The sequence below is a fragment of the Meriones unguiculatus genome (assembly GCF_030254825.1).
Source record: "Meriones unguiculatus strain TT.TT164.6M chromosome 13 unlocalized genomic scaffold, Bangor_MerUng_6.1 Chr13_unordered_Scaffold_28, whole genome shotgun sequence".
Lineage (NCBI taxonomy): Eukaryota > Metazoa > Chordata > Mammalia > Rodentia > Muridae > Meriones > Meriones unguiculatus.
Window position 1 is genome coordinate 8,807,597 of NW_026843644.1, and position 63,236 is coordinate 8,870,832.

General features: G+C 41.7%; 1 pseudogene; it reads left to right on the top strand.

The window, feature by feature from the left end:
* Nucleotides 1–29,047: 29,047 nt before the first annotated feature.
* Nucleotides 29,048–29,913, top strand: LOC132650730 (pro-adrenomedullin-like; annotated as a pseudogene).
* The last annotated feature ends 33,323 nt before the right edge of the window (nucleotides 29,914–63,236 follow it).

The following is a 63,236-nucleotide window of genomic DNA, read 5'->3' on the forward strand; positions in this document are numbered from 1 at the left end:
GTGTAAAAAAAGATTTGAAGGCTCACTTGACAGTATTACTTTATCTGAATAAGAGTAAAATAGATTTCACTGTCCTTGAGAAACAGTGATAAGCTGCTTGGAAGAAAGCTTATTTTTAATTAAACAAGATAAACAGTACAAATGTGAATTATAATGTTTTCATGTACTTGGCAGTAACAGGAAGCAGAATATACGAGAATACACACATCACTGGAAAGCACTTTAAATGTGCAACAAATAGATATTTATATAAGGTGAAATGTTGATCCAATTTCTCCATACAGACCAGCAGGAGTGCATCACTTGCCCAAGTCATGAGTACCCAAACCCTGAGAGAAACAACTGTCTGCCCAAGGCAGTGACCTTCCTTTCATTTGAGGATCCTCTGGGCATGGCACTGGCATGCACAGCTATGTGCGTCTCTGTCAGCACAATTGCAGTTTTGGGAGTCTTTCTGAAACACCGAGAATCAGCAATTGTTAAGGCCAATAACAGGACTCTCAGCTACACCCTGCTCATCTCCATCCTCCTCTGCTTCCTCTGTTCCTTTCTCTTCATTGGACGCCCAAACACAACCACCTGCACACTGCAACAAATAACATTTGCACTTGTGTTCACCTTGGCTATTTCCACCATTTTGGCAAAAACTATAACTGTAATTCTGGCCTTTAGGGTCATGAAACCAGGAAGAACAATGAGAAGGTTGTTTGTCTCAGGCATCTATAATGCTGTCATCCCTATCTGTGTCCTGATCCAACTTATTCTCTCTGCAGTCTGGCTGGGAACCTCACCTCCTTATATTGACACAGATGAACACTCTGAACATGCTCATGTCATCATTTTATGCAACAAGGGCTCAGTCACTGCCTTCTACTGTGTGCTGGCTTACTTAGGGACCCTGGCCTTAGGCAGCTTCACTGTGGCTTTCCTGGTAAGGAACCTGCCTGATACATTCAATGAGGCCAAGTTCCTGACATTCAGCATGCTGGTCTTCCTCAGTGTCTGGGTCATCTTCATCCCTGTGTACCAGAGCACCAAGGGCAAAGCCGTCATGGCTGTGGAGGTCTTCTCCATATTGGCCTCTAGTTCAGGGCTGCTGGGGTGCATCTTCTTCCCTAAGTGCTACATTATTCTCTTACGACCTGATAAAAACTCTTTGAGATGTATTAAAAACAAAAAATAGCAAATAAAAATTGATCATTATGATGTATTAGTTTTCTTTTTTCTAATAAAACCCATTAGTATACTAAAATTAAATTATTTACCCACTTTTAAATAACTTTTTCTTAAATGTATATTTAAACAAAAATAAGAGCCCCTCATTTTGTTGGACAATCACAATCTATTTTAGAATAGAAGCTCCTGCTGAAAACACATTTTAGTAAATTATGCATGTTATTTTTTAATTTTTGGACAATATATATATATTCAAATTGTAATTACATGAAAGTAATTGAGATAAATGGTACATGAACAAATACTTGTTTTCTTTTTTATTTTAGGGAGTGTTTAGCCCTGTTATATACAGGGCTTTGGGTGATATCTGAGATTCTTCTATAGACCAAGCATGAAAATCAATTTCTGAAAAGGGATTGGTGGTGTGTCTTTTAAACAGTTGAGCCATTCCAGAAATTAGAGTAGAGAATTTTCTAAACAGAAATTATAAATCTGCTGCCTGACTCAGCTCTCTTTTCCTTGACATACGTAAAAATGACTCAACATCCCACTCTACAAATACTTGCTCAGTTAACTTCATTGCTATTCTGTTCACAATAGGTAGGGAATGGAAACTCATAAATATGTTTAACATGATAAATATCATACATATAAATAGATGTAAGTAAAAAAAAACATAATTTAGGTAATCCATATCCAGAAGACAAATATCTTTCATTCTCTACTCTGGGGCATCTAGCTCCAAATGTTGGTTTGTGAGTATTCACCATGGAATAACTGTAGAAACAAGAAAGCATGGTAGGGAAGCAATACAACGTCAGGTACAATTGATGCCATTGGGATAAACCAGGGGAGGTACTCTAATTATGAAGGAGGATAAATATAAAAGAAGGAAATGGTTGAAATAACAGTAAATATTTGAAAGAGTTTTCAGCAATCATATTGTGAATTATCTACATAAAATCCCTGTAATACATATAAGTCCATTCATGAATATAAACATGTTGCAATAATCTAGATGTTTTTGATAATGCATACAAATAAGTATAGTTCACCACTGACCAAATTTTATGCTACTGCTATATCTAACCTGAAAACTACAGCCCATTTCCAGCCTGAAAAGATGCTTTTTGTTTGGTCTGAAATACCTGAAAATGACAGGATACAGAATGAGGAACTAGGAAAATGAAGAGGTGCCATGCTAACTCCTGAAAGTTTAATTTCCACCAAGTGTCAGGTTCTTGGAACATAACTTTATAGTTGTTCTCAAGTGCCTGCTTTTCAACAATACATAAGACATTGAAGACATGGCATGCACACTTGTGGGTGCTCGCGTTCCCCTTAACATTCACCACAGTCCACCTAAAGAGGTAAGTACACACCAACCCAGCCATACACCCTTCACTCTCCAATGGTAACCTGTCTACAAGAGTTGCTGGTGTGCTTGTGGCACAAATTTCATGGAAGTGACCAATTAATATCTGATTGAGTTTCAGGAGGCCCACTCCATGAAAAGGAACCTTGAGCCAACACAGCTTGGGTGGCCAGGAGCATGAGTCTACATAGGCCAAGGACATCAGAGAAATGTAAATGCTATAGTTGCGCTAAAGGCGCACAGCCATGCTCACAGATTGGTGCCTTGCTCAGCCATCATAGAAAACTTCTTCCTGCAGCAGATGGGAACAAATACAGAGACCCACATCCAGTTGATTCGCAGACAGTGAGAGGCCTTGGACCATTCCACCCTAAATGAGATGTCTCCAGCAATTCCCCCCCTAAGGGCTCAAGGAACTCTGTGCAGAGTGTAAGCACCAAAGGGAATGAAGGACAAGGGTAACAAGGCCTTGTAAACACAGCAGGACCAACACACATATGAATGAACCCTGACCCACAAGCTAGCTTTTCTATCACATTCCCCTGTCGGGGCTACCTTGCCACACCACAGGGGAAGAGGATGCACTGTGTCCTGATGTGACTTGATATGGTGGTGTGGGTGGGTGGACACAGGGGAGGGGATGATCCCCTTCTCTGAGGAGGCAGGTGAGGGGTGATAGGGAAAACAGGAAGAGTAGAACCAGGGGGAAGTGAGGGAGGGGTCTACAACAGGGATGTAAAATGAATCAATAAAAAATAAAATGATAATAAATGATGGGGCTGGAGAGATGTCACAGAGCTTAAGAGCACAGGATTATCTTCCAAAGGTCCTGCTCTCTATTTCCAGCACCCACATGGTGGCTCACAACCATCTATAGTGAGATCTGGCTCCTTTTTCTGGTATGCAGACAGAATACTCTACAAATAATAAATTTTCAAAGAAAAAAAAAACAAATACACCATGGATCATCAATAAAGTTCCCCTCCCTCCAAAAAGAACACTCACTACCTCTTTACATAATAATAATAATAAATTTTAAAATTAGTTTTCTCCAAGCGGCCACAAACCAGACTAACCGGTTAGCCCCATGAGCAGCAACACATGGCAACAGAAAAAACTCAAGGGCATATTTGTGAGTTGTCAAGGCTACAATATATATTCAGTTCTTTTGTATGCATATGGCTTCTGGTTTCATGCTTTCATGGTATTTCTGTATGAGTGAATATCTGTATCTCTGCACCCATGTTTCCCTTATGTTTTTTTCTTTCCATAATTTTATTTTTCTCATTAGTTACATTTTGTTAATTCTGTATCCCAGTTGTATCCCTCATTCCCTCCCCAGTCCCACCCTCCCTCCCTCATCTCCTCCCCTTATGTTTTTTTCTTTCCTCTTTTTATTAATAACATTAGACACCTCAACCGTTTTATTGATTTCTGGAAGATTGGAGCCTTACAATTTCCTCTTTATGAAATCCAAAAGTGTGTGCTTGTGACATAAATCCACCTCCCCAAACTAATGATCTGGCCTACCATTTAGGGTTTTCTGGTCATGGGTTTGGTGCAACTCTGTGCTTCTTTGCTATCACTGCTGTGGTTTTGGGTCAATTCGTGAAGTACTAAGCCTTTCCTGGCCATTGTCAAGAGCAATCCCAGAATTCTAAGCCATCTCTTGATTATCTGCTGCTACTGCTTCCTCTATTTATTCTTCATTGGCCACCACAGCACAGTCATCTGCATCACCCAGCAAGCCACTCTGAGGCTCTGTTCATGAGTCATTTGGGGTGTATATGTTTGAGAGAGAGAAAAAGAAAGAGAGGCAGAGAGATAGTGACAGACAGAGAGACAAAGACAGAGAGAATATTGCTGTGTGTGTGTGTGTGTGTGTGTGTGTGTGTGTGTATTGCTATAATTCAGGAATGCTGGGGCGGTTGCTGGTATCAGTCGCCTGTCTGTCTTCTTCATTTGCTCTTGGATTCGACTCTTGTCTGTGGTGTTTAGTGGGAATATCTCCCCTGTGTTGACAGAGTTGCACATCCTGAACCTGACCACCCACCTCATCATAGGAATGAGAATTCCCATAGAAGAAACATGTGGACAGATATGACTGACCAATCAGAACTGGAGTGAGGTGGAGATGGTGTGTTCAGAGCCTAATAACAATTTGTCTTGGCCATCTTTAGCCCCTATTAGCCATTCCTCGTCAGCTTGTTGGACCTAGTATCCTAGGACTGATGAATACCTGTAGGGTGGTGCTAACTAGAACACAAGCGTCTGGCAGGCCCAATGTTAAGAATTTCACCTGATGGCATTGGAGTCCATAGCTGAGTTTTCTATGCTTTGCCATAACCCGCTTTTTCTAAGGTCTAGCTGAAGAGCATGTATGCCTGTTCTGATAGTATAAATACTTCATGGGACTGCCTCCACATTGGAACCTGGAATTTGGGATGACCCGAATCTATGTTGCTGGGCCATGACAATTGTGATATTTAACAAAGACACAACTTCTGCTTTCTACTATGTCCTGGGATACCCAGCCGTTCCGTCACTGAGGAGTGTCCACTGTGACTTTTTTGGCTAGAGCTTTCCTGACTGATCTACAGAAGCCAGGCTCCCAACACCCAGTATGCTGGTGTTCTGCAGTGTCTTGGCCAATTTCCTGACTGACCCCCAAAGCACTGGGGGCAAGGTCACAGTAGCTGCAGAGTTATTATGGGAGCCCAAATATGCCAGTGACCACCTTCTAGACTTACAGTCAGTATCGTGAGAGGATTTCTACCAATTGCCACAACACGGAGGACGAGATCATGGATGCCTTTCAGAGTTCTGGGGCTAAAAAAATGGCTCAGGTGTTAAAAGCACTTGTCCTTGCAAAGTACCAGATGTGTTTCCCACCTGGTAGTTCACCCCATCTGTAACTCCAGTTCCAGGGGATTTTCCCACCTGGTAGTTCACCCCATCTGTAACTCCAGTTCCAGGGGATTCAGCTCCATCTTTTGGCCTCTTCAGGCACCAGGTATCCACCTGGTACAAACAGGTACACCTGTTCACCTTGGCAAAACACTCATATGTATAAAAAACAAACAGATGGGATTTACAGTTCTTAGGAGAGGACAAAAAAGCAGAAGCGTCCATTAGTAAGTACAGCTAGTTTATTGGCCCCATAGCCACAATTTACATGATCCCAGTTTAAATGTGTCTAGTTTAAATTCTCTTGCTCCCTAAAAAAGAAATCCTGGGATCCCTGCCACACTTTCTTTTAGTGAGTGCCAACTCTCTTAGTAAAAAACTGGGCTGCTCTCAGGAAGGCAGACAGGGACTATAAATCATTTTTTAAGATAATAAAAAAAATCAAGTATGGTGTCAGACACTTGTGACAATCAGTGGGGCAAGCAGAGGTAGGCGGGGTCTGTGTGAGTTCCAAGTCATCTGGGTTTGTAAACCATTCCAGAACACGCAAGGCCACACAGAGAAACCCTGTCTTTCAAAAACAGGGGCTTGTACCTACTGTCAGCTCTTCACACTCACATTTCTGGACATGTTCTAAGTCACATAGTATGACTTCAAAAAAACCAGGCTATAAGAAAGTCCTTCTAAGCATTGTTGTGCAGACATTTAATCCCAGCACTCGAGAGGCAGAGGCAGGAAGATGTCTGTGAGTTTGAGGCCAACCTGGCCAACGGAGCAAGTCCAAGACAGCCAGAGCTACACAGAGAAACCCTGTCTCAAAAAATCCAAAATGATGATGATAATAATAATACTAAACCAAACAACAGAGCCACACCTGCTGGCACTTTGCCAGGTTCCTTTCACAAGGAAGACACACAGAAAAAATGGCGGATGGAAGAAAGATTTAAATCTTCATTTATTTCAATTTTAAAATCTCCATTACAGGAAATTCTTAATGTGTCAAAAATGAAAGAAGTCAAAGAAGGCAGGAGAAACTACAGAATTCCAATGGGGTTGTAGGGAGACATAGCAGTCTATTTTTGTTTTGTATAGGGAACACATGAACACCTTCTACTGAAGAAGAATGGTGTGAAACACTTGAGGAAACATTCTGCGAGTCAAGGCCACATTATCACGGTGCTTCTCAGCTGCATCTCTTCAAATTATGCTTTTCTGGTTGTGATGCCAATTGCACACTTACTTTTTAAAAGACACATATGTTCATGTGTGTATGAATGTGTGTGTGTTTCCATGGAGGACAGAAGAGGACAGTATATCCCCTGAAGTTGGAATTACAGTTGGTTAGGGGTTGCATGACATGGCAGAAGGATACATTTTAATAATTATTAAATGTGTGAGATATATTAACCATATCAAGTTTGGAAATCTTAAAAGGTGATAATCATCACAAACATATGAATGTACCATCTGCTTCAGTATTCTCACTTTAGCAGCCCAGGCTTTGAACCCCAGCATTCAGAAGGCTGACACAGGAGGATCACAAGTTCAAGGCTGGCACCCCCACCTCCCCATGAAAAGGTGCAATTTACTCATCCATCCAGTTAGCTCAGCTAAGACAGCATACAGCCTCCCGGTGGTCATGAGTAAGAAACATCATCCTGAAAACACAATGATAAATTTAATTCACCATATGGTGACATTTGAGATGAACTTGACAGTATTCATTCAAACTTATGTGTGACCATAGTAAAGAATCATTAAGACATTTATTAATCATCTTTTCATTTTCTTCCTTGGAAAACAATTCCTCCTTCTACAGATGTTCATAACACATTCATTTATGTTTTAGAAAATTTAAGCAACATGAAGAAAAGTGGGACCAAGGCTGGAGAGGTAGCTCAGATGTTAAAAGTATTGGCTGTTCTTCTAAAAGTCCAATTTCCAGCAACCACATGGTGGCTCACAACCATCTATACTGAGATCTAATGTGCAGGCAGAATGTTGTATAAATAATAAATAATTCTTTAAAAAGTTTTGGAAACATGATCCTCCTGCCTCTGCCTCCTGAGTGCTTATCCTGCAGGTGTGTTCCCCATGCCTAGCCTTATCAGATCACAGAGAAAGACAATGCAGCCAATCCTGATGAGTCCATATAGACTAGGATCAAAGGGAAGGGGAGGAGGACCTCCTTTATCAGTGGATTGGGGGAGGGGTACTGGTTGGGGAACAGAAACGGTGGGATTGGGAGGGGAGGTGGGAGGGAACTACAAGGGCGATACAAAGTGAATAAACTGTAATTAATAATAAAATTAAAAAATTAAAAAAAAAAACGTAGCCTTGTAAGATGAATGCTAATTAACAGACATAAAGAGGGAGAGACAAGTAAACAGATAAACTGCTTAGCCCACTTCATAGAAATTGTATGAACAGTTCCTAAGCATAAAAACAATGAGCAAGGTGGATGTATTTTATCATGCCTTTAATTCCAACAACCCTCAGGAGGCAGAGGCAGGTATATCTCATAGAGCTGGATGGTAGCCTGGTCTATGCAATAAATTCCAGAATAGTCAGGGGCACAGAATACTCTGCAAAAATTAATCAAACAATTGATAGAAAGAACTGACAGCTCTTTGCTCAACTTTCTACATGAGCTATACATTCCCTCTAGTTATGTACATATCTTCTAGAAACTTGAAGTGCCTCACTTTAAATTGTAACATGGATAATGATCTTCCTAAAATGAAATCTATAAACACTTACAAATAACAGATGAAAGCATCAGCAATGTAAATGTTGATCAAAAATAGGCAACATAGGGCATGAGAGTTGGCTCAGCATGAAGAGGTTTTGCTGGTCTTGCAAATAACTAGTCCTGATTGCCAGTATTTACATAAATGTGGGAATCAGGAACCATCCGGAATTGGAGTGAGTAGCAACAGAGCCCACACAGAATCCGCCTGGGAATCAAACACCAGAGACAAGAATAAAAGGGGCAGATCTAACTTTATTATCCATTGTAACAGCCTGTAAATGACTGAAAGCCCAATCAGAACCTCCCATGCTATCCTCAAGTACCAGGAACAATCAATGCAGTTGGTTCAACTATAAGGAAAAGTGGGAGTTGAGTGGAGAGGCAAGTCATGTTAGGAGACAGATTGGGAAAGAATCTTCGCCAAACCCTTTATCTGACAGAGGGCTAATATCCAGTATAAATAAAGAACTAAAGAAGCTGAAAAGTAGCAAACCAAGTAATCCAATTAAAAAATGAGGAACAGAGCTAAACAGAGAACTCTCTATAGAGGAATATCGAATGGCAGAGAAACACAGAAATGCTCAACGTCATTAGTCTTTAGGGAAATGCAAATCAAAACAACCCTGAGATATCACCTTACACCATCAGAATGGCGAGGATGAAAAACTCAAGTGACAACACATGCTGGAGAGGTTGTGGAGAAATGGGAACCCTCCTCCACTGCTGGTAGGAATGTAAACTTGTACAACTCTGGAAATCAATCTGGCACTTTCTCAGACAACTAGGAATAGCGCTTCCTCAAGATCCAGCCATACCACTCCTAGGCACATATCCAAAAGAGGCTCAAGTATACAAATAAGGACATTTGCTCAACTATGTTTGTAGCAGCTTTATTTGTAATAGCCAGAAGCTGGAAACAGCCCAGATACCCCTCAACTGAAGAATGGATGCAGAAATTGTGGTACTTCTACACAATGGAGTATTATTGTGCAATGAAAAATAAGGAAATCATGAAATTTGAAGGTAAATGGTGGGACATGGAAAGGATCATCCTGAGTGAGCTTTCCCAGAAGTAGAAAGACACACATCGTATATACTCACTCATATAGATATATAGCATAGAATAAACCTACTAAAATCTGTACATCTAAAGAAACTAACTAAGAGAGAGGACCCTGAGTAAAATGCTCAATCCCCATCCTGAAAGGCAAAGAGGATGGATATCAGAAGAAGAAGAAAACAGGAAACAACCTAGGAACCTGCCACAGAGGGCCTCTGAAAGGCTCTGCCCTGCAGACTATCAAAGCAGATGCTGAGACTTATGGCCAACTGTTGGGCAGAGTGCATGGAATCTTGTGTAAGAGGTGGGACACAGTAAGACCTGGAGAGGACAGGGTCTCCACAAGGAGAGCAATAGAACCAGAAAATTTGAACACAGGGGTCTCCCCAGAGACTCATACTCCAACCAAGTACCAGGTATGGGGATAAACTATAACCCCTATACAGATGTAGCCCATGGCAGTGTGGTGTCCAAGTGGGTTACATAGTAATGGAAAGAGGGAATGCCTCTGACATAATCTAATTGGCCTGCTCTTTGAACACCTCCCCCTGAGGGGGGAGCAGCCTTACCAGGCCACAGAAGATGACAATGCTGCCACTCCTGATGTGATCTGATAGACTAAGATCAGAAGGAAGGAGTGGAGAACCTCCCTTATCAGTAGACTTGGGGAGGAGCATGGGTGAAGGAGGGAGGGTGGGACTGGGAGGGGAGTAGGGAGGGACTTATGGGGGATACAAACTGAATAAAGTATTATTAATAAAATTAAATTAAATTTAAAAATCAGAGTTGACATGAACACTCACTTTCTTTGTTTTTACCCATTCTGATGGAATAAAATTCCTATGGGATCTTTAGGAAGATGCGCTGCTATTCAGATAAATTAATTCCTGATTATATAATTCCTGATCTGATTCAAACAATTTTAGAAATTAACTTGCTTAGAACTTCTAAAACAATTTTACAGTTTTATGGCTGCAATAAATACTTTTGTGGTTCTCCATAAGCCTCACTAAGAGAAGGGCTTGAGATAGATTGTGGCTTCAGATAATCTCGGTCTAGGGATAGCTCCATTCACTCTTGTATACAGCTAAAATATAGGCAAGTTTACTCTTCCAAAACTGCAAATTATAATGGGGCAACCAAGAAATGACTAAATTAAATACAAAACTTGACATCAATATATACAAATTGTTTCACTGCAATTCCTTATGCCTTGTCATCTTATGGCATAAAATACTGTCAGTCTAAATTCACTTTGTATCTTGGAATGAAAGACAGATAAAATTTTGGTCCTGAACTCACCACAAACTAAGAGATAGCTGGAGAATGTGTAGCCAGGTCAGTCCTAATTGAGCAGACATATATCTTCTTGTAATCTCTTGGACCCTGTTAACCTTTAACACCTGTCAACCTTTGTCATTCTGAACTCGCATGAACTATAATGGATACACAAATACAAAATATTTAGTTTTAATGAAAATACATGTAACCTGTTACATTTTTTAATTATTTTTATCTGTAATCAATTACCTTTTTTACTACGAATTTACTTCTTTGTCTCAGAAATAAAAAAGCTAAGACCAGACCATAAGCAGGACTGAAGCCCGCTGGAAGTTGCTTCATCCATGAGTTGTAAATATGTAAATATGTGTATTGATGTGTTTGCATGAAATATGTCTGTTTTTGTACACGTTACGTGAGTGTATGTCAGTTGCTGCCTGTAAGGTGCTCCTTTTGCATCATCCATGGAATATGTATATAAATATGTACAGGTTTATATATCTGATCATTTGTCTATGTGATTGTATGTGGGAACCAGCCATAACCGGTGGACAGGGAAGATGTTCTCCCAAAGGCAGCCTGAATTTGCTGCAGTTTATGCAGAGGAAATGCTAGCTAAAACCATCATCATCATCATCATCATCATCATCATCATCATCATCATCATATGTAAGCTTATGGGAATTTGTTTGAAAAATTTGTTTCAGTGAGTGTGTATGCCTGAGACCTCTTTCTTTTCTCTCCATTTCTCATTCATTCACAGAAGGCAATGGGACCCTAAACCTCTACCAGCCCTGGGAGCCTGCCTCAGAGAGAGGACAGAGGATGGCCAGTGAGCCCATAGTGGCCTGAAGAAAGTGTCTGAGTAAACAAGCCTGGAGCACTTTGTCAGTCTAATTAAGACCACCTGTTGTTAAGCAATAACAACATTAGGAAAAGAGTAATTTTGGTGGGAGACTAAAAAGCCTTAAGTGGCTCAAATGGTAAAGCACCAGGCTCCAAGTAAGGAGACTGGGGGTTAATCCCTAAATGAAACTACTTTTGACTTCCTCATCAAGATGCTCAAACTAAGCTTAGGTATACAGAAAGATACAAATATCAGTCTCTGACCCTGAATTCATGTGCCACAGTCTTTTCACCCTCAGTATTCACCTCTGGATATTAAAATTTATCAATTATGTTGAGTCTATAGTTTCATCACAAAATTTCTTCCTTCCTTTTTTCTCCCTCCAGGCCTTCCCACATACCCCACACACATACTCACCTTCAAATCAAAAGCTTCTTTCTTCATCGTTACTTCATGTGTGATATATACATGGATTTTGAAATATAAACTGCTTATTTCTTACAATGCTAATTATATGTATGTTTTCAAGGATGAACAACATTTCTTTATATAAGAAAACTAAATGTTCTAAGTGATTGTATTTAATTTATAGTTAAATATAGAAATGAAAGTAACCAATGATAATCAATTTTTAAAAACTAAGGAAACACCAAAATGAACAAAATAATGGGAATTTATAAACATCTTTCAGTAAAACCTCAGTATTAAGAAACCCAATCCCACAACAAAGTGACAAAGATTGTTAGACAAAACATTTAGACAAAACAATTAGAATTTTTGCTGCATTCAAAAAAGTTTAATACATCAATGACAGTGATTTTATTTGTTGTTTTTATTATTTCTTTATTTTTTCAATTATAATGTTATTTCAAGCATAATGTAATTTCATCATTACCCCCCTCATTCCTCCTTTGAAATACTCTCATACACTCCTCATTGCTCTTTTGCAAAATTGTGGTGTCTTTTTTCATTGTCATTACACACACACACATACACACACACACATACACACACACACCGTTTTTGAACATAGCATTACAAACAATAACAAAGAACTAATATCAGGCTGAAAAAATGCTTGCTTAAAAACTACCCTATGCTCAAGAATAACTGCCAGCACTCACAATTCCTGAATGAAACCTCAGAGGCAGAACTAAGTCCAGAAATTTATACATTGAAATCCCACAATATGTCCTCCAGCATATCAAGCCACTTAAAATCTCCAGCCCCTAGTACTACAGCACAGAATCTCCACTTCCCCCCCTCAAAAGACTAGCACATCAGTGTTCTGACTGAGAGAAAAATACTGCTTCTGGAAATGCCTGTCTTCTCTCTATTAATTCCATGTCAACTGCATCATTTCTGATCTAATTCTAATTCCCCAGCATGCATTGAGGAAAGCAAAGAATAATGAGTTCATATTTTAACTCTTCATTCAACTAAACATTCAAATATAAAATATAAATTGGTAGACTTCTACATGTATAAGATCTAAAAAGATTAAATCAAGATGAAGTAAATTATTTAAGCAGACACATAACAACCAAGACAGAAAACGTAATTTAAATCTTTCAATTAAAAGAAAAAAATAAAAGAAAGCAAGCATAGGTTTAGATTCAGCATGAATTCTACAGAAGTCTCAAAGAACTCACTGCAATACTCCTTAAAGTATTCCACAGAAGGGAAAAGGAAGAAACACTTCTAGATTTTGTTAAGACAACAATATTATCTTGAAAACAAAAAAAAAATCAACTCCTGAAAAGTAATAACTCAACCTAATACTGTGATAACTAATTAATAACTCATGTTTTTAAGAACTTCTGTATAGGTATACAGTTATCTGAACAAGAGACATACTAACTTACCTAACATATTATGACTAGAAGCCATGATTATAGACTATGTCAATATCTATGTCAAATATTACTTATTCCCATAACACTAACTTACATAGTACACTAAACATTCAGAGTTCATCTTGTATTTTCCTATCATTGACTGAATGAAGAGATCAATTGACTTGCTCAACGATATTCTTGATACCCTATTTGAAGGTGATCTCCAAGGCTTATAAGTGTAAATGAGTCCTAAGTTTATATCTTGTTTGTTTAAAACCCTCACATTGCATGTATCACCAATACATTGAGATATGTCCCAGGCTAAGTGCACTGTCTGTGTTCTAAAATTTCATAATGGAAGCAGTTTTGGTTTCACCTTCATCTTACTTTATTAATACTAAATAATACTAAATTAAAAATTGAAAGCAAATTACTTTTCAGTTACTGTTGACTCTAGGACAGGGTATTTATTGTCCACAAAGGGATCTTCTTATGGTCTTGTGTCATAAATATAGATTGTAATTTTGGTGAAATGGCTACATTGGATATGATCCCCTTGTCTATATCTTATGGTGTTGGATATATTCCATGAATTATAAAAATAAATTGTTACTGAACTTGCTATATTTTTGCACTGATTAAACTTACAACTTACAGAATTTTACCTCACATTAGGAAAACATTTGTTGAAATATATTAAAATTTAATGTCTTCAAATCGGTGCTTTCAGTCCCAAAATCATGTAAGACAATTATAGACGTATATGCATATGTTGTAATAGTTCCCTTTTCCATTTTAACTTATACTTTTAATTATAAGATGAAAATGTTTTATTGGCTTGACCACAGTAAATTACTTACCAATAATGTTAGATCCTGGTGCTTCTCTTGCTTATGAGTGAGGCTTACGACCATGGTAGAAGTACACCCTTGTTTTTGTCTTGTTTAGATCCCATTTCAGTTTTCCTCAACAGCATTTTATGGACAGTACAGGCCACTGCATACACTGCATTCGAGATAGAATAGCTGGGCTCAGAATTATTCATTACAACAATTCCTTCTGGATTAATCTTCATAGAAGTATATGCTAGGTATGGCTTACAATTTCTACATAGCAAAGTAGGATGCGAGCAATCAAAATTGTCAACCCAGGATTTATGGAAGTAAGAATCTCCTGGGTACAGGGTGAATCTAGGTGCCTTGAGAAAATGCTTTAAGCAAGGGATGGTTCTTGACTTTGAATAGAGAAGCTTCCTCTGAAAAAGTTCATCAAATCATTCTAATTTGATACAGACTCTAAATATAATGTGCTGCTTTGCCATGTGTCACAACTTCCTTCTAGTTGAAAATATGTTATTTGCCAAGTGGAAAAACATAAATTATTAATATCACTATAGAATGCCTGTACATTTTCCTGTGTATGTTGGTTGACGTTCAGCAAATCAACACCAAATAGTACCCACATTTTAATTAGCTGAGAGGTTTTCTGTAAAACTCACACAGACATTTGTCTTTCTTTCCTTCCTTTCCTCTTCTTCCTTCTCCTCCACTTCTTACTTTTTCTCTTTGCCCAAATGTGTATGGTTCAGCCCAGCAAATGTGGCCAGACCCTTGTGTACTTAGTCCCCAGCACCCTAGCCACTAGGCACAGAGTACCTTAACTACTCAGCCTCCAGCACCCTAAGCATTATTTAGTGTCCTGCCTGCTTGTGCACCCGCAGAGGCCAGCAGAGGGCGCCAGAACACCCTGTACAGGGTCGTGCATAACCTCACCTCCCGGAGGGGTAAACCCATCTCCCCAGGATGCGCACAGGCTGAGTGGGCGAGGAGGCTTGTGCCTCTCTCTTCCCGCCATCTCCCTGCCTGTGGTCGGCCCCACGCACGAGCCGCGGCAGGCAGTCAGGCGGTGGACGGAGAACCCCCCATGGCCTCCCCGTGGATGTTATGGCGAAGAGCTTGAATAGGAAGGACGCTGACCTGGGAAAACCCGCTAAGACACTAGCGTACCTATTGCGGAAGTCCCGCCCCTTCCGGCTTTGATTCCGAATCTGCCCTGCAAGGAGCAGAGACTTCAGGGCTTGGAGGCTCTGAGTCCCCTCCCCCACCCCCTTTCCACTTCCCGCCATCTCCCAGGCCTTGGACAAGGAAGGGTTCGTAACTACAAAGCTTCTAGTCACAGACCAACCATTATCATTGGTTTCCCACTGGGGAGCGCTCGCTGGTCAGTGAAGTACCAACAGTCCCAAGATGCATCGCGGCAGAGACCCACCTGCCTGAGAACTACAAACATGTCTTCGCAGCAAGGTCTTCTGGGATTGCATCTGAGAACCACCAAAATGGCGTCCAGTCCGCGCGATGCCCCCTGGGATTGCTTGCAGTCAAGCATTGGCCCCTCTCCCCTTCTCCCGCATACACCATTGCCAGGGTACCGCCTACAAATCCCAGAAGACCACGCGTGCTGTACCCACCATTAAATGTTGGTGTTCCTCGCAGTAGGCCTAGTAAGCCCCTTCACCATGCTGCTTTCCGCTGTGGCACAAAGTCGTCCTCAGAGCCCACACAGTCTTTCCCCTGATCAGGGTGTATGTAAATCTCCCTGCCACGCTGTACTGACCCTGGCCTCATAATTGGTCAGAAGCTTTGTGACGTCATCGCCCCGCCCCCTCTCCCGGAAGTTAACACACTTAGCTGCTGTTTCTGCTTCTGCTGCTGCTGCTAATACATACAGTAATAAAGGCCCTGGTAGCTGGAGAAGGAGTCCTTGGGTCTCCTTTAATTACGTCATTGGGAGTTAGACACAGATATTAATTCTCTTTCAAATATTAAAAAAAAAGATGGATGAGGCACCACACGCCTGTCGTCCCAGCATTCCTACAGGCAGTGGGGGGGAGCATCTCTGAATTTTATTCACTGCAAAAATTTCACTATCTGAATAATTGTACCATTTTGTTTGACAGTGATTATACTATATTTTTAAAATTACATAATGAACAGTGGATAAAGCAGTGTCTACTCTTCGAGGTGAACCTAGGTTCAATCGCTAACACCTACCACTGTCTGTGAATCCAGATCCAGGGTATATCACACCGTCACACAAACAGGAAGGCTAAGAGATATTTTTTCTAAAAATATAAAATAAAATTTCTTAGTCATGAGAATAAAAGCTCTGCTCTGAAAAGGACTGTGAGGAAGGCAGCAATGACTGATTTAACATCTATGCATCCACAGACACACACACACACACACACACACACACACTGATAATAATACTCAGAAACCTTATTAAAAGATTAGGATATATGAATCTCTCTCTTAAACAAATCCTTAAATGTCTAAGGTCCTGCCCGGTGTACTTGCACAAGCCTTTAATCCAGGCACATGCGAGGCAGACACAGACCAATCTCTGTGAGTTCAATGTCTTTCTGGTTGACAAAGAGAGTCCAGAATAGACAGGCCTACACAATGAAACTCGGTCTTAAAAAAAAAACAAAACAAAAATAAGATTAAAACAAAAAATGAGCCAGGCATAGTGGCACATGTCTCTAATCCCATCTCTCCAGGAGACACAAACATGCTGCTGTGTGAGTTCAATGTCACCCTAGTCCACAAAACAATTCCAGGACATGCACAGCTACCGAGAGCAATCTTGTCTAAAAAACTGGCTCCTTCACACCTGCATGACTAGATATGTCTGAAATCACATAGTGTGCCTACGCTATAAGAAAGTCTTGCCAGGCATGGTGGCACACATCCTCAATCCCAGAACTTTGGAGGCAGATGAAGGTGGGTCTATGTGAGTTCAAAGTCATCTTGGTTTACAAAGAGAGTCCTGGACTGGCAACAATGCACTGAGACACCATGCCTCAAAATTAAAACATATTAAATTAAATTAAATATTAAATTAAAAGAAAAAATCAAAGCCTGGACTGTTGGCGAATTCCTCTAATACCAGCACTATGACTGGCAGAGGGAGATGGATCTGTGTTATTTCAAGGCCTGCCTGGTCTAGAAAACATGACAACTCAGTCAAGGCCATACAGAGAATCTCTTTCTAAAAAAAAAAAAAAAAATCCTGGAATGTAAACAAAACAAAACAAAACAAAAAAAAACATTCTAATAATGAAAGATAGTTTTCTTTTTTTCACTTTTTAAAAATTTATTAATGGTTTTATAAATTACAGCTTATTCACATTGTATCCATACTGTAGCCCCATCCTTCTTACTCTCTTTTACCATCCTTCCAAACTTCCTCCCATTCCCACCCCCAAGTCCACTGATAGGGAAGTTGTCCTTCCCTTTCATTTGACCATAGCTTATCAGGTCTCATCAGGACTGGCTGCATTATCTTATTCTGTGGCCATAAGGCTGCACCCCCCCTGAGGGGGAGGTGATCAAAGAGCCAGCCACTGAGTTCGGGTCAGAGACAGTTCCTGTTCACATTACTAGTGATCTCAGTTGGAGACTGAGATGCCATGGACTACATCTGGGAAGGGGTTGTAGGGGTTCTAGGTTATTTCCATGCATGTTCCTCAGTTGGAGTATCAGTCTCAGAAAAGACCCCTGTGCCCAGTATTTTTATCATCTGTTGCTCTTCTTGTAGAACTTTGGTCCCCTCAAAAGTCTTTCTTAGTTATCAGAGGAAAATGCAAATCAAATGACCCCAAGATTTTTCATTACACCTATCAGAATGGATAAGATAAAAAACTCAAGTGACAACATATGCTGGAGAGGATGTGCAGAAAGGGGAACACTCCTCCACTGCTGGTGGGAATGTAAACTTGTACAACCACTTTGGAAATCAATTTGGCACTTTATCAGAAAATTAGGAATAGTGCTATCTCAAGATCCAGCACATGTCCAAAATATGCTCAAGTATACAACAAAGTCATATGCTCTACCATGTTTGTAGCTGTTTTATTTGTAATAGCCAGAAGCTGGAAACAACCCAGATGCCCCAAAGTTGAGGAATAATTACAGAAATTGTGGTACATTTACACAAGGGAATACTACTCAGCATTTAAAAATAAGAAAATCATGAAATTGGCAGGCAAATGTTGGGATCTAGAAAAGATCATCCTGAGTGAGGTATCCCAGGAGCATAAAGACACACAGGGTATATACTCACTCATAAGTGGGTATTAGACATATAATACAGGATAAACAAACTAAAATCTATACACCCTAAGAATCTAATCGTGAAAAGAAACATTTTTGATCTGTTTTTCATCATAGCTTTGGAGGAAGTAAATTATTTACCATGTTCACTTATAATGTAATGGAGGAGGTCACCAATTGTGGTTTGTGTTCTATATTTTGAAACATTGGTGTAGGTATTGAAGTTTGCTGTATGCATATCAAATCCAATCACAGAAGCTTATTAGGTCTTTCTGATATTCTTTCTGTGGCTGTTGTTGATCTAATGCATTTCTACTTGGTGATAGGTATTTTTTCTGCTGCAAAGTATAGAATGAGATTGCCATCATCTATGTGATCCATTGCTTATTAATATCAGATAGAGTGTGATCATGCTTTTCAATGAAGGGTCTCTGAGAAAGTGTGGTGATTTTGTTTTACATTTTCACAAATTCCTTTAAGATATTTTTTTCAAGTCTGATTTGGTTGTCAGTAATTAGGCAAAACTGCATTTGGAATCTTGATTATCATGTGTCAGCCATCTGAGTACACGTCCAAGGGTGGAAGATGTTCCCCCAATGTGTTCTATTTTTACCAACGTTAATGTTAAAATGCTTAATAGTGTGTATGAATGTATGACTGTATGTATGTATATACTTTGAATTTCCATTCTTCATGTTCCCATTAGTTACTATACGGCACCTATTGTTGAAGTACTGCCTTTTGAGAGAATTATCTAGGGGTGCTAAATAATGTAACAGCAATGATATTTATTTAAAAAAAACATGTTGTGTGTGTGCAATGTTAGTATGGGTTCTTAGACCATGACAGATGTGTGAAGACTTGGTGAGAGCTTTGTGGGGTTTATTTTGGTCATTGGTATAAGATGTTCAAAGTCAAGTTGGCAGTTTTGCTTACCACAGACATTCCCCACTAAGTTCATTGATACTCAAATAAACTTAATTGAAATATTACATCAGTAAAATATTGTCTTCTATCCAGATTATAAACCTGTTGTCATATAAGGATGGAAAAACATGAAATAAATAATAATAATAATAATAGTAATAGTAATAATAATAATAATTACTATGTACAAATTAAAATGATATAATGCTGTCATTTTTTGGGATGTGTTAGTTCATTCTTAGGAGTAAGGACTTGCTCATAACACTGTCTCAGATCTACAAGTGAATGTCAGAGAATTGTCTCAGTGGGAATAGTTGGTTGTTTCTAAGCCTGATGATTTGAGCTCAATTTCTAGGTAGCCAATATTACTCCTATAGAATTTTTCTAATATTTCTATACTTGGGCCTTTGTATATATAAATTCACACACTAGTACATACGTAAATAATTTTAAACCTAAATAAGGGCCAGTTTTTTCACTGACCAAAACATTCTTTGGGTTTCTTGTCGAAAACTCATATATGGGTTGTAAACAGATAATAAACAGCAATAAGTTGTCCTCTCACTGGCACATACATACTCAAACATTTTTCAATGGATGAAATTAAAGCAAAGGAGAAAACCCACTTACTGACAACATCAGAAATGATTTTGCAATTGTAAATAAATATAGAATTTGAAGACTTATTACTGTTTGTTCATTAGAAGAAAAAATGTTACCTTTGTACATCTTATTTTATCCTTTCATTCCTTGATTCAAGAATAAGTCATTAAAAAATATCTTAGCTTTGCTCAGAGGTGCATACCTGTCATCCTAGACCTGGGAGTCCATGGCAACCTAATCTTTCTGAAATTATGGTCAGCTTGGTCCACACAGTGAGCTCTCTTTTGTGTTTGTTCATTCATTTATTTGTTTGTATTTTAGACAGAATTTCCTTGTGTAGTCTTGGCTGTCCTCGACTTACTTTGTAGACCTGGCTTGCCTCAAATTCAAGTCTCTTTTTCCCTGAGTGCTGGGATTACAGGTGTGTGCCATCATGCCCAGCTCCAAAGACTGAGTTCTAAAACAGGCATGGCTATGTAGAAATATCATGTATTTAAATGATCCCCCAAAATATACTCTGTATCTCAAATTATAGGGTTTTTTTCCCCTCAGGGATAGTGTCCACAGAGCTGGGTCCTGGTACTGTTCCTGGTCCTGGTCCCGGTCCTGGTCCTCAGAGCCTAGCTCTTGGCCCAGCTGTGGCCCCAAAATTCTGCTGTCAAGCACTGGCCCTGTTGGGCTTTTTTTTCTGGGGCTCAATCTATCCCAGTAGACCCCCTGTGTACCAACTACACACCTGGCAGCATCTTCTATAGATAGATGCACATGCCCAACTCGCAGGAAACTCTCGACAAAAACAGGCTCCATACCCCTTGGCTAAGCCACCCACTGTGGGCCGATGGGGAGGCCCCATCTCTGAATACATCACTTAAGTTGAGTAAGCAACACCTTTTTAATAATAATAGTATGAAACCAACAACAATAACACAAGAGTGAAAAACAGCAATTTAAAAATGTATAAAATTAAGGGAATCTTTTCTCTAAGGGGAGCAGGCGCAAGGTGCAGTTCAGCCGGCAATTGTACCAACTATAGGTCTACCTCGGGCAGCGAGGACAGGGGATTGGGTGCCCCCAAGTGCACTACAGTGGAGAAAACAGTAGCTCATCAGCCAAGTCCACAAGGACCTGTGCATCCTCTGATACTAAAGCCAGAGGTTTCACTGGTCCAGCTTCTGGCAAGACTGGGGATCCTGCAGCCATGGGATCCAAGAGCTCAGCATCCTCTTGGGGCTTAGCATCTGCCCCCAAAGCCAGGCTCCGTTTCTCCTGTGCCACCAAGGTGTCTTGCATGGGCAGCTCTGCAGTTGAGGTCCCAAGTAGCCCTGGATCTGAGCAAAAAAAGGGGTGAGCCATCATCTGGGATAAGGGAGCAGCCTGAAGGCACGCAGAATGGGGTGAGCTAACCCAAGATGGCCTCTCCATGCCAGAGAAGGCACAGTCCCCTCTCCTACCCGCAGGACAGTCAATTTGACAGTCTTCCTCCTCTGCTTCCTTGGCCAGAGCTTCAGGACACTTCCCCTGTGGGACACGGGGTTTGAATCAGCTGCTACCTCACTAGGCGCCTCCCTCCGGTCCTCCTCCTCCTCCTAATTCTCCTCCTCCTTCTCAGGCTTCAGCTTATCTAGGGCTTATCCATTACCCGGAGGATCTCCCCAGATTGGCAGTCCAGCTCTGCAGTGGGCACATGGATCCTGGCATAGTCCAGCAGCCGTCTCACGATGGCAAGGTCCGGGGGCCCCAGAGAAATCCTGGGAGAATTTCTGCAGCCACTGGGACAAGAACGAGAAGATGGCACTGTGGGTGAGAGCAGGGCAAAGGGACACTGTGTCGGGAGTCTGGCCTCTCTTTGGAACTGTGGGGGGGCATTGGTATCCCCCAGGACCTTTCCTTTTTTGTCTCTCCCTCTGCTGATCAAAACCTAGGAGCCCAGTGGGAAACCTCTGTCCTCTACCAGCAGGTTAGGTCGTGAGGACAGTCCCTAGGTAGAGAACCCCAAAGGTGAGGCTCCTGGCCAAAATTGGCCCTCCACCCTGGCCTTAAACGCCCCTTCCTGCTCACCTCCCCCTCCACCCCAAGCCTACTCATGTCTTTGTCTGCTTTTCCGCCTGAAGGATCTATACCTGTGACAGTTCACGGGGGTGATACCCCTACTGCCCCGTGTCCCCAAGCCACCCAGACATCTAGAAGGAACTATTAGAATCTTCCCAGGGATGGGTGTGGGGGTGCTAGGGGCTCCATCCATAACAAACACCGCAAATGGGGTCCAGAATCCTTTACACAAACGGGGAAAGGTCGCTCAGGGCATGAGAAAGGGTGGTGTGTGAGATTCCCTGGGGAAGGTGAATGGCACCTGTGAGAGCCCCACCCTGCCACAATCACCCATGTTTGGCCATGTCACTTTAAGGGGTCTGGCCTGGGACTCAGGCTGCTGGGACTCACACGTCCGGTTCTGTGAGGGCACAGGGCACTGGCCCTGGGAAACAGCAGGAGAAGATCTGAGAGCTGGCTAGATCCCTGGTGGAACCACTCTCCTGCCTTTTCAGCATCAGGTCCAGAACCAACCAGATGGTGGCAATCTTTGGATAAAGGGCCAGAAGGTGGGCAAATAGGGAATCATCTGCTTCAGATAGTCCATGTGATCATTGCTGAGCATGAGGATGCCATGAAGGAAGGCTCACTACCTTTCGCTATGAGGAAGGACCAGGGCAGGAGGGAGGCTTTAAGTGTGCAAACCCCGAGGGGCACCAATGACCACTTTCCCTACACCTAAGCGGGAAGCAGGCATGAAAAGCGTTCCTCAGTGTCCCAACAGGAACACTCTTCCAGGCTGCGATCGCGGTGGATGGGGGGTGGGGTGGACCAGAAAGCTTCCCTGCTGCAGGACAGCCCTGGTTACCTTGGTCTCCCAGTGGGGAACAGGCCAGAAATGTGTCAGGGAGCGCACCACATGTCTCCAGCAGCGGCACAGGCGACCACCGCTGTCTTCTCTGAGACCTGAGCCCGTGGAGGTCTGGAAGCAGAAGAGACTCATCTCTCCAGCTCCTTTGGACCGGCTGGTCTGTCCAGGCTGCTGTTGCTGCTGCTGGCCTCCCGTTACCTGGCAACCAGGGTTCCGAGTTCCATCCGGAACCGGGCTGAGGAAGCGTGGTCACTTCCTGGAGTCACCCTGACAGAGCCTCCCCATCCTGGGCTCTCCCTGGGGACCACCAGCCCTGCAAGCTCTGCTGATTAAACCATCAACAGTTCCAGAGAGAAATGATGGAGAAGTTGCCTCCCGTCACCACTAGAGGGCATAGAGGCACATGAGAGGGTGCAAGGATGAAAAGAACAGCAGCAGCAGAGAGGGATGGCTACCATCCCTCTTTAATCTTTTATTATTATTATTATTATTATTATTATTATTATCATTATCATTCCTTTCTTCTTCCCTAGTATACTGCAAACAAATTCACCTTCTTTCATCTCCCCTACTGAACTAAAATGTTCTCATCTCTCAGCCTTTGAGAGTATGTAAGTTCTTTATCTTTTCTGGGGTGTTAGGTACCTCTTGCTTTCCGTTAGGTTTCATAGTAGAATTTATAGTGATGTATACATTTCTATGCATGGTCTATAGGTTTGATTATGGTGGATTAACCCACAAGGCTGTAAGCTTATAGAGAAAGAATGGTGTTTTCATGAATCATTTTCTGTGTGTTCAGAATTTAGCACAGTATTGGGTACCTAATTCACAATAACTATCTGTGGAAGGACAAATAACCTTTTAATCAGTAAATTCCTTTAATAAAGTCTTCATAATCTGATAGTAATACAGAATTCCCACCTCAAGGATGGGAGCATATAGCATTTTATTTGTTAATGCCAGCCATTGGGCCACCTGTAAAAATCATTTCCTAAATTCTTTTTCCTGAATTCTTGTTCTGTTACTGCTGTTACTAGGACAGCCTCCTCTATGCCTGTTGCCTTCTCTGTGTTCTCTTTAATTTATCCCATAACAAGATACTTCCTTTAAGCTTTAGTGAGCTTTAGCATCTGGCTTCATTATATCCAAAGACTATTTGTTTCTGCCTGTTTTGTACAGAAGGCAGGAATACAACTCAGAGGTAGAACATTTGCTTCACATATAGGAGGTAAGGAAGGAGGAGGAAGGGGAGGAGAAAAAAAGGAGCAGGAGAAGCGAAACATTGTTTTTCTTTATGCAGATGCACTTCCTTCAATACAGGGGTTAACAGTCTTCTTGTCTCTGCATTCCAAATAAGGTAGAAATTCCAGATACAGCAACAGTGATACTTATTTGGTGTTAGTTTTTAACCTGGTCCTTCTCCTGACATTTACTCTGTAACTGCTTTATATGTATTTGGTTTTATGTACATGTTCATTTTCTGGGAAGAATAATTTTTTTTCATTAGGTTTTATGAGAAGTCATATCCTCAGAAAGTGTCCTGAGCTTTTAATCCTACCATACTTATCCCTAGGAGACCATATCTTCAAAGGTGATTATATCCTCTTTGTACATCATTTGATGTTATGACTTCAGGATGCATCTCAAACCTTGTTTTCAAGAGAATGTTATAAACAAGTCTTAAACTTAACAGACATTTGTGCCTCATGAAAAAATTTTCATCATAAAATGTCCTGTCTGAAAAGAAGATCTGAGAACATTGTAAAATGCACTCTGTTACTTTCATTTTAGTCATTAACATTATTAGTACTATTTACAGTTTTTCATTATTTTGTTAGAGACCCAAATATGATGACTCTGGTGTAAGAGACTGTGTACACACTGTTAACTAAAAAAAAATAAAACCACACATTCAAAACAAGTAAAACCTCCAAATATTGATAAGAATTAGGTTTAGATTTAGTGCCCAAAAATAATTCAGTTGAAATGTGGGAAAGATATTGAAAGACAATTATTCAGCAAGCGTTTAGAGTATATATGTAAATATGATGAAAGGATGTACACATAAACACAACCTAAGAATATAATATAGGATAAACCTACTAAAATCTGTACATCTAAAGAAACTAATCAAGAGGGAGGACCCTGACTAAAATGCTCAATCCCTATCCCGAAAGGCAAAGAGGATGGACATTAGAAGAAGAAGAAAACAAGAAACAAGTTAGGAACCTGCCACAGAGGGCCTCTAAAAGGCTCTGCCCTGCAGACTATCAAAGCAGATGCTGAGTCTTATGGCCAAATGTTGGGCAGAGTGCATGAAATCTTATGAAAGAAGTGGGAAATAGTAAGATCTGGAGAGGACAGGAACTCCACAAGGAGAGCAACAGAACCAGAAAATTTGAACACAGGTTTCTTTCCAGAGACTCATACTCCAACCAAGTACCATCCATGGAGATAACCTAGAACCCCTGCACAGATGTAGCCCATGATAGTTTAGTCCAAGTGGGTTACATAGTAATGGGAAGAGGGACTGCCTCTGACATAAACTTATTGGCCTGCTCTTTGATCACCTCCCCTGATGGAGGAGCAGCCTTACCAGGCCACAGAAGAAGACAATACAGCCACTCCTGATGAGATATGATAGACTAAGATCAGAAGGAAAGAGAGGGGAACCTCCCCTATCAATGGACTTGGGAAGGAGCATGCATGAAGAAGGAGAAAGGAAGGTGGAATTAGGAGGGGAGAGGGGTTATAGGAAGATACAAAGTGAATAAAGTGTAGTTAATAAAAGTTAAAAAAATAAAAAATATTTAACATAAAAAAATAAATAATAAAAAAATTCTTGAGCACACACACAAAAGGTGGAATTTCATTAAGCAGGATATTTTTTTTTCCTTTTTGTTTTCTTGCCAGGAAAAGTTTGAATATGTTTCTCCCCTCTCCTTTTTTTTGTTCCTGTCCCCTTCCACTCCTGCCTTCCTTGCTCAGTGTGAATTTACAAACATTGCACTTGAATGGATGCAATTCTGATTCTGCGAAAGCATTGCCAAAAGGACCCCTGAAGCCTCACTTCTAAACCTTGAACCCCAAATGCATTCTAGCTATTTTTTTTTCTTGCACTGGTGATGCAACTCATTTTCTGGGGGGGGTAGATATCCAGACATGGTGAATTCCTCATCTACCCCTCCCCTTTCCCCATGCTTATGTCCTTTAGCACTTTGGGAAGCACATTGACAGAGGTTCCCCACCCATGCAAACCACAATCATACATGTGCTTTCTAAGATTTTCTAACAATTTTTTTCTAGTTTCCAGTCTGTTATCTTGCCTAAAAAATAATCAGCTTGGTTCTCAGGTGACAATCTCTTAAGTGCAGCCAGGCTAATAAGGCAAGTGTCAAAGCACTCAGATGGGTATTCTTCGCACATTGCCAGTAAACTGGCACAGACCCAGGAGCCCAGCGGAGTCAAGCCTTCCCCATTTGGGTTCAGTTCACTTCCTTATTGAAGCCACCTAAGGCTCAAAAAAAAAGTTTGAGGGATTGAAGGTGTAGCTCAGTTGATAAGAGGCAGAGCAGAAGGATCAGACATTCAAGGTCATCTTATAGCTCTTTAGTTTCAGGCCAGACTAGGCTACAGAGAACCCTATCCAAATAATAATAATATTAATAACCACAATACGTTTTATCTAAGAGCATATTTGGCGATCATTGTTCGAAGCCAGAGCTAACCTCAAGTCACCTACTTTCCTCAGAGAGGAAGCAAGGAGGCAACGAGGTCCGGCCTGGCAGGACTTTCTGCTCATAGAACCCTCAAGATTGGTAGAGGCTGGAGAGAGGAGTTCAGCTTATGAGACATATCCTGGCTGTGAGCCAACATCTGGCTGTCCTTGACTTGTATAGACTGGCCCAGGGAAATGAAAGTAAGACCTGATGTGGCTCAGGCCCAGATGGAAATTCATGACAGGTAGGTCACATCCTCAGAGAGACTGACAGAGGGTGCATTGACAGTTAATCCAGCGATGAAGTGAAAGGAAGGGCGAAGAAAGGACAGAAGCCAGACAAACTATAGTGAAGATGGTGCAGACAAACCACCACCTTAGTGGGGCTGCTGCATTGACTGTCATGGGACCCAGAAGGCCCTAACGAGGGCCAGTTCATCAAGATGTAGCCCTTTCTATATCCATATCTCAAGCCCTACCAGAAGCAGAACCTGGAATCTGTCCCCTGCCCCAGGTGGAACTCAGAACTCCTCTTCTAGGAAGATTCCCAGAATAAGTAACCTCAGTGCAGCCATTTATCCCCTTGGTTCAAAGTTCATGGTTTATTCTGGAGAGTGATAACTGGGCTGAGCCAGCAGTGCTCAACCCAGGCCTTGCTTTGAGCAATGTCCATGGGACACAGTGGCCAACTGGCTTTGTGTGTGGTCTCAGATCTGGTAGGAATGTTGGAGATCTGCTGGCCAGGATATGAATCAGACAGAGCTTATCTGTGTCCAGATCACTAAGACTTGAGGCTAGCAGCTGGGTAGATCATATCTTTAACTTCAGGGACCTTCTAGGAAACTTGCCTGCAGAGCTATGCCTTGTTTCCCTATTTGGCTCTAGAAGGGAAGAAAGTGAACTCAAGGATCCATGAAGATTACAAATCAGAGGCAAAAGTGTTTGAGCTGATTCATCATGAATTAGCACATACCTCTGGGTGGGGGCAAGAATTTTCTTCTTCACCCTTGATGAGAATGTTGACCCCAGCCAGAAAAAATACAGCCCTCTCACCCACAGCGCTGTCTTTCAAGTTTGGGCTCTAAAGCTTCCCACCTTTAGTATGACTGGGCAATATACTTCCAATCTTTGAACTTTACTTTGATACATGAGAACCCCAGTTCGGGAGCATGTATAAGATCAAAAGAGACAGCAAGAAGCACACATGTAGTACTAGTGTTCTCCCTGTCAGTCAATCCTTATGTTTGCAAATGGGTGAATGAAGGTAGGCCAATTCTCATGTCACAGCCTTATAAGGATATAGCATTATGAGGAAAACAGAACTATCTGTCTTCCTAATTTTGGCTATTCCTGTATTTCCAAATAGGAATGTGAGTTCTCAATCTTCAGATAACTACCCTCTCCAAACCCTAATTTTCAATTCAGCTGTTTCCAGCTTTGCCCTTATTATGAAATCTTGCTAGCCAGGACCTAACCCTTCCAGGTATACTCTGCATGAAGAGGTAGGGATCAAGGCTCAGCCAGGTGCTAAGCTGGCAGGGGGCAAGGCCCATTTGAGGCCACAGCTCCCCAAGCCTAAGGTCTAGGTTAGCCACGTGTCCCGCCTGTCCCCCAGTTCTTGCAGCTCTATCCTGAAAGCGCAGACCAGCACCCTGGGGTGTAGTCTCTCAAGGAAAAGGATTCCTCTAACCCAAATTGTTCTGGCTTTCTTTTCCTTCTCACTGCATGAGCCCTAAGCCAGGAAATAGGGCAGCGGAAGTCCTGCACCAGTCTAATCTCTCGACACCGATCTCCGAGATGCCTGGCCACAAGGGACCTCTACCCTTACCCCTATACCCACAGGCAAGCTTCTGGGCAGGCCTTATCTTAGAAGCCAGAACGCTGGAGGAAAGAGAAGCCTCCAGGGCAGAGCAGGCCCTGACAGCCCCTTAGTGTATAAAATGCTGGAGCTGGCTTTGGCTGTTCAGTGGTTTATTGGTGACACTAGGCAGGAGAGCTCCAGCGTTACCGCTTCTGGTGTCTCATCGCAGTGAGTCTTGGACTTGGGGGTTTTGCCAGGTTCAGCCAGACATCTCAAACTTTCTCCTATTGCTTGACAACTTACTCCTTCAGCAGATAGGGACCACTGTTCTCCAGCGTGTTGGGGAGTGGGGTGTGGCTTTGCCAAATCCCCAAAGCTTGGAGACCTGGACAAGTGGATCCCACAGGGATCCACTGTAGAGCACACCTCATGTCCCAGGTCTAACTCATGCACCCTGCTCTATCTCACCTGAAATCTGTGGGCCAGGATCCTAGGACTTGAGTTGGAGACCTCTGGAAGCCTGGCACTCCGGCTTCCTTTGCTTTGCTTGTCACCAACCTGACCAGCCCAAAAGCCTCTGGGTGCCTCTCTGCTCCAAGAAGAGAAAATCAGCAGAACCAGGCAGAGCGCCGCCAAGATGCTCCCCCTCCTGCCACTGCCCTTCCTTCTGCTCCAGGGCTGTGCAGCTGGCCCGTTTGAAAACCCTCAGCTTCTTGCTCCTTTCCAGGGTATCTGAGCATCTGCACAGAATGAAGCTGGTTTCCATCATCCTGATGTTTCTGGGTTCACTCGCCTTTCTAGGCGTGGATGCTGCACAGCCAGAGGATGTGTCCTTGCAGTGAGTTTGGGGCAGTGCTTTCTTCAGTCCTAATACATGGCAGTCATGGAACAATGAGTGATGGCCTGGAGGGGTTAGAAGGAAGTGGAGATGGGAGCTGGCCGGGACATCACTTGAACTCTAGCCAAACACACCTGCTTGTGTTTTCTAGGTGGGATAAGCTGGCACTAAGTAGTGGAGAGATGGAACTGCAGGCATCCAGCAGCGATTCCTCAGAACTCACTGGTGGGGAGACAGTTCCTATGGAGACTTTTGTTCTGGACCAGGAGAAGGAGAGCACATCTAAAACTCCACAAGCCAGGTAACTACAACCTCTGCAGAGGATGTGCCCTTTCGACTACCCAGGCCCCGGGAGGATTGTCCAGGCCAGACTGCAGCTCTGGTGGAGGGAGCAGGTCCCAGGTCCCTCAGGTTCTGTTTGGCCCTGGTCCGAGGTGCTTAGGGCCAAAGCCCTGGTTGGTTAAGTTTCAAGTGTCCTTCCTTCTCTGCAGCACTCCAAGCTCAGCCCACTTTCGAGTCAAACGCTACCGCAAGATGATGAACCCTGGCTCCCACAACTCTCGATGCCGCTTTGGGACCTGCATGTTGCAGAAATTGGCCCAACAGATCTACCAGTTGACAGACAAAAGGAAGGACCCTGTTGCCCCCAAAAACAAGATCGGCCCTCAAGGCTATGGCCGTTGATGCCGGCGTTCCCTGCCGGAGGTCCTCCAGGCCCCGTCTGTGATGTCCTCCCAAGAGCAGACACAGGCAACCGCAGCCTCCGGGACCCACTGAGTCATCCCTAAGCGCTTTAGGATTTAGTTAAGGGTGGCAGCATTGAACAGTTGGGGTACTTTCCCTTTGGCACCTGCTTTGCACCAGGGAGGACTGAGACAAACCTGCAGAGATCTGCCTGGCTGCCCCTAACGGAGGTAGAGGAACCCAAGATCAAGCCAGGCTCACCACACACACTGAGAAGTACAGACTGTTACTCTTCGGGCAGGGTTCTGAGCCGCTGCCTAGCCTGCTCACAAACTGGTTTCTCACGGGGAAAATAAGCCTCATTACTACTTGAACTTTCCAAAACCCAGTGAGTAAAAGTGCAATGCTTGTTATACAAAAGTAACTGTCATATTTAAGTTTGTTTGTATCAAGAGGTGCTTTTCTTATAACTTCAAATATGTAGAGATATTTTTGTACATTATATATTGCATTAAGGGCATTTTAAAGGAAATTATATTGTCACCATCCCCTACTTTAAGAAGTGAAGGTCTCAGCGAGCTATAAGGTTGTTTGGTTGAGTATGTGTGAGTGTGTGTGTGTGTAAAGAGGAGAGCGCCTGATTACCACCTGTGGAAGAAGAAAAGACATTATGTCTCTTATAATCTATTTACTTAAAATATGTGACCTGGGAAAAAGCAAACCAATAAACTGTCTCAATGCTGATTCATTTTCAGTTCATGCATCTAAGGAAGGGTGGTCTTGGTTTGGGTTGGCCTGTGGGTGCTGGTGTCTTGCTTCTTGTTTTGGGAAGACAGAACTTCAGTGTGGGTGTAAGCCAACATTTCTTTACACGGCTTTATCTGTCACGAGTTCTGTTGTCCATATGGGTGTACACAGCGTGTGTCCTGGGTTCACCACCTTGCGTGGCGGCCAGACCAGGAGAGATAGGGTGAGCCCCAGTAGGTAGGCAAGCATGGGCTTCTCAGATTGCCCAATACACTCCCAATTTTATGGGGGTTGCTCACCGAACCTGAGCTAAGGCATTCTTTGGAGACTTTCTAAGTAGAGAGTTTATGCTGCAGCTGCAGGTATTAAATAGCTACTCAGGCAAAGCCAGCAAAATGTTCTCAAGTCTCTGAGAAACTCTCAGCTAGGAGCCCAAGTCCTCACTAGACCCTAGCATCCATGAGTGGGGCTGTATCACCCTCTGCTGTTTGTCACACATGGTCCCTGAGAGTGGTGGACAGTTTAATAAGTGCAGTTTAATAAGTTCTCCTATGTGGGAGTCAGCACATAGCCTTAATGAAAGAAGAAAGAAAGAAAAAAAAAAGCAGTTTGCAGATGCCAACTGCCCCCCCCCCCCGCAACTGCATGATGGCTTGCTGTGCCAGGATAGTTACTGGATGCCCTCATGCTGTGCAGCGAGCAGCTGCTGGCCAGAGACCAAAAGACAGACAGACAGACGTGCAGCCAGAATTGTGCGCCTCTGAGGGCCTGAGACCTTCAATGTACCTTCTCCCCCTCCAGGCACCTCTTCCTTTCTCTTTCCCAAGTCTTTTTCATGCTCCCTTCCCTTGCCTCTCTCTCCCTTTCCTTTGTCCTTGCTTTCTGTCACCTCCAGAGCAGGTGAGGAGTGCTAGATTCTAAGCTTGAAGGCCAGGTGGCGCCATATACATGCCTACGTAGTAGGCTGTGTATTGTCTTGATCAGCCAATCCTGGAAGATCAATTATTGTGCTTTCCTGAAAGATTTACTGGCCATTTGAACACTCTGAGTTGCTTGTGTCTCTAGCTAGTATAGAATATCTGGAAGCTCTTTGGTTTGAAGGATGGAAGTGTCTGAGAATGGCATTAAAGAGTCTAGCTAAGGGGCAGGATCTTTTCTTCCTTGCAGAAGAAGAGAATTATACACAATGAAAATAACTGGGCCTGGGTCTGAGTCTACACACAACCTGATAGAGGCAGCTCATGCTTCAGAAGAAAGTAGCCTACATAGCATGTAGAATGTCCCCACAAGGCTTCAATTGTTGACCCCTTGATATAGGTAGTATCAGTCCCATCCAGTTCCATGCCCTATTTGATCTTAACAATTTCATGAGGCTCCCAGTGAGAGAAGATCATAAATTCAGCAACAGACCATCCTGGCCCCAAGTACTTCTTGCTAAGCAGTAACTCAGAACTGTGCCAGGCACTGAAGAGGCACAAGGCATGTATGCAAGAAGAAATGACTAGAAGCTCCAATCCTGTGCCAGTGGGTTCACGGTGGTCTGAAGGGCCTATGGAAACTGACAAGAGCAAAGACTACTTTGGCCTCATTGACAGTGGCCCAAGCCTCTCACTCATTTCCAAAGTTTGTCCCATAGCCACAGAGACATCCAGCCAAAACCTCACTCTGGCAGAACTTCAACTTACCAGACAAAGTTGCCAAAGACAGGTTGGGCACGAGCTTAGGGGCAGCTGCAAGCAGCGAACAGGCATCTAGCCTTCATCTGAGGGATTCTTATGACTTCAGGGAATTCAAGGCAAGTATAAGCACTGTGGTTCAGCTGCTCAACTAAAGTCTTTCCCATTGCTAAACCTGTGACTTGAGACATTTCGGAGGAGACAGAGACCCTCTTATGACCAGCCTGGTACAGTATTTGGGATTAACTAAAGGTCATCACAAAGCCTTGGACCCTACTCTGGAAGATGTTCAACTGACTTTATGGATATATATCCATCTCTATACAACAGCATTTTCATTTCCTGCATGGATTATCATTAGATGAAAACATCACAATTTGTTTAACTGTTCCTGTCTGCTGTTACACAATATAATTTCCTTTATTTTTCCCATTAAAAATGTTTCTTTTGCATTTATTTTTGGGTCATTTTATGACTTATTTAGGATAAATAATTGGAAGCAAAATGTTGGCAGCGTGAGGGGGGCAGAAGTAGGAGGATCTCTATGAATTCTAGGCTAGTTTGATCTACATAGCAAGTCCCAAGCCAGCCAAAGTTACATAGAGAGACCTTACTTGAAAGAAAGAAAGAAAGAAAGAAAGAAAGAAAGAAAGAAAGAAAGAAAGAAAGAAAGAAAGAAAGAAAGAAAGAAAGAAAGAAAGAAAAGACTATGATTTGGGCTTGTGGGTGTGGGCATACAGGTGGGGGCAGAAGACAGCTGTTGGGAGTTTGTTCTCTCCTTCCGATGTAGGCTGGGGGTCAGTGGGGAGAGTGCAGGAGGTCAGTCCTGTGCAGAGCTTCTGCCCACTGACCCACCTCACAGGCCCTTATGGTTCTCATACTGTCCTTTATATCTTGAGTACTTAAAAAATCCTTAATTTATTATCTTGTTCTAATAACATGGTTATAATTGTCAGCTGAATCTTCTTCATGCTTCATTTCCTACTATAATCTGAACTTTCTGGTTCATTTTATTAAAGCTTGTTCTGTGTTGTCTGTGTGGACTGGACAGAGGTGAGTCACTCCAGAGAGGCTGTTTGCTTCTTTTTGACTGGTGTGTGTGTGTGTAAAATATAAAATGACTTTTTCCTTCTATGGAGATCAGACAATGTCTTGATCCAAATATTTCCTATTGTATGGAACACTAACATTCAGCCTGTGTCTTGCCTCAAATGGTTCTATTTGTAAATAGCAGTAGGATACATTTTGAGTGCAAAAGCTTAAACAGAATGACTCCATGTCTTGTTTGTGTAAGTAAACAACTGGCACAGAGAATGAAGCAAAAACTTATAAATAACACACACAGCAAATACTAGCACCTATGAAGTTATCAAAGTAAATTGGGAACACATGGATATATCAAAACCCTGTCAGAATAAAATAAAATAAAACAGGCTTGTGAGTATACCAAACACACAAGACCAACAAAGGATGCAAACCTTCAATTGGTTCATGTAAAAAGAGGAACTCCTTGCCCTGGGGAATGGCACTCATCAACCTGTCCTTAGACCATCAGGTATGCATGTCTTCAAGGCGCACCTGAATGCCTGATTCCTTCCCCAGGGCTTCTGCTCTGTGCTGGATCAGCTTTGTGACTGTAGTGACACCAGCTCTTTGCAATAACTCTGGGCTCTTTCACTAAGGTCATTGGAGTCCTGTTATCCTTTTAACCCTTTATTTACAATTCTGTAACATTAAATATATGTGTGTATGAGAAGTGTAATGTGTGGTCTGAGAGTTAAGATTAATAATTGTGGTTGGAATAAAAGACTTGTGTTTGCCCTTTTAAGGCTTTGGCTACCGAGTGATATCTGTAATACTTGGTGATATAACACCAAGGGAACTGATATAGCTGTTAATTTGTTAATTCAATAATTAAAAGCATCCATCTGTATGTATGTATATATGTGTGTATGTATATATGAGTCGCTATGAAGGGCTGGCTTGCTTGGAACTCAAAGCAATAGCCTGCCTTTGAATCCCCACTGCTGGGATAAAGGAACTACAAACTGGCTCAGGTATAATTCTGACATAGCTCCCTTCTGCCACCTTCATAATTTACATCTTCAATGGTCTATATGCAGTCTTTTTCTGCCTTAATATCTTAGAACATCCACTTTTTAAAATAATGTCATGTTTTGTTTGTTTGTTTGTTTGTTTATTCTTTAAACATTTTAATGTAAAGGAATTTATTTTTGCTTATGATGAGAGGCAGGGATTTCTCTCTCCAAACTGCCAGCCAGTTGTTTAGCATGCATATGAAATAAGATGCACACAGCCTTGCAAGCTGCTTTCTTCAGTCTCCACAAAGAAATCTGAAGTTCTCTGGGGTGACAATGGGGAGAAAGCTAGCCAGGCTCTGTCTTCTACTTCCAGGAAAACAGCTCCACTCCTTTTCTGTTTTATATGTTGGGGCTTCATGTCAGGTTTACATCTTCTTGTAAATGGGTGCTATGATAACTTCTCCAACAGTAAATAGTTGAATGTTTCTGTTCCTCTCGTTCTCTTCTGTTGCTCAGTTTCTCATTTCCTGCACTACCTTAACAGTATTTGAAAGCTTATTCTGAAACTGTTCAAACTCATGCAAAAGGTACAAATGATAAAATGAAGATTCTTATATTATTAAAACCCAGCAAATAAAGTTGGTTGTGGTATGGGCCAGCATCCTGTCAACTGTATTCTTTTGACTGCAGGAAGACTGACTGTCATCCACAGCACCCTGCAGGTCCTGCTTCAGATGATCCCAGAGTGACTGCTGAACACCACCCTCCACCTCCCATCCAGATTGCTCTACTCCACCAAAGACAGTCATGAGCTACCCTCACATTGTTAGACAGGCGGTAGTGGTGCATACCTTTAATCCTAGCACCCTGGAGGTAGAGGCAGGCAGATCTCTGAGTTTGAGGCCAGCCTGGTCTACAAAGTGAGTTCCAGGACAACCAGAGCTATACAGAGAAACCTTGTTCTGAAAAACAACAACAAAAATGCTCACTCAAGTTACACAAGTTGCACGTGGTCCAGGATTGCCAGGCTCTTGTTGCTTTTTCATTGAGCCTAGTTGGTAACCTTTGGTGTCAGTTTGATGGACACCAGTTAGAACAGCGATCCTTAACCTCTTTAGCCTATTACAAACACATGAACTTTGTAGAAACTCTGATAAGACCACCTTGCCAAACTAACTGAACTGGATGCTCTCTGGGCATGGCATGGCACCATTGCTATTTCGAGTGTTTAGCTCCTGAGACCACTCCACTTTGTTTAGCTCATACATTGTCATACCTAGGCATCTCCAAAAATGGATACATAACAGATTAGAACAAAAGGTGACTGGTTTATTTGTTTTAGACTCAGGGCTTCATCTAGTGGAACAGCCAGAAACAAAAGGGTTAACTGCAGCCAGAAGGGCAGGTGTTTAGAGAGAAGGCAAGCTGTAGCAATGGGAAGAAAGCCAGCTTGTGATGAGGCAGCATGAAACAGGTGTTCTGGTGGCCTGTGCAGGCATCCAGGAGGAGCTGCAGTGTGCTACTGGGCACCGGGAACAGCAGAGAGCAAGTCAAATTGTGTGAATTTGTAGTTCCAAGCCTCAGGCAGGAAGACTGTAGGTTCAATGCCAGCCTGGGATGCATACTGAGACATTGCTGCAAAAATCAAAACAACAGCACAAACTTAATAGTAAATAAACAAATGAAAAGAATGAAAGAAAGCCTTCTAGAAACAAGCACACCAAAAGAAGTCCTCCTTGGAATTCAGAAAAAGAACTGGAATTACTGATGAATTGTATTCACCATTCATATGTTAAACTCTTAACCCTCAGACTCTCAGGACCTGACTTTGAAAGGAAATTCAGAAAAATTTAAGAGGGCTGGAGCCAGGACTCAGCAGTTAAGAGTGCTGCTACTGCTGCTGCTGCTCTCATAGTAAAACCAGGGTTCAAGCCTGCACATGCCTTCAATCCCAGCTGTAGGCATGCAGAGGAAGGCAGATCTCTGTGAGTTCCAGGCCATTCTGGTCTGCAGAGTAAGTTCCAGGACAGCCAAGGCTACACAAAGAAGCCCTGTCTTGAAAAACCATTTTTTAAATAAGAGAGAGAGAGAGAGAGAGAGAGAGAGAGAGAGAGAGAGAGAGAGAGAGAAGAAAGGAGAAAGGGAAAGAAAAGAAAAGAAAACTACAGTCTATTCCCCACCATCCACATCATGGCTCACAAACATCTATAACTTCAGTGCCAGAGACTCTGCTGCCCTTTTCTGCCCTCCAAACCCAGTGGCACCTAGCATGAATTTGGTGTACATGCACACACACAAATAAACACTCACACACATAAACTTGAAAAACGAACAAACGAATAAATGAATGTTTAAAACAAGAAGAAAATAATAATATGAGTGTCTCTTAATCTAATCTGTACCTTCTTGTTTCTATTTATTTTTGTGGCCATGAATTTAAGACTCTTTCAGCCTCCTGAGTGCTGGGATTAGAGATGTGCCCACCATTTTCTGTGTCCACAGGAAGGCCCATCCCTAAGTACACAGAGAGAAGTTAGCTATCTGTAAGCCAAGGAGAAGGGACATCCAACCCACAGAATCACAAGAAAACATATGTCTACTGCTTAATTTACCAGCCCTTAGTATTTTGTTGTGGTCCCAACAATTCAATACTTGTTGAAGGAATTTGCAGGAACAGGGCATAGCTAACACCTCAGAGACATAGTACTGTGGCTAGATCTCAGACAATTATGTGACAGGGTCACTAATTCAGGACAAATAGAATTTCGTGTGTGTGTGTGTGTGTGTGTGTGTGTGTATGTGTGTGTGCATGCTCACATACATGTGTTCCCATGATTATGCCAGAAGACTGTCCAGTGTCTTTCTTTATTGCCCTCATTTTTGAAACAGAGCCTCTAATTGAACCTGGAATTGACCAGTTCAGCTGGACTGGCTGAGCAGGTAAGCCCTAAGGTACCCCTGTCTATCTTCTCGGTACTAGGGTTAAAGGCATACTGCTACTCCTGGCATTTTATATACAAGTTGGGAATCTGAACTCAGGTCCTTGTGATTGTACAGCAAGCACCTTACCCACTGACGTATCTCCCCACCCCATGGTTTTTATTCATTCATTTAATAATTTACAGCCTTTGCATATACTTTGTACTGGGTCCTGTTCCAGGCATCAGGTATATTGCCAGTGGGATGCTCCAGATGAGAGAGGATGTTGGAGTGGATTGGAGTGATAGAGAATGAGGTATTGACATTGGAACAACTAGCCATGGAGGTGATATTTGTTAAGTCAGCTTGGCCTTGAATATACTGCTCACAGAGGGGATCAGAGACCCTATTTACAAAGAGGAAACTGAGAGTTGGATCAAATGGGTTATCTATACCCATTCCAAGTATACTATTTTTTCCTAGAGAAGGAAGCTGATTTTCTGTGCCTATAGTTTCCATTGGCCCTAGGTGAACAAACTTAAATATTCCCACCGAAGGCTCCATTTCGTTTCATTGATTTTTTTTTCTAGATAACAAATTTATTCTTTATAACAAATTATAATATTAAAGGAAATATTCTTTTTTCTTTTTTTTTTTTCAATGCAGTTTATTCAGGAACATTGAACAATCCTCAGACCCCAGGGAAAGCCAGCCCACAGCTTAAATAGCCTCTGGGTAGCCAACCCAGGTGTGCCACGGGGGCAATGCAGATAGGTCCACATACATGGAAGCAAGCCAGATCCTCGGCCTTAGCCAAATGTGGAGTTGTTCGTTTCATTGATTTTATAAGCAATATTACAACTGTATCTAAACTTTGCTGGTTTTTCTGAAAGGCCAAAGCCCCCCCCCCAAAGTGGGAAGCTGGTGTTTCCATGCAGTAATTCCCATGCCACTGTAGACATCTGTGCCACTCTAGACAACAATCAGATACCCTAATACAGACCACACTCATGGTCCAGCACTATATGACCTGGATTGAGGAAAAAAAGGACCAACAACAAAAAATGTCCTCCAAACTAATAGTTTGGTTCCAGATAAAAATCCATCCCAAATTCTCTCCACCACTTTTTTATTACATGATAGACAAATCATTAACACCAAGTCAGAAGACTCTCACTAGTATCTAGGAAGCTTTAGAGTAAACTATCAGGTTAGACCTGACAAGCTGATAACAGGAAATAGCCAGGCCTTTAAGATCTTGCTCTTAGACACAGGCACCCCTGTCTGCTTTATCACTGTGGAGGACTCTTCACTCACCTCATTATTTGAAGCCCTGAATTAATGTGAGAGTCCAAGAGAGCCTGGGTGACTTATACTCTGGCCTTGTTTCATTTGGCAGTCAGTAGAGAGGACAGTAAAGGGGTTGGGTATTGAAATCAGGCAACCTTGAATTTGAACACTGACTCTCCCTCCTCCGAGCCCTGTAATTGTGGACAAATGCCTTTAACATCAGTCTCTATTTCATTAGGTATAAAGCCAGGGGAATCATGTTTACCTTATGGGCTGGTAAGGGTGAATGATACAAGGTGTAGGAAAGCTTCAACCCCTGGTTGGCAGTACAGTCAATGCTCATTAACTGGCCACTTTTAAAAGTAGTAACAACTAAGGATGCCCTCTCCTAAAACAAAAGGTGTCTGTTCTTGTGTGTGTGTGTGTCTGTGTCTGTGTTTGTGTGTGTTTGTGGTGTTTTCCTACATTGATACAGGTGCATGTGCCTGGTGATAAATGTGGAAACCAGAAAAAGAGTTTGAGTGCCTTGTTTTGTCCTTTCCCTTCTCAGTTTCTTGAGACAGGATCTCAAGAGCTATGCTGGCAGTCAGCAAGTCCCCATCATTGTTCTGTCTCCCTCCCCATTCTCCCAGCACAGACACACTGGATTTTCACATGGTCCCTAGGATCTGAACTCAAGTCTTCATGTTTGCTCAACAACTACTCTTACTCACTAAGCCATCTCTCCAGCCCATTCCTGTTCTTTTTCCAACTGAGAAGAGAAAGCTGAAGCAGTTGATAGACTGGTTTGGCATAATTCATATGCAAGAACTAGACTTGAGGATTTCTAACACCCCACCCCAACTCCAATATTCTAAGATATTTTGTTCAGGGAGAGATGAATATCAAAGAGACACAGAAAAAGGCAGTCATGTTTTCTAAGCAGTTCCTCTGGACACATGCTCCCCAGAACTTCCAGTCCTACTTACAAGAACCAGTTATTCAAAGAGACCATGGCTTGGAAAAGGAAGTCTGGACAGAGAAGACCAGCTAATTTCATGAATTTCATGGTGCAAAATGATTCTTTCTTTGCAGACATTTGACTCTTCCAAGATGTTTTCTTGGAAGGTATGCACACAATCTTGTTTTCTGAGAGATCCTTGAAAAAAAATCTGGTGTATTAATGATCTCTCTTAAAATACCAAATATGGTGGCCAGAAGGGAACTTTTCTTTCTGAATAATAACCAAGAAGGGAATTCTAATGAATATTTTGGCACACAGATGTCATTTTCTGGCTCTTTCAGGACCCAAGAGCAGTAGGTCATAATGAAAGCTGCTGATGGCAACTCTAGTCAATCCAAATGTTTTCTCCATGCTATCAGTTCTCTACATGAAATGATTTAACAGCATGTTTGTGTAGTTGAATGTATACACAGAGTGAAAATTAAATGTTGATATGAAGTGTGGAACATTTCTGTGAAAGATATCGCTTATTACATTCAGTGGATTTGTATAGAGTTTTCCTCAGCTGATAAAGTGAAATGACCCTTTCCATGAAGAGAGATGAGAAGTTCATCCTGAAGATGAGGCCTATCTGCTTCCCTCCCTCTTTGCCTTCCTCTTCCCTTCCTTCTTTTTCTTGATAGGATATCTTGAAGTTCAGTCTGTCATTGAACTCTGTGTATAGCGGAGAGTGACCTTGAATATCTCACCCTTCTGCCTCCACTTCCCAAGTGCTGGGATCTTGAGAATGTGTTGAAACCCTGGTTTTATGCAGTGCTGTTGATTCAATACTGGGATTCAGATGCTAGGTAAGTACTCTACCAATTGAGTCACACTCCCAGCCTCAAGACCATGTTTGATGTAAGAAAGTAAAATAAGCTCATTTGTTTGGAGTCAAAGCCACACAATAAGGCAATGAATGTCATCCCCATCTGGTATACCACCTATCCGGAGGCTCTTCTATGAGCTGTTGATGCTGTATGTTCGTGTTTGATTGTGTAACTTAAAAAAGGTCAAGGCAGCTCATTTTTCAGTTTGCATTCCATGCCAGAGTAAAAAAAAAAAAAAGTAACCCTCTACTTCCACCTGCTGTTTTCTTTGAAATACATTTTGTTGGTTTATCTTTGTCAAATGTCTTGAAGAATTTGGGGGCTGTGAAATGTTTGTTTATATAGCTCTGTACTAACAGATCTGATATGTTATGTTAGGTGCTAGGATAAATTGTATGGTCCCATGGATGCTTGCTCTATGTTAAGCTAGTTTAATGGCTATGTACACCATCCACTAGAATAAGCTTGCTGAGACTCAAGAGGACCTAGGGAGTACCTATAGGGTCTTGCCCAGTGAGACCCCCAAGCAAGGTCCAAGACTTAAGAGTTTGGGTGTCTCTTCCTCATGGAGCATCGATAGCATAAGAGCCATAACTGAAGGCTGGTTCCCACACAGGACTGTTCTCTGATGGGTATGTCAAAGGTTAGCATTCCCATCCCACCCCACCCTGGAAGCAAAAAATGCTCTTCCTAGTAGAACTGGCTGGCAGGCTTCAGATGGAGTTCACTTGTGATGTCTTCGGGTGTTTTATCTTTGTCTTCTTTGAGGAAACTGAGGCAGATGAAGGAAGAAGCATTTTCCGGGAAGTGAAGATAACACTCCCAGGTGGAAGACTCTAGGTTACATATGGAGATATTGGTAAAGAGTTCACAGTCTGGAGAGCTGGACTGGCCTGATAGGGGCTCTTAGTCATCTTATGGGAGTCATAGAGGATAGAGATGAGCTATCTTGACTGTTCTAGAAAGTGGGATTTTCCTCTTTACCGTCTTCGGGAAGATGTAATCATTTGCAAGAGTTTCTTTCTTGTTGTCCCTTAGAAATTCTCTAATATTTTTATTGTAATATTTTAATATTTTTATTGGCAGAGATTAATGTGCCTGATAAATGTTTTTTTTGTAGTATTCTTTTTAATGTCACATCTAATATTTTTAAAATGACATAGAGCATTAAGGAAATGACCTTGGAAATTTTCTCCTATCAGATGGTGCCTGATAAAACAAAGTATGAGTTATTGCACTCCTGTGTCTTGCACTACAGCTCATACACAAGGGCACATTTGTTGAATACCTGAGCCCAATCACCTTTCCACATATCTTCAGAAGTCCTGGTGTGGGTGGAGGTAGGGAGGAGTAGGAGGAAGCTTCCCAGGATAACTGAGACGGACAGTTCATGGCAAACAAACCCTGAGTGCTTGAGTGTGATAAGGAGATGGAAAGCCATACTGTATAAGCTTCAAAATACAGATGCATTTCCTACAGAGTAAAAATGACTCTCAAAAAACTAACAAGAAAGTCGTACCATGGAAAATCCCTTCCTCCCATGTCTGGTTCTCCAACTCTTGCCCTTGTTAATGTGGTTCACAAGCCTGCTCTTTATACATCATACATTTTCTTGTTTATGTCCTGTTTTTCTGTAGGGCTGTGTAAAAGCTTTGGGAACTTTCCAGCCTGGCACAAGCCATGTCAAGAGGCCAGTTATTAAAGTAGTATTTTCTTGGAGGGTGGGAGCAATGGGATCATGGAAATGGAAATTAAGAGAACCCAAGTTGAAAGAAAACTCCTGAAGGTCTAAGGTAATGACTCAATTGTCCCCTCCTCCCAAGGTACTCTTGACAGTTCTTATTTCTAGAAGATTCTGGGTTGTCTTACTTTTCTTTTCCAGTCAGGGAAACAACTGTTCAGGTGAATAATAAGGTGAGTGCTTACTGGTATACTTGATTTGAGAAGTGTGGGAGCCCACTATTCCTTGCATCTGTTGTGTCCTTGGCTTACCCCAGAAGCCTTACCCCAAACTCAAAGCTCCAGCCAGAAAGCGCAGCCAGCTTCCTCACTTTGAGTTTGTTGGGAGAGTAGAGACAGCTATTGCTGAGAGAACTGAATATGACCAGTAGGTTGTACAAATGAACCGATTAGTCATAAGGTCACCACAGCTGCAGCCTGAGAAAGGTTTTCAATAGAAGGACATGGGTAGGATCCATGATGAACAGGTGGACAAGGCTATGCCTTCTTTAGCAAGTTTGTCTGTTGATGAGCAAGAAGTCTGTTGGGCAGTGTTAAGGCAGGATTGTTTTGTAGTGTTTGCCATGCCAGCTTTCATGTCTCTTGTTGTGTCTGGTGAGTAGGATGCTGTCAAGAAAATACAGTGAGGCTTCTCTGAGCTGAAAAAGAGCACTTTTGCAATTTGCCTTTTGTCCCTTCCGTCTGTTCAGTCTGTAATCTTAGTCACTACAGACTGTTTAAGTGAGTCACCTAAAGCAAAGCTGCAGATATGCTATTATTTCAGCCACAACAGGTTTGACATGCAAGCCAGCTCCTAGTTATCACTCATGAGGGAGCAAGGGACTGTAGCTGTACACTCCCATGTATTTTGAGGCCAACTTTAAGAACATCCAGAGAGCATGAAATGCCTCAGATGATGCATTGGTCCACACATCTTGGAAATTCAATATGCTGCAGAGGTAAAGGGTCTTTGCAAGCTCCACATTCCTCAGGACCCAAAACACATGAGGGTTTGCCCTCATTCATTACCTCTCCCTTTGCCCCGTCCCCACATGAGTGTGTGCAGAACCTTAGGGAAATTTCCCGGAGGCCACACAAAGGGGTTAGAGGACTTTGAGAATGCTCTGAGAAGGAAATAAAAGCTTTAAACTGAACATTGTGCCGTGCCTTGAAAAGTCATCTAGTTCACACTTGTGTCAGAATCTAAATATTGTCTGAAAAATGGCTAAATTTGCCAGGATCGTGAGCACTGAAACCACTCAAAATAGCTCTCAGGAATCTTGAAAGCCAATGTGGCTCTGGTAGGGAGTGGCACTCAAACCTGTAGCTGATTATAGGGAGGTTTTACTCTGCAACTCTTGGAAATGGCAGATGCCTCTCATCTTCAAGTGAGTTAGTCTCTCTTTCATCAGCTTCAAGTGTGGGAAGGGGACTTGTGCCTATCAGTAAAGTCCTTAGTACTGTAGGCTCTGAGCCTTTTCTCCCAGTCGTGTCAGAGTGTTGCATCTTAGTATGCAGCAACAGCAGCAGCAACAGCATCTACCAGCTTTCCTCTGCTTCTGACCCCACCCTGGATTGGCTAAATCCAGGTTCTCTTCTGCCAGGCAGCTGCAGGGTAGAATTCCAGAGCTGTCCCAAGGCAGTTCCCAGCAGTGGATGGTGCTGCACTACAGAAGTCAGTTTGCAAGTCCATCCTTTGGAATCTGGAAGACTGTTCCTCAGGAGAACGTTATGCAGTTTGGCAAGATTTCCAGGCTAGCCCAAACCACTGAATAAACCCAGAATGGAGTTAGAAGGAAGTGCTCTGATCATACCATTGTAGGTGATAGAGACATTTCCTGTGTCCTGTGGGATGCACTGTGATGTGTGATTTTAAAGTTACCTGAACCCCTGCTTTGTAGGGTGTTGACATAGTAGCTCCCACACTGCACTTCCCCTTGGGCTCAAGTCCAGACTGAATCATAAAGAGAAAAAAAAAAGCTGATTGCTGGCACTTCTTTCTCTGCTTCCTGACTTCACACATGATGTGACCAGATGCCTTATGCTGTCACCATAAACTTTCCACCCACAATGGACTGTACTCTCAAACTGTGAGCAAAAATAGAACCTTCCTTCCTTAAACTATTTTAGGTGTTTTTGAAATTTATTTTAATTTTATGTGTGTGGATGTTTGGCTCACATTGTATCTGTTCACCACATGCATGCACATAGAGGCCAGAAGAGAGAAGCAGATTCCCCCAAGCTGGAGTTACATATTGATATGAGCTACCACATAGGTGCTGTGGACCCAACCCAGGTCCTTTGGAAGAGCAGCCCATGATCTTAACATCTGAGTCTACCCCCGCTTTTTATTCTTTGTTAGGGACTCATGTCATTTGCTGCTTCCAGCTCTTGAATGCTGAGATTAGAGGCAGAGATCCAATGTGTGGCTCCTTCCTCTCTCTCTTTTTCTCCTCCTCATTTTCTGGTATTCTCCCAACTTCCACTTCTCATCAGGGCAAGGATAGAGAGGGAAGTGAGAATTGGGACAGATCCCTGGGCAGGGAAGAACTATTAACTTGAAGGGCAGAGAGGAACTTCTTTTAGAGAAATTATTGTTTTACTAATTATAGTTTATTCACTTTGTATTCCAGCCATAGCCCCATTCCTCATCCCCTCCCAACCCCACCCTCTCTCTTTCATCTCCTCCCATTTCTGTATGTCAGTCCACTGATAGAGGAGATCCTCCTCCCCTTCCATCTGATCCTAGTCCGTCCGTTCTTATCAGGATTGGCTGCATTGTCTTCCTGTGTGTCCTGGTAAGGCTGCACCACCCTCAGGGGGAGGTGTTCAAAGAGCAGGCCACTGAGTTCATGTCAAAGACAGTCCCTGTTCCCCTTAGTAGGGAACCCACTTGGACACTGAGCTGCCAGGGGCTACCTCTGTGCAAGGGTTCTAGATTATCTCCATGAATGGTCCTTTGTTGGTGTATCAGTCTCAGAAAAAGCCCCCTTGTGTCCAGATTGTTTTTCTCTCCTTGTGAAGCTCCTGTTCCCTCTAGATGTTTCTATCTCCCCCTTCTTTCATAAGATTCCCTCCCTCTGCCTAAAGTTTGGCTATGAGTCTCAGCCTCTGCTTTGATACCATGCTGGATAGAGTCATTCGAAGGCCCTATGTGGTAGGCTCCTTTCCTGTTCCCCGTTTTATTCCTCTTATGATATCCATTCCATTTGCCTTTTTAATGAAGATTGAGTATTTTACCCAGGTACCCCTTCTTGCATAGTTTCCTTAGGTGTACAGATTTTAGTATGTTTATCCTATATTATATGTCTAATATCCACTTATAAGTGAGTAGATACCAGGTGTGTCTTTCTGCTTCTGGGATACCTCACTTAGGATGATCTTTTATAGTTCCCACATTTTGCCTGCAAATTTCATGTTTTCCTTGTTTTTAATTGCTGAGTAGTATTCCATTGTGTAAATGTACCACAATTTCTGTATCAGTTCCTCAACAGAGGGACATCTGGGTTGTTTCCAGCTTCTGGCTATTACAAATAAAGCTACTGCAAACATGGTTGAACAAATGTCCTTGTTGTGTACTAGAGCATATTTTGGATATATGCCTAGGAGTGGCATAGCTGGATCTTGAGGAAACACTATTCCTAATTGTCTGAGAAAGCAGCAGATTGATTTCTAAAGTGGTTGTACAAGTTTAAATTCCCACCAGCAGTAGAGGAGGGTTTCCCTTTCTCCACATCCTCTCTAGCATGTGTTGTCACTTGAGTTTTTGATCTTAGCCATTCTGATGGGTGTAAGGTGAGATCTCAGGGTTGTTTTGATTTTCATTTTTCTGATAACTAAGGATGTTGAACATTTCCTTAATTGTTTCTTTGTCATTCGATGTTCCTCTATTGAGAATCAGAGAGGAACTTCTACAGTTTTGTTCTGGTAACAACTTTGCTCACAGCATCCTAGGTTTCAGACTAAATGGAAGATTTAGAGTCCTACAGAAGTTTGGTAAGACTGGTCTCTTGTGTCTTTGGTGGAAGTAGGAATCTAGGAAGGACAAAATGCCTGGTTAAGATTAAGGCATGGGAGTCTGGAGTATATATAATGGCTGAAAAGCATGACTTCCACATTTAGGCCCAGGTTCCAAATGAGAAGAGACTATAATAAAAGAATCACTTAACAAAGCCAGTATGGTGGCATTTTCAGGAAAGAACCAGGTTATCTGGTTAGTACCACTTTGTTATCTTTATATGTATAGTGTTTTGTTATATTTCTTTGTCTGTTCTCACATACTGTTTTCAAAAACATGCCGGAATGGAGAACAGAAAAGGCATGTGAGGAAACATTTCTTCACAGTAATGAGGTCAAGCAGGGGGTGGAAGGATTGTGAGATGGCTCCATGGTTAAAGATGCTTTTTGCCATACCCAATGACCTGAATTTAATCCACAGAACCAACATGTAGAAAGCTGACTCTCAGAAGTTGTCCTCTGACCTCCACATGAGTGCCATGACACTTGTATGTGAATGCAGAAATACTTCTGAAAAATAAATAATTGTATAAAAAATGGTCAAGAATGCCGAGTTCCAACAGGGAAATGGATGCCTCACTGTGAAAATAGTGTGTGGTCTGCCTAGAACAGGATCAAAACGCCACCATCTTATCTAGACAGTAGATTTATGGCTGTGTTGAAGAATTGCCCTAACCTTTGTTTTTATCAGCCACATACCTTTAATGCCTCAGAACAAATTTGTGGTCAATTAAAAGCCCAGTTGTTTTTATTTTATTTTATTTTATTTTATTTTATTTTATTTTATTTTGTTTTATTTTATTATTTTATTCTTTTTTTACATGAATTACTATCAATCCAGGTATCCCTGTGAATCTGTGCTCTTGAGGGTTTTTTGTTTTGTTTTGTTTTTGTTTTTTATTCTGTTTTTGTTTTTTTAATTTCTTTTTGGAAACTAAGTGCAAAAGTTTACAATGGTCCTCATTGAAAAGCAGGCCAGCTCACATCTTGCGTCTTTATCCAGCAGCTAAATTTAAACTTTTTCTTACCTTTGTATAAGTCAGACTTTAAAAATGTAAGTCGGGGCCGGGTATAAGACAAGTGACTGGGTCACATGGCAGGCTCCTTTGTGGGGCATCCAGTGTATCAACTTCTGTAGGGAAGGAGATTCAGACAGCTGGAAACCCAGCTCATAATAGCTTTATACCATTCATCTTCTGGGGCTCTGTCATCTCTGACTCCAGAGAGACTTTGTGTAGTATTTTAACATGATCAAGTAACACTACCCTTGACATTTCTACCTCTGGAATTTTGTCCCTGCGCTCAATTCCTTGCAGGTAAAGGATGCTCAATAAAAGTTTGTGGAATTACATTGAATCCTGTGACTCATAAGTCTCTCAACCATATATTTACAAAGGGGAGCAGAGGTGCATTTCTCTTGTTTTTTTTTTTTTTTTGTCTCCTTTTTTAAAATTAAATTTTTATTTTTTATATTAATTACAGTTAATTCACTTTGTATCCTGGCTGTATCTCTCTCCCTCATTCCTGCCCAATCCCACCCTCCATCCTTCCCATGCTCCTCTCCTCCACTGATAGAGGAGGTCCTCCCCCCTTCCGTCTGACCCTAGCTTATCAGGTCTCATCAGGACTGGCTGAAAAGTCCTCCTCTGTGGTCTGGCAAAGCTTTTCCCAGCCTCAGTGGGGGTGGGCAAAGAACCTGCCACTGAGTTTATGTCAGAGACATTCCCTGTTTCCCTTACTAGGGTACCCACTGGGATACTGAGATACCATGGGCTACATCTGAGCAGTGGGTCCAAGTTATATCTATGAATGGTCCTTGGTTGGAGTATCAGTCTCAGTAAAGACCCTGTGCCCAGATATTTTGATTCTGTTGCTCTCCTTGTGGAACTCCTGTCCTCTCCAGGTCTTACTATCTTTCCCTTCTTTCATATGATTTCCTGCACTCTGCCTAAAGTTTGGTCATGAGTCTCAGCATTGACTTTGATACACTGCTGGGTAGAGTCTCTCAGAGGCCCTCTGTAGTAGGCTCCTGTCCTGTTTCCTGTTTTCTCCTTCTTCCAATGTCCATACCTTTTGTCTTTTTGAGTGAGGATTGATCTTACCCAGGGTGCTCCTTGTTGCTTAGCTTCTTAAGTGTACAGATTTTAGTATGTTTATCATATATTATAGGACTAGTATCCTATAAGTATCCACTTATAAGTGAGTATATACAATGGGTGTGTTTCTGCTTCTGGGATACTCTTTTCTTTTTTAATATTATTTTAGTCATTTTATTATATATGTGATATAGAATTTTATCCTGTAGACCATGCTGATCCAGAACACAGTGTGTAGTCCAGGTTGACCTTGACTGCACAGTGATTCTCCTGCCTCTGCTTCCCAAGTGCAGGGGTTGAAGGTACAAATTATGACCTCTTTTTGTTCTTATAAAACAGAGTTTCTCTGTGTAACCTGAGTCCTGTACTCACTTGTAGACTAGGCTGGCTTTGAACTCACAGAGATCCGCTTGCCTCTGCCTCCCTGAGTGCCGGGATTAAAGGTGTGCACCACCACTGCCCAGCTTTATTTCATTCTTAAAAGGTCACCATTAATGAAGAGTGTACTTATATATGTCCACTAGACAAGACTCAAATTCTTTAAAGAATTTTTAAAATTATGTTTATTTTATGTGTATGTCTATGCACATGTGTATCAGGTCCCTGAGGATGCCAGAAGAGTGCAATGGATCTCCTGAGACTGGTGTCAGGCAGTTTTGAACTGTTATGTGGGTTCTGGGAATTGAAAATGGGTCCTTTGAAAGAGCATCCAGTGCTCTTAGTCACTTAGCCATCTCATCTCACCAGGCCCCCTAGACTCAGATTCTTAAATGCTACAATAGGTTAGTCATCTATACTGTAATTCCCTCCTGCTTTTATGAAATAAGATTTATGGATGCACACAAAGTGGAACAAATAGTGCTTAGCTCCCAGTTCCACTATTTTTAAAACTTATTTAGTTTTTTTTTTGTTTGTTTTGTTTTGTATTTTTTGAGATAGGTTTTCATATAGTCCTTGCTTTCCTCAAACTTTTTATGTAGTTGAGAAAAAAGCTTGAGCTATTGATTCTCATGCTCTGGCCTTTCAAGTGTTGAGATCATGAACACACATCACCACACCTTCCTTCTGTTATTAACACCTTAAATCAGCATGGTGCATTTGCTACAACTACTGAATGTCATCCATCCAACCATTCATCCATCCATCCATCCATCCATCCATCCATCCATCTGCAGTACTGAGGGTTGAATCCAGGTGTCACTTGTGCTAGGAAGCTGTTTCAGTACTGAGCTATATCTTCAGCTCCTGTTACTTTTTAATTTATTTTGTTAAGGGGTTTTATGAAACCCAAGCTGGCCTTGAACTTGCCACATAACTAAGAATGATCCCAAGTTTCTGATCCTCCTACCTCCATCTCCCAAGTGCCAGTTGCCAGGCTTGTGCTAGTATCCACAGAATACATGGTGCGGGTGATCAACCCCAGGCTTTGTGCTCCTGAAGCAAGCATTCTACCATGTAGACGCTATCCCCATCTCCTTTCCCTTGCTCTTTATGCCCAGGTCTGCAGGCTTCTACTGGCTTTTGTTTCCTTCTCCTGGAAGTGCAAGCTTGCCTCCCTTCAAGACACTGAATTCACTTTTTCTAGGTGGTCCAGATAGAAGATGTCTTCAGTCAGGAATTAGAGAAGAAGAGGAAAAGTTTAGAGAGCATTTATGTGGTGATTGGTTCTATGTAAAAGTAAGGGAATCTGTGAGACCAGATTATAAGTTTGAGGCCAGGCTGGTCTACATTGAGAGTTCCAAGATAGCCAAGGCTACATAGCTATCTAAAAAAAGTCTCATTTATTGATTTTTTTTTTTGTCTTAGAGCCTGTGCTGTTGGTGTTCTGTTCACGAAGTTGTCTCCTGTGCCAATGAGTTCTAGGCTCTTCCCCACTTTTTCTTCTAACCAATTTAGTGCGTGTCTGGTTTTATGTTGAGGTCTTTGATCCACTTGTACTTTAGTTTTGTGCAGGGTGATAAATATGATTTATTTGCATTTTTCTACTTGTAGACATCCAGTTGTCCAGCACCACTTGTTGAAGATGCTGTCTTTTTATCACTGTTTCATTTTGGCTTTCTTGAAGCTCACTTTGTTGGCCATGCGACAAACTGGACTCAAACTCACAGACATAAGCCTGACACTGTGTCCTGAAGGCTGGGATTAAAGACATGAGCCACTAGGCCCTGCCCTATCCACACACTCATATAAAACTTGAATTTTTTTCTCTTCTTGCCTTTCATTAGCCTGCATTATAATTAAATCTGTTTATCGGTATCCTGCCCTACAGGGAAACAAACAAAGCTTGATAGAATAGGGTCTATATAGGCAGTACCTATTAGTTTATCACAGTGCTCCTTTACATCTGGACACAGCAACTTTTTTGATAAGTAATTATCATATAGTTTCTGGAGAGGTTTGTGTGTCTATGAAGTGATTATTATATAGAACTATGGTAAGATAATAACAAACTACAGTAGATGCTGGATTCAAGTCCTCACTCTCAATCAATCATTTAGAGCCACTTTTGGGGAGTGCCACAAATATTATGCAGAGCTGTCTTGAGACAAGCCCTACAGTCTCTTCCCCATCTAACCTGTTGTACAACACTAGGAAGAGACCACAGATGCAACCGAAGGGAAGAAGCATTGTTAACCTTTTCTTATGCAAAGTATTTATCCCTTCAGGATTTCCATGATCCTGATTCATGTAAAGCATTTTCATTTAATAATGGAACACTGTTGAAAATGGCCAACTTTATGCCTTGGAGGGCTGGAAGGCACCCAATTTATAATGGAGAACTTAGCTCCCCTTCTAACTTGGTGACTTGTGGTCACGCATCTACAGTCATTCTTCAAAACACTTCTGTCACACACATGAAAAGATAAACCCACAAAGATCTCCATATACTGTTCAGTGAACAGCTAGGATTTCTGGGAAATCGGTTGCTTGTTTGGAGGGAGGGATGTTGGCTGGTTGCTTTGGGTTGGGTTTAGTTTTTTTTGTTTTTTTTTTTTAACAGGTTCTTATGTGGGTATCCTAAACTTACTATGTAGCTGAGGCTGGCTTTGAAATACTGAATCTTCTGCCTCCATCCCCAGGCTCTGGGCTTACAACCCTATGTCAGTCATGTTTTATTCCTCCTGGGAGCAGTTGTCTGGTACAGTGACAGGGTGAACTTCCAGAGATTTGGTTTCAGTGAGGATTGGCTAAAGCCCCTTGGAGCACCATCTTCTAGGATGTTACACATGTGTAAATTAGATTCACACATGTTGCTGTATTTCTCATCACCAGTTTTTAGGGCTCCAAGAATCAAGAATAGAGATGTTTATTTTTAACTATTGCTTTTAGCAATTCACTAGGAATTTGTTTTTTCTTCTTGCTGCTACCACTTTAGGTTTTGCTGGCCTACAGGTCTTATTGACAAGGCAGGAATTGGGAAATGGCACATTGGCATGTATTTGAAAGCCACTTGGAACACCTAAGATGAACAGGAATGAAGAGCTCTCTTAAGTTTTTGAAACAGGATGTCCTAGTTAAGGTTACCATTGCTCTGAAGAAATACCACAACTAAAGCAATTTCAGGAGGAAAGGGTTTATTTGGCTTACATACTGGCATCATTTATTTATCGTTGTATATGTGTATGAGTGCTGCCAAGCAAGAGGAACTTAGAGAAAAGTGTTTTAGACTTACTTCTCTCCTTGTTCTTTGGAACTGGGTGTTTAATTCAGGTTATCATGTTTGGGCCAGTAGAGTGCCTTTATCTGCTGAGGCATCTCACTGGCTCTTATTCACTTATTTTTGAGATAAGGTCTCACAGAGAGTGTGCTGCCTGAGGATGGCCCCTTAAGGCCTACCTGGGATATTTCAGCAACTTTTCCTGGGCTGGATTTTATTCCCATGCTCCATGTGTGTCTGACTCTGTGGGATATGCTGATCCTGGACCCAATTTCTCACAAGCAAAAATTAATGAGAACAACAGTGCAGTTTTCCTACATTTATTATACCTGGAAATTTGCCAATTATCTGTTACATGATGAATTTAAACTCAAGGCTTATGAGGGTTCTACTTGAGGGAAAACTAGATATTGTGTTTGTTTGTTTGTTTGTAAAGATTGGGGATTTTTTTGCATGGTCCTTGTAGACCAGGCTGACCTCGAACTCACAGAGAGACCTGTGCCTTGTTTCCCTTAGTGCTGGGATTTACAGGTATGCACCAACATGCCTTGATAATATGGACATTCTTGATATTGGCTGAGTATTAAGGGAAGTACCAATTTATCCCTGTGGGATAGGACAGAACTAAGGCTGGAAGTCCACTGAACAGACCCTGGCAGGTATTTTTTTTAGGCCACATGATCTTCCCTCCTTTACGACTTGTCCTGTTTAGAAACCAAACTGTGTGCCTTTCCACCATTTCTCCTAACAGTGTCTTCTGGGAACAAGAAGCCACCATCTCAGTGATCCTCATTTATCCTTTTTTTTTTTTTTTTTTTTTTTTTTTTTACCTGGTGTTGCTGTGTCTTTGTCAGGATTTCTATTATGGTGATGAACCACCATGACCAAAAGCAACTTGGAAAGAAAAATGTTTACTTCAACTTAAATTCTGTAGTCCACTAGACAGAAATTAATGATGAGAATTCAAGGCAGAATCTGAAGCAGAGGCCATGGAAGAATGCTGTTCACTTTCTTGATTATCACGAATTGCCAAGCCAACTGTCCTCCTCCTCCTTCTTCTTAAATTTTTAATGATGGAAACAAAAATGCACCTAAAAGTGAAGCTTCTGGAGAAACCACTTGTTCTTCCCTGTCTTGTATCATTCTTCAAACTTGACCTTGGCCTCCCACCTGGACTTGTACATCAGAGCTACATCGCTAAAAATAAAAATCCCCTTTGACAACAGTCTTGTCCAAGGGGATGTCCGCAGTATACCTTGTGGCCACAAGGTGATTGTAGTTATAAATTTTCACAAAGGCTTGATCTTTCATCTCTTGGCAATTTTTGTCTTCTCCATGGCAGCTGTCACTTTTGGGGAATAGCAGTCAATTCCAGCCACCAAGGCATGGCTGTAAGAGATCTCTGAGGTGTCATTATCAATATTCTTCACAATGATGGCTTTGCATCTGGAGTGGCATCCAGCCAGGACCAGCACCACTTTCCCAAGTTTCATGAACTTTCCCATTTCAACAGCAAGCAGCCAGGACCCAGCAGAGAAGAAAGAAGGACATTTTTTGCTCAAGCCAGCTTTTTAACAGTATCCAGGACCACCGGCCCAGTCCAAGAATGGCACTGACCATAGCAGCCCGGAGAGACCCCATATGGACCATCATTTAAGAATACATACCACAGGGCTTGCCTACAGGCCAGACTGGTGGAAGAATTTTCTCAGCTGAGGTTCTTCTTCCCAAATGACACAAGTTTATGTCAAGTTGATGTAAATTAGCCAGCACACCTTTCAGTATGAAGAGGATTACAAGGAGGATGTCTACTAAGCCAGCAAGACATCTCAGTCAGTAAAATCACTTGTTGCTAGGCCTGATAAACTGAGTTTAATTCCTGGGACCCACATGGTGCATGGAAGGTAACCATTCCCTCAAGCTGTCCTCTGACCTCTGTGAAGGAGAGTCTCTGGAAAGAAGTTGGGTCTGCAAAGTTTCATTGCTTAGAGATGCAGTGATGTGCAGAGATGGGAAAGTTGCAGCCTGGCGCCAAATTGTATCTTAGCCTGCAAGTAGTTTTTTCCTTCCATTAGCTATTTCCTTGCCCACCTATGTGTTGGAAGAAACGTCCTGTAGTTAACAGATAAAAACCATCTGCTCAGTTAACTGAGCAGACCACTAGCATCCACCAACCTTGAAGCTGATGATGTCATCAGATAGCATCTGAGACCTGGGGAAGTGACTCCAGCATTTTGCTGTCACTGTCTCTTTGATGAACCCAACAGTGTATTTTAAAATGGCTCTGGTTTTAGGGTTTTCTTTATTCTGAAACTATAAAACATAAACATAAAACTACATTAGTGAAACCTGGGCTGACTTATCTGCATGTTTCCTGGGCCTCTGTCACTCAAATTTGGCTCCAGAATAAACTGAGTTTTTTTTTCCTTTGAGGCCTGAGCTGTGCTTTTTGTGTCCATGTATACACCACTACATCCTTGTATCTTTATATTACCTCTCCTGCCTACACAATAGGAAAATGAAATGTAGTTTCTACAGAAAGATTTATTTAAATTTTTTTCTATTATTTATTTTATGTGTATAGGTATTGTTCCTGTGTATCTGGGCACTTTGTGCATGTTTAGGGTCTGTATAGGCCAATAAAAAATAATAATAAGATTCCCTGTAACTGGAGTAATCAGCATTTGTGAGGTGCCATATGGGTGTTAGGAATTAAAGCCTAGCACCCTGGAGGAACAGCCAGCATTCTTAACATTCAGGCCATCTGTTCAGCCCAAGACCCAGTTTAAAAAAATGTCTATATGTGTATGTATCTGTATATATGAGTTTAAGAAGAGGTCAAAGAGGCTGTGGGATGTCCTGAAGCTGGAGCTACAGGTTATAAGCCATCTTTGGTGGGTGCTGGAAGTGATACATGCTTTTAACTGCTTAGTACCTCTTTTACTCCAATAAAATGTAACTTTCTTTTTTTTAATTTTTATTAAGTTTATCCACTTTATATTCCAGCTGTAGTCCCCTTCCCCACATCCTCCCAATTCCACCCTCCCTCCCTCTTTTTCTCCCATGCCCCTCCCCCCAGTCCAATGATAGGGGAGGTCCTCCTCCCATTCCATCTGATGCTAGTCTATCAGGTTCCCTCAGGACTGCCTTCTTTGTCTTCCTTTGTGGACTGGTGAGGCTGACCCCCACTCAGGTGGAGGTGATCAAAGAGCCAGCCCATGAGTTCATGTCAGAGATCGTCCTTGTTCATATTATTGGGGAACCTTCTTGGACACTGAGTTGCCATGGGCTACTTCTATGCAGGGGTTCTATGTTATCTCCATGCATGGTCCTTTTTTGGAGTATCAGTCTCAGAAAAAAACCCTGTGCCCTGCTTTTTTGCTTCTGTTGCTCTCCTTGTGGAGCTCCTTAAAATGTAATTTTCAAAAGCAGGTGACTCATGGATTTGTAAATTAACATAGTAAAAATTATCAAAAGCCATTTACAAATCCGATGCAACCCCAATCAACTTCCCCTCCATTTCTTTCTTCATGGAAACAGTAAAACAAAAACAAAAACAAACAAATGAACAAACAAAAAACAAAACAAAAACTACCTTAAAACTCACATGGAATCACAAAAGACCTGGATAGCCGGAAGAACCATGAACCATGCTGAAGGAATTTCCATCCCAGATCTCAAGATACATTACATAGCTATACTACTAAAACAGTATGCTATGGATACAGAAACAGAATTGGAAACTAAGGGAATAAGACTGAAATCCAAACATGAGTGTATTTAGCTGCAGCTATTTAATATTTGACAAAGAACCCAAATAACAAACAAACAAACAAACAAACAAACAAGCAGCAATCAATCACTGGAGAAAAGACAGCATCTTCAACAGATAGTGCTGGGAGAAGGGGATGTCCACAGGTACAAAAATGAAATTAGAGCCAAACCTATTACCTTGCACAAGAACTGACTACAAATGGGCCAAAGACCTAAATTTGAAACCGAGAACACTGAAACTTCTAGAACAAACAAACAAACAAAAACCAGGCAATGTCCTGCATGGTGTAGGTACAAAAAAAAAGAAGACTTTCTCAATAGGACTCCATTTGCTCAAAAATTAAAGCCAACAATTAGTTTTATGAGTGGGACCTAGGAAAACTCAAACGCCTTTGCACAGCTAAAGAAATGATGGAGTGAAGAAGAAGCTCACAGAAATGGGGTCTTGCCAGTTATACATATGACAGGATTAATATTAAGAATATTTGAAAAACTCAAAAAACAAAACAAACAAACAAACAAAAAACAAAGAGACAAAAATAAAACAAAAACAAAGTATTCATTAAAAAAAAATTGGGTCTTATCAGGAGTGGCTGCATTGTCTTCTTCTGTGACCTAGTAATGCTGCTTCCCCCTCAGGGAGAGGTAATTAAAGAGCAGGCCAATCAGTTCACGTCAGAGACAGTCCCTGTTCCTATTACAATGGAACCCACTTGGATACTGAACTGCCATAGGCTACATATGTGCAAGGGTCTTAGGTTAAATCATGCATAGTCCTTGGTTGGAGTATCAGTCTCAAGAAAGAAGGAAGGAAAAGAAGACCTCCCCTATCAGTGGACTTGGGGAGGGGCATGCATGGGGAGGGTGGAGGAAGGGAAGGATTGGGATGGGAGCAGGGAGGGAACCACAGTGGGGATTCAAAGGGAATAAAGTGTAATTAGTAAAAAAAAAAAAAATGGGGCCTGGGACTGAAACAGAGAGTTCTCAAAAGTAGAAAAAAATGGCTAAGAAATATCTCAAAAATATATATCATTCCGAGTAATTATGGAAATGTGAATCAAAACAACTTGAAGTTTCATTTACCCTACTAAGAATGTCTAAAAGCAACAAAACAATAAACAAGAATGCTAGAGAAATGCAGGGAAAAATAAAGCCTTATTCATTGCTGGTGAAATTGCAAACTGCTCCAGCCACCCTGCAATTCAGCGTGGAGACCCTTAAACAGTTAAAAATCAACCTACAGTATGAGTCAGCTATACTACTCCTTGACACATGCCCAGAGGACTCACATCCTACTCCACAGATCCCCACATAGCCATGTTCACTCACAATAGCTAGGAAATGGAAACACCTCCGCAGCCCAGGTAGCCTTAACTCAAAAACATCCTGCCTCAGCCTCCCTAGTTCTGGGATTACAGATATGTGTTACCATGCCTGGCATTTTCTTCTGAGTGTTTTCTATCTGCAGCCAGTTGTCTCTTTGAATATGCAGCATGTGGGTATGCAGCCAGACTCTCTTTACCACGTACAGCATGATGTTTTGAATATACATGTGTAAACACACACACTTATGGAATTATTCAACTGAACTCATTAAAATAAAAATTTCTTCACATATTTGTGTGTCTGTTTAATTATTAATTCCTTCACATTTATTTAGTTACTGTGCATGTGCACAGGCAGGCGTAGAATCCCAAGCCAAACCAACTTGAGAGAAGCAAGGAGTTCACTGACAGAAGTGTTTCCTCAAATTCAAGAACAAGTTTGCATCAGCCCTTAGGTACTGGCCCAGCTCTGCATCTCCTGTCCCCATGCCCTATTGTTTACCACCATCATTCCCAGATAGGTAGTTGGCTGAAAAAAATTGCTGGGTTGTTTTTCTTGTCAAGGTTGATTTGCTTCTTTTCTTAAAATTTATTTTATTTTATTTGGTGTGTGTGTGTGCGCATGTGTCCATGAGCACATATGTAAGTTAGGCCACAAATGTGTGGAATAGATGTCTTCTATCTGTATGTGGGTTTCTGAGTCTTGAGCTCAGTGTATCAGGCTTGCATAGGGCATCTGCTGAGGGATTTCCTCACCTTTGGTTCAGGCTTTCCACTTAATAATAATGACAGCAAATATAAGCTAATTAACAAGAACTAATATGTTATTCATTTTGTATTGCCACCCCATACTGTGGGGTTTGGCACAGGATATGGGGACTTAATGGGTTGTGTATGCATACATGTGTTGTATTTGTAGTCTGTAAGCTAAGTTGAACTTTACATTTTTATTTATATGCACTAATTGTACAAAAATAATTGGTTTCACTGTGACATTTTCATATTTACATATATTGCACTTTGATCATAGTTTCTTCCTGGAATTTTAATTTAAAAATTGTTTAGAAATTAAATATAATTCTTTCTTTTTCCTCTTTCCTTTCTCTCTCTCTACAACCCTTCCATTGTACCCATTCCCTTGCTCTTTCTCAAATTCCTGGCCTATATTCTTTCATTGTTGTTACCTATTTGTATATATATTCCTAAATTTATATATACAGCAAGCTTGCTCTACATAACATAAGGTGTGTATATGATTTCAGCACTGACCACTTGTCATTGGATAACCAAATTGGAAGCTCTTCCTGAGGAAGACTATTTCCCTGCTCTGAGCATTCCTTAGTTGGCTGTAGTTCTTCTAGCATTGGGGCCTCTTGAGCCCTTCCTCTTGTCTACGTGTTTTGTCTTTGTTCAGGTCTTGTTTAGGCAGCCATGTTGCTGAGGCTTCATTGGTGTAGCTTCTCTGACATTTCTAGGAATGCCTTGTTCCTTCTGCTCTTACAATCTTTCCACCCAATCTTCCACTATGATTCCTGAGCCTTAGCTGAAGGAGTTGTGCTTTAGATAATTTGGGGCTCAGCTCTACATCTCTGCATTGTGATCTGCTGTGGTTTTCTACAATGGTCTGTGTCTGTTGCAAGGAGATGTGTCTTTACTGAGAGGTAGGTTCTATGCTTATCTGTGGGCAGAAACTTTAATTTTATCCATGCCTTATCGATGAGGAAACTAAGACTAAGAGAAAAATAAGTAATTGATTCATGTAAATGGCTGACTTAGAATTTTAAGCTAGACCTTCTTGTTTTTAAGGACATTTGTTTCTTCTTTTCTCTTAGCTTTTTGGGGCTGGGTCTCACTATGTGTGCCTGAACTATCCTGGATTTCACTCTGCAGGTCCAAGTTAGCTTTGAATTCTCAACTATCCCCATGCTTCAGTTCTGAGTAAGGATGTGAGTCAGTACACCTGGATTCCAAGGGCTAACTTGTCAGGTGACAAGATAAGATACCTGCCTCACCTTGACCTCCCTTTAGTTCTGCTTCTCCAGCATATGCTCACACACCCAAAAACTTCCAGGTGTCAGCTGATCTGCTTGAAAGCCACGCTGGGATGAGTCAGCTACTTTTACTGATTTTGCCTCTGGGTTTGGTGTGCCTGTCTCTGTGGGATTCTCTGACCATGAGCCCAATTTCTCATGTATAAGAATAGATGGTTCTGAGAATCATGGGAAGTCATTGAAGCAAATGGTTTGGTCTATAGTGTTCACCGATGACTTCTATAGTGTTCACCGATGCTTCCAAATTTGACCCCTTGTCAATTAATTATTAAAGAATGTTTTTTTTTAAACTGGTATCCCAAATGTCTTACTAGAGGGATAATTAATTGGATATTCTTATTTTCTGCTACATATTAGATTTTTGTTTGTTTGTTTGGAGAGAGATATGGAAATATATGGAGAAGGCTGTGTTTTGGCCCAGAAAGATGGCTAGAATGTAAAAGCAATTGTCTCTAAGCTTAAATACCTGAGTCCAATCCCTATGACCCACATGGTTGAAGGAGAGAACCCATTCTCTTAGATTATCCTCTGACATGCCATGTACACAAAATGAACAAATAAAATGTAATATCAATGTAGTTAAAAGCTGGATGTGGTGGTGTGCATCTTTAATCCCAGCACCCTGGGAAGCAGAGGCAGGTGGATATCTGAGAGTTCGAGGCAAACCTTGTCTACAAAGTGAGTCCAGGACAGTCGAGGATACACAGACACACCCTGCCTAGAAAAAACCTTAAGCATTTTTAAATTATGTGTGTGTGTGTTTGTGCACATGAGTGCAGATGTCTGTGAGGTCCAGAGGAGAGAGCCCCTGGAGCTGGAGTTACAGAGGTGTGATAGCCCTCCAAAATGGGCTTTTGGAATTAACTTGGATCCTTTTCAAGAGCAATAAGTGCTCTGAACTGCTGAGCAGTGTCTCCATCCCCAATATAGTATGATTTTAAAAAGGATGGTATGTCCATGGAGAGAAAGAGAGAGAGAGAGAGAGAGAGAGAGAGAGAGAGAGAGAAAGAGATGGAGAAAAGGTTGTGGGTGTATGGTAGGAAATTCTCCTCTAGGAATGTTAGAAAGATTAGAGATGGAGCAAAGTGAACAAGAAGACAGTGGAGACAAGTGATTAATGCTTTTTTTCTGATTTATTTAGCTTAAAAATAACTTTTGAATATACAGTTTTTTCTTGATATGCACAGTTGTTTAGTTCAAGATTCTCTCACACAGATCTAAATCTTTGGATGTCCCTGTCACATTTACTTATTAATTTTTTAGGCTAGCAAGAAAATGTACTGGGTTTCAACACGGCATCTTCAAACATATTCCAGTCTTTTACACTAAAGAATTTAGCATTTGTGTAAAACAAACCTTTTACCGACTTTAAAGTTGAAATCATCTTTAGGTGTCACTGTTACATAAGTAGTCACTAGAGTATTTCTTAGGAAATAGAAACAAGTAAAGATTATCTGTACATATTCAGAATACATGAAGTTAAAAAATGTCCTTCTTCCTTCCTCATTTCCTCTGTGAATCTTCTTCTCCCTCCCTTCCTCCCTCCTTACTTCCCTCTCTCCCTTCCTTTACCCCCTTCCTTCTATTTTCTTTTTCTTGGCAAAGCAGGTCTTACTAAATGTAATCTCTTCTCACTGATGCTCACTGTGTAAACCTGGCAGCCTTCAACTCTCCTGCTCACCCCCACACACATTAGCCTCCAAAGTGCTGGGATTACATGGGCCACAGACATGAGCCACCATGGCTGCTTTTGATTTTCCTCCTCAGTATTTTCCACCTGTATTCAGTTGACTTTGAAGATATGAAATATATGGGCATGGAGGGCAGACTGTCTTTAGGATGTTCAGCATAGAGCAGTTTAAATATTTGTACTTTGTAGAATGGCTAAATATTGTGATTAAAATATTATATTACTTCATATACTTTTTAGTGATATATGAAGAGTTAAAAATTATATTCTTCCTGGGTGGTGGTGGCACACACCTTAGTCCCAGCACTTGGGAAACAGAGGCAGGCAGATCTCTGTGAGTTTGAGGCCAGCCTGGTCTACAGAGTAATGTTCCAAGACAGCCAAGGCTACACAGAGAAACGGTGTCATGAATAACCAAATATATATGCCAAGCCATTCTCTGAGGACTCTGTTGGATATCCTGGCAAAACAGTGATCTGTGGAGATGTTTGTCTGTCTTCACTACAGCTGTCATATTACATGAGGCTGTAGCAGAATTAACACACACACACACACACACACACACACGTTTTAAACACAGCACTCTTTAGCCTGCTTGGGAGACTTCTGAGTAAGTGCTGATGTAATCTGTTTTCTTCAGAAACTATAACAGGCTTCTGAGTTAAGCATTTGCTCAACTGGTCTTTGCCAAAGACAGCTAGTGCTTTCTGTCACTGCCTGTTGACAATGACTGTGTTCTAGACTGACTGCTTTCTCTTTTGCTACATCATGAGGCTTGGGAAGGCAGGAGCCTCTGACTTTCTGATTGTCATCTGCCTGCCTCTTAGCACAAGGTGAGGCACAGAGAATGCACTGGCAAAAGCTTATGAGATGGACAGATCTATGCGATGATTCCCGAGTCCTCTCTTTCCTAATTCTTTACACTCCTTGGCACAGGCCCCTGCTCACCACAGGTTTCTCCTAAGAGCTTATGTCCCAGTGTTTCCTTCAAGTCCTGGAAATGGAAGTTCACTTTGAAAGCAGCTCTATTGTTTGTCCGGTTAAACCTTCAGCTGATCCAGAGCAACTGGCTGCATGTTTGGCCACTTTGTACACACAGTGTTTTTGTGATATGTAACATTTCCTTTCAGATTAAGTACAGCCTGCCATAACCGAAAGAGTCAGCACATCCAGAGTAGCTAGGATCCTAGGTTTCAGCTTTTCCTACTCTCCATTGGTATAATTCAAACTATGACTTCCACAGACCCTGACTTTCCTCTATCCAGAAAAATGGAACAAGGTCTGGGTGGATGAGATTGGACCTAAAGATTTTTTAATTTAGGTCTGGAGAGATGATTTCATGTACTATGTTGCTCTTGAAGAGAACCTGCATTCAGTTCCTAGCATCCACACCAGGAGGCCTATGACTGCCTGTAACTCAGCTCCAAGGGGTTTACTGCCCTCTTGTGGACTCCTCAAGCACCTGCATGCACATGTACATACTCTACTTCCATTAAAAATAATATAAATTAAAAATAAGGTTTTTGGATCACCTTTATGGAGAATGTGAAACAAAATAAACTTTTCATTTGTAAGAATTACATATCAAATTAATCAGACCCAAAGTCTAAACAACTTAACGAACTTATACACAGTTAGGACTGGCATTAAAAGTAGAAGCTGGTTTAACCTACTAAAATCTCTACTCCTAAAGAAACTAATCAATAGGGAGTACTCTGGCTAAAATGCTCAATCCCTATTCAGAAAGGCAAAGAGAATGGAAATCAGAAGAAGGTGAAAAGAGGGAACAAGTCAGGAGCCTGACACAGAGGACCTCAGAAAGGCCTCTGCCCTGAAGACTATCAATGCAAATGCTGAGACTTATGGGCAACCTTTGGGCAGAGTTCAGGGAATCTTAGGAAGGAAGTGGGAAACAGTAAGATCTGGAGAGGACAGGAACTCCATAAGGAGAGCAACAGAACAAAAAAAAAAATCTGAGCATAGGTGTCTTTCCAGAGACTCATATTCCAACCAAGGATCATGCATGGAGATAACCTAAGACCCCTGCACAAATGTAGCCCATGGCAGTTCAGTATCCAAGTGGGTTCCATTATAATAGAACAGGGACTGTCTCTGACATGAACTGATTGGCCTGCTCTTTAATTACCTCCCCCTGAGGGGGAAGCAGCATTGCCAGGCCACAGAAGACAATGCAGCCACTCCTTATGAGACATAATTGACTAGGATCAGAAGGAAGGAAAAGAAGACCTCCCCTATCAGTGAACTTGGGGAAGGGCATGCATGAAGAGGGTGGAGGAGGGGAGGGACTGAAACAGGAGGAGGGAGGGAACCACAGGGGAGATACAAAGTAAATAAAGTGTAATTAATAAAGAATCATTAAAAAAAAACTGAACAAAAAGTAGGAGCTCTGGGGGCTGAAGAGATGGCTCAGAGGTTAAGAGCACTGGTTGCTCTTCCAGAGGCTCTAAATTCAATTCCAGGCAACCATATGGTGGCTTACAACCATCTATAATGAGATCTGGTGCCCTCTTCTGGCATGCAGAGATACATGCATGCAGAACATTGTGAACATACGAATAAATACATAAATCTTTTTTTAA